Source organism: Clytia hemisphaerica, unplaced genomic scaffold, assembly GCF_902728285.1.
Source record: "Clytia hemisphaerica strain Z4C2 unplaced genomic scaffold, Clytia hemisphaerica genome assembly, whole genome shotgun sequence".
Taxonomy (NCBI): domain Eukaryota; kingdom Metazoa; phylum Cnidaria; class Hydrozoa; order Leptothecata; family Clytiidae; genus Clytia; species Clytia hemisphaerica.
Genome location: NW_027104606.1, coordinates 102,574 through 170,705, shown reverse-complemented (window position 1 = coordinate 170,705; position 68,132 = coordinate 102,574). Strand labels below are relative to the sequence as shown.

At 36.8% G+C, this 68,132-nt stretch overlaps 5 protein-coding genes across 5 annotated transcripts; 4 read left to right on the top strand and 1 right to left on the bottom strand.

Annotated features, from left to right (window-relative positions):
* The first annotated feature begins 9,245 nt into the window (after positions 1–9,245).
* LOC136824235 (uncharacterized) lies at positions 9,246–10,118 on the top strand. The gene has a single exon (XM_067080408.1). It carries the CDS (start codon positions 9,246–9,248, stop codon positions 10,116–10,118), a length of 873 nt encoding a protein of 290 aa, XP_066936509.1.
* Positions 10,119–10,315: 197 nt separating this feature from the next.
* Positions 10,316–13,048, top strand: LOC136824234 (uncharacterized). The gene has a single exon (XM_067080407.1). The coding sequence runs from the start codon at positions 10,316–10,318 to the stop codon at positions 13,046–13,048; it is 2,733 nt and encodes a 910-aa protein (XP_066936508.1).
* Positions 13,049–29,364: 16,316 nt separating this feature from the next.
* Positions 29,365–50,573, bottom strand: LOC136824232 (uncharacterized). Its single transcript, XM_067080406.1, has 7 exons — positions 49,990–50,573; positions 37,905–37,990; positions 34,215–37,139; positions 33,824–33,941; positions 33,005–33,436; positions 29,902–30,080; positions 29,365–29,405 (listed from the first exon to the last, which is right to left on the bottom strand). The coding sequence occupies exons 3-7, from the start codon at positions 35,356–35,358 to the stop codon at positions 29,365–29,367; spliced, it is 1,914 nt and encodes a 637-aa protein (XP_066936507.1). The 5' UTR covers positions 35,359–37,139; positions 37,905–37,990; positions 49,990–50,573.
* Positions 36,104–39,936, top strand: LOC136824231 (probable serine/threonine-protein kinase tsuA). The gene is made up of 4 exons (XM_067080405.1): positions 36,104–36,110; positions 36,673–36,737; positions 37,720–37,875; positions 38,422–39,936. The coding sequence occupies exons 1-4, from the start codon at positions 36,104–36,106 to the stop codon at positions 39,934–39,936; spliced, it is 1,743 nt and encodes a 580-aa protein (XP_066936506.1).
* LOC136824230 (uncharacterized) lies at positions 42,352–49,197 on the top strand. Its single transcript, XM_067080404.1, has 13 exons — positions 42,352–42,738; positions 42,944–43,081; positions 43,262–43,353; positions 43,599–43,789; positions 43,993–44,313; positions 44,470–45,161; positions 45,346–45,468; positions 45,614–45,959; positions 46,080–46,241; positions 46,429–46,669; positions 46,825–47,228; positions 47,458–48,255; positions 48,386–49,197. Exons 1-13 carry the CDS (start codon positions 42,403–42,405, stop codon positions 49,027–49,029), a joined length of 4,488 nt encoding a protein of 1,495 aa, XP_066936505.1. The 5' UTR covers positions 42,352–42,402; the 3' UTR covers positions 49,030–49,197.
* Positions 50,574–68,132: the final 17,559 nt, after the last annotated feature.

The following is a 68,132-nucleotide window of genomic DNA, read 5'->3' as shown; positions in this document are numbered from 1 at the left end:
CATTCTATCGTTTTTAATTGAACAATTAACTGATGTTGCACGAGCTCTTTTGTTTTGATGATTGGTTTAAAAAAGTGCAATACAGTTGACGCTCAGTAGCGGCCTGGCTTAATTTTCTTGGTGGTGCAAACTATGAAATTGGCGCCCCTGGTATTTTTGTCCTTATTAGCGCCCTCCACCATTAAGTGAAAATATTAAACTGTAAGAGCAGTGACTGGTTGAAAGTAACGCCCGGAATCTCTGAGTTAACCAACTTTTATTTATACGAAGCTGGTGGTAATGATAACTTGATATCTATTTCCTTGTTATTTCCTGGTGTTACTTTACTCTCCATTAAAGATCAATGGCTGAAAGAGGCCCTAAAATTCCGAAAGTTGGCAGGAATAAGGCATAAGTAATTGTGGCGCCGCAGGCAAAAAAATTTGGTGTAAGAAAGGTCAAACACCTTAAAAGATATTCAAAAAAGGAGAAACTTAGTCCGCATAAGACCACAAAAACCACAGCGAGCAGTTTCGATCAATCTCTCATTTTGGAGGGTGAGCATCCTCTTTAACCCCTGGTGGATACACAACACTTCTCTTGCTTTGACTTTTCGCAATTCAATGTTGATAGTAGTTTTGAAAAAATTCGTAAAATAAAACGAAGCGCCGCAGGCGAAAAAAAAATTACATTGCACTTATAGAAAGACGCTAAAAACGTGTTAAAGGGCGCCAAATCGCCCAACCAAACATCAAAAAAAATTTTGGCGCCCCCTTGAAAAGCTTTTTTGGCGCCCCTCTCAGGTCTTTCTGGGTGGTGCACTGCACACCCTGCACCCCCTGCCAGGCCGCCACTGTTGACGCTCTCTAATTCGATGTTATACTATTCAATACGCTCCATTATTTGATAAAATTGAAATTCACTATGAACAAGAAACTCTCATCAACGACGCTCTATTATTCGATAATCTCTCTTATTCGATGAAAATCCGATTCCCCTTGAAGATCGAATTAGAGAGTGTCATCTGTACTTTACAACATCAGCATTTTTTAAACAGCAATTCAGACTTTTATAACATAATGTTATAATGGCTTTAGTAAGATTTTTGCAAAGCAGCTGCAAAACAAGATTTGTAAGTCAACCCTAATTTAGTTTCCTTGTGAAGGTATTGAAATAATTTTTCAAACACTTTTACAGGATAAAGATTTTAACATCCATTGGGCACACTCTACGCAAGCCTTCATTGCAAGAAGACCAACTTCTTGATGGAACAAGGATAAGTCGTATTTTTGCTCAAAAAACCATATACCTGTCACCAAGAAGTGATATTATTCTTGATAAAATAAGTGTCTTGACATTACGTAGCAAGACATCAATTATATTTTTTTCATTCATAATTAATAATTTTTCATTTCATTGAATCATAATATTTCATCACTATGATGTGGTACATCGTCATCCAAAGTTTAACAAAATTTGACCAAGAGTTTTTCCCCAGGCAAAAGCCAAAGGGGTAAAAAATATCAAAATTTGAATAGGAACGGATAAAAAGGAAGATCTAATTTAGAATAATTTGGAACTAAGGAAGATTATTATAAGATAATTATAGATAAGATAAAGATAAACTTTCCGATATCTATATTTCTTTTCTTTTTATTTAGAATGCTCCCATGATGTACGATTCTGATGAAGATAAAGAAGAGAAAGTAGATCTAGAACAAGACATATTGAACATCTTTTTAAAAAGTCTTGAATTTTTTTCCAATGAAAATTACTCTTGGGTACCTAATAAACAGGGGACCTGGGATAAGCGGGGTGGGTGGAAAAATCTGAAAACTTAATAAGCGGGGGGGGGTGGTAATAAAAATGTCCTAGGTGGAAAGTTTTCCAAAAATTTATTAGTGGGGGGACGCTTATTAAGTACCAAAGAGTAATCCAGGGGGTCAAGCATTTGGTATCAGACATTATGATGACTAACTGCAAAAAACCCCTCAGTAGTTAGTACCCCAAAGTACTAAGTGTGTTTGACTATTGGCTTGACCTTCCTGAGTAATGGGCAATCTTGAAAAAGATTGAGTTTTAAATTTATTTTTTTTCAGAATTTTTTTCAATTTTTGATTAAGACCTTTTGGAGCTGTTTGGAGTATTTTAGTACCTGTCAATCAATTTTCATGTTTCTACCACTTCAGATGAATAAATTAAGACTCTAAGATCTCGTCTGTAAAATACTGGTCTGCATTTTAAACAAAGTTAGAATCTACATATCTTGAACTGCTGTTTGCAGATTCTTGTGAGCCTTTGGCTCTTTATATTTATAGTTTATTCCTTTCCTTTATTTAGAACCATTGGTGCCGAGGCGGTGGTTGTTGATGATTATGGTTTAGATGATGGTGTAAGCAATTTTTTCACAGTAAATATTTCATTATTTTATTTTTGAATCACGCAGTTCTTTAAAAATTGATAACCTCTTTATTATTTAGAATATCAGGGTTAAAATTTTGAAAAAAATGTGATAGCAGTGAATAAGGCAGGGTTCCCAGGCCATGCTCCTTGTATATCCTAAAAATTCCTCTTTTTAGGCCCTATAGATTATCATCTATTCGTCTGTTACCAACTTTTCTAGAGATTGGCATATTAGTTTTTTATGATTTTTGGCACAAAGATGCAAAACAGCATTGCCAAAAAATGTGACAAAGCCCGATTTTTTATTTAAAAAAATTTTCGGTCGAAACTTTTTCTTGAGATCTTATCATTAGTTTTTTCTGATTTTTTGCTCAAAGATGTGTATTAACAATGCCCAAAACATGGCCAAGTCTGATTTTTGAGAAAAATTAACCCTACCTTGTTCAAAATCCCCCTAGAAAATCTTTCTCTTTCTCTCTTTGAATTGAGTTTTCTCAAGCTATGAAATTTTTGAAATATCAAACAGTATGCATTTTAAAGGAGAAAGGCAAAGTTTTTTTCCAGTCGGTCATTCTCCAAAAATAATTGCAAATGCACTGTCTTTTATGAGTTCAGACTGATGCTTTATGGCAGGTATTTTAGAGAAATTAGAAATGTTTTTCAAATCATAAATTTCAGTTGAATCAAGCACAATCAGCAGCTGTTAACAATCCTCCTCGTATCTGCCCTACGTGTCAATGCTTTATACATCAGAACGATGGAACCTGTTTCAGATGTACTCTCAATTCAAACACCCCAATAGCTGTAAGTATTTTGAAATTTAAGCAAACAAATTTTAGTAAACATACCATTTTAATATCTTTCAAACCGAAAGTGGCCATTTGAAAACATTCTGAAAACAATCACCCTACATCATACCCAGCTAAAAATTGAGGAATTCTTAGAATCCTGAAGGTGCCAACTATGAAATATTCTTTTTAAACCTTCTGTTTTTGGTTTTTTAATTCTCAGTCTGCAATACAAACGCCGATGAACTCAACAAGAACAATCTACCCAAAATGCCATTGTTCAAGATCTCTAGATGAAGAGGAATGTTTGCGATGCATTCAAACTGTAGAGCTAAATGAGAGTCTCCAAGCTGATAGAGTAAGTAAAGATATTTCAAGGGTGTCAGCTTCCTTTATGAACAGAATAAGTGTGTGATATCATTGATAACATTATGCTTATAAATTAATCTTATCTCCTCCCCTGTTAGACATGGTGAGCCTTAATGATTGTCTAATAAATGTTTTGAATGTATCTCACCCCCCTAGGATAAAAAACCGACAAGTGCAAGGGGGTCAAGCAGTTATCACAAGACATCAATGTCTACTATGTGAAATTTTTGACGTATGGGACCACATCATCACCCTTTGGCGGTTAGTACATACCAAATATACTAAGTGACTCTAAAGTAAAAATACAATAAGGCCACCTCTTAAATCTATCAAACAAAATTGCAATGGTTACTTTTTGTCAAAACATGTTCTTCAAAGTGTTGTGAAATGATTATTGATTTTGTATTAGCAAGTTAACATCAATAAAAGTACCGTAACTTTGTATAATGTCTACATACCAATTCCAATGCTAATTCGATCATAACAGACTTATAAAAGAGCTTTATCCATTTACAGTAAAAAACCTTGGTGTACTTTCATTGTTAAATAAAAGTGAAACTGAGCAGAAATATTTCTTCACAATGTCACAAAGTTCCATAGTGTGGTGTCTTTGATATTTCCACCTGAAAATGGGGGTGATACCTCAAAATCTTTCCCGGAAAGCAGTTACCACCCCTGTTTGCATTTACTACACCAGGGTAGTAACTGCTTTCCGGGAAAGATATTGAGGTATCACCCCCATTTTCAGGTGGAAATATCAAAGACACCACACTATAACTTTTATAGGTAAACCACTATGGTACTAACCGGCATAATGTCTTGTTCTAACTGCCTTGCCTCCCTGTAACAGAGAACAATAATTCTTTTTCTCAGGGGAAAGAAAATAACAATAAAGAAACCGACCAAAATGAGACAGACGCAACAAATCCTACTACAGAGGAAATGAGACAGGCCAGACTGTTTCAAGCTGAAAATGTTAAAGATCATAATGATGTTGTTTTTGGACAAGAAGAGGTAGATAGCTTTTTGCAACGTGACTTGGCAATCTGGAGGAGATAGTGCATTCCAAACGAAATGATGCAGAAATTCAAAACCAGATCAAAGAGAAGATGAAACGGTATGAGGCAGATCTTGAAGACAAGAAAATTCGATATGTCATGGCTCAGAGGGAATTTCTTTCAAGCAAAAATTTGATTTATCGAAAAACTCTATCTCCATCAGGTTTCCAGCTGAACCAGCTATTGGTCTTGGCCCTTTTCGAGAGTATTTGACATTATGCATGAACTATTTTAGTTTTTGTCCATTAACATTCTCAAGTAGTGATGCTGTTTGTCTTAATGCATTTCCCTTCAATGTTCGTAATGATGATTATCACAGGCTCGGGCAACTATCAGCAGTATCAATCTTTTATATTGGTCGGGGTCCTTGTCTTCACCCAGGCCTCCTGAAGTATATTTTTGAGCAAGAATCTGGATCCTTCACCTCTGTAGATGATGGAATTTTACAAAATCATCTCCAAGAAATAGCAAAGGGGAACAATGAGCAACTGTACGAAAAGAAAATCATCCCTCAGTCTTCAATAGAAGAAAATACAGAGTTGTTTGCACTCAGCTATGTTATTTATGATAATGTGTAAACAATTCCTTAATCACCAGCATCATTTGGAGGATAGTTATCTTTATTATACGTCCCTCGAGGCTTTTGTAATTTTCTATGACGTCACATTTTATTGTCCTTCGGGAATCAAACTTTGATTTATAAACAGCATATTGAAACGTAGCTAATTTGATACTCCTCACTGTTATTTATGAAGACTTATGAGAGGAACATAGTGTTTTGATGTGGAAAATTTGACTTATGTTTAGAAGATAGTTTTTATAAGCCGAAGGCTTTTTTACCGACTCAAATTCATGTATGAACACAAATCCTTTACAATAAATAACAAGATTATCATATGGATTAAAGATTTGATTTATCGGGTTGATTTGAGTTGATTTATCTGGTTGACTTGTTTTTTTTTATTTTGTGGTTTTTTGAATTCATTTATGGTTATGAAATTATCTATGTTTGTGGTGTAAACTAAAGACAAAGACAAAGATAAAGGAAAGGCAAAGACAAAGACAAAGAATCACTACGACATTTGTTCTAAATTCTGTTGTTTTTGATTGTCTGTTACTCCGTCTGGGAAATCGAGTCTGGAATTCCGACCCCACGTGTTTGTATTCCAGAAAATTCACATTTGAGGACAACCCACGCTTGTTTCTCGAAATCATACCCAGCTCCGTAATTGTTCCGGGATCTCGTCCACGCTTCCTAGTTTGCACGCCTGTTTCCGTCCGTATCCTTACCTTACCGGGAGAATCCATATTGATTTCTAACCATATCGAATTTTTCTACTGAAAATTGAGTTATTTGAGGATAACCTACGTTTGATCCTCAAATTCTGCAATTTGGAAAAATTGTTCATTGCCATCGGAAAAACAGAAATTCAACAAAGCCTACGTTGTTTGTCGAATTGACGCCCCTTTTCCGTGTTTGTACCGGTAAAATTGTGAACCTTACCGTATTCTCGAGATTTCCGTATATCACAATTTTCCGTCTGAAAATTTGAGTTTTCACCGTTACCGCAAACTTACCTTACCGCATTTCGAAAATCCCGCTTGTTTTCAGTTTCAACTTCTAAAGTTTGAGTAACCACCTTTTTACCGTCAAGTTCTTACCGTATTTAGGAATACCGCATTCTGCCTGTTCCCATTCCAAACGTTTGAATTTTTCGTTATCTGTAACTCCCGTTTCGTATCGTTGTTCGTCATATACCGCATTTACTGCAAATAACTTTGAAATCGCAATCTATCACAGGCTGACTTATCAATAGCCTTACGCGTCTGCATATCAATAATTATCGTATCAAACTGCATCTAGCTATCATATCAACATGTCTCAAAACGATAGAACCAGAGAAATTCAATTGAATAAGGAAATCTCTCAGACAATCCGTAAACGAAACGGCGCTAAACACTGAAATCTTGGGACTTGTAGACGAAAGGGGGAGTAGAACTGAAATCCGTTTCCTGCGAACGACTCTTGATGAAACTCTCAAAGGCGCTATCAATCATCATGAAGCGTTAATGCTTATTTTACCTGAATGAGTTTCTCGATTCGGCGATTAATGGATCGATGAACTCGCTCTCAACGTAAATTCTTGTTTCGGAAGAATCGAACGTTACCTTGATAGCCGTAAGTATGATCCGCCATCATCGTTACTATCTTCCAAAAAGCGCGAAGATATTCAAAAATGGCGCGAAAAATCACGTGGCCAGGAGGGTTCTGGCTCTGGTTCTAATCCGTCAATGAGCGACATGTGCGGTGCGTTCTCTAAACTATACGTAAATGAATCACAATTACTCGGAGAATTGCGTTCCTTACCTGACCCCGCGTCTCTAAATGAGGGTATTGAATCACCACAATCGCCAATAATATCGGGTGCAAGCGAAATTCAATCAGTACAAACGGTTATCAATCACACAAATGCCGAAACTCGATCAATACAAAATCTAAGCGACAACTCAAGCAATATTCACGCAATTCAAAATCATACAGAATTTATCGAGACCACAATGCAGGATTATACTGAATCCATCGTTACCTCAACGCATGATACAAATATAAATACGCAACCTAACACCAACCCTTTTGCTATCGCCAGTACAAGCCAACACGGCGGTGCGCGCGCCCGCAACCCAATACCACCCAACACCGGATTACTAAATAGTGCCGTATCACCTATGAAAAACTTAGTCGAAACCTATTTGAATCCTAATACCGATGAATTTACTCCGAAATTACCAAGAAATCCGGGTTACCAATCAAACTTCAACGATCAATTACAAAGTACCTACACAATACCAAATGTGTCTACCGTATATCCAACCTTAATTCTTTCCGACGATGAATTAAATCTTCCTAATCCAAACCCAACCGTTCATTTGTCGACAACATTACCAGCTCCTCATGCAAATGTTGCTTCAAAAATGGCATTGTCTCCGCATGGCAATGTCAACCAAATGATCAAGCCTCCACAGGCTATGTACACTCAACCGACTCCGCATGTTACTGTCCAACAAACATTACCTCATCAGGCTAATATTATCTCAAAGACATTGAATCCCCTCGTGAATGTCAAACCTTCAAAGACATTGATACCTCAAATGAATGTCTACACTTCAACGGCATTAGATCCCTTCGTAAATGCCAACCCTTCTACGACATTGAATCCCCTCGTGAATGTCAACACTTCAACGGCATTAGATCCCTTCGTGAATGCCAACCCTTCTTCGACATTGAATCCCCTCGTGAATGTCAACCCTTCGACAACATTGCCTCCTCAGATGAAAAATGTTGTCACTTCATCTTTACCAACCGAAGCTTCAAAGAGATCTCTCAAATCAGTGCAGTTTGTTGATTCAAATCGCCCGATTCAAGGCACTCATCCCATCGCGGAACGCAGATCTCTAGACCAATGGATAGATGAATTAGATCCAAATAATTTGACCATCCCGGATACCAATCATTCAAGGAATATCCAAATGGAGTTACTCATTCAACAAAGGTTACCCAGACAGGAGTTGATAGTGTTTGCAGGAGAAGCTGACAAATGGATCGAATTCGTATCAAAGTTCTATGACATAGTCCATAAGCAACCGTATCTTGATTCCTTCCAAAAGCACACTTACTTGTCACAACACCTGAAAGGCGAAGCCCTGAAATCGATTGAAGGTTTCACCAATGATGACCAAGGTTATGTCAGTTCCTTAAAGAAACTGAAGTATCTGTTTGGAAACAAGGTGGTCGTTGCTCAATCTGTGATCCAAAGGATAACTAAACGCAAACAAGTCCACGATTCTGATCCGAAGGCTCTTGCAAACCTGTATTTCGAAATCTCGACTTGTCTAAACACACTGCTAAAGATGAACTATGTTGCTGATATCTACAGCACTGATCTACTACGTCAGACCTTGTCGAAGCTTCCTGTATACCTTCAAAGGAAATGGTCTGAATACTCATTTGTATTGCGAAGGAACCAAGAACCCAATCTGTATCATCTTGAAAAGTGGCTGCAAGATAGAGTCATGGCAGCTAGGGATCCATACCTTAACAACGACGGTTACAAAAAATTGTCAAACATGCACAACCGAACTTCTCCTGATGATGATTATCAAGAGCAGAAACGCCGTTGTTCCTTATGCAACAAAGATCACTGGTTGTATCGCTGTCCCATCTACAAATCCAAAGGTGACACAGAAAAGGTTTCTTTCGTTAGAAAGAAAAGGTTATGCTTCAACTGTCTCAGCCCAAAACACAACGTAAAGGCATGCAAGTCCAAAAGGCATTGCTTCATTGATGGGTGCAAGATTAGACATCATACAACCCTGCATCAAGGTCTAAAGAAAGGCCCAGATAAGCCAGACAAGTCTCCTCAACCAAAGCTTAAATCTTCCGCACCAAAGGTGCAGCAGAACTCTCCAAAGATTGACGAGGCAAAATCTGAAGATCCTTCAATCCCACCAGCCAACTTACCTGATAGGAAGAAGATCGAAACCACCATAAATCATAAATAGACTTGTAAAGGGAAGAAGTCATGTCTATCTGCAGGTTGTCCCTGTTCGGGTGAAGAATGTTCGGGGTATGTGGGTTGATACATACGCCATGCTAGATACTGGCAGTCAATGTACTCTTATTACCAAATCACTTTGCAAGGAACTAAATCTTCAAGGAAGAAAGACTAAAATCAACTTTGGTACAATCAGAGATAGTACTATTTTACCGACAAAGCTGGTTGATCTCACCATCGCAGCTGTTGACGGCAGTTACCAGACTAAAGTGAAAAATGTGTACTCCCTCAATGATTCGGATTTCAATGTACCAGGACAAGAAGTTCCAGTAACAACTGATTCTAGCTGGGATTACATCAGAGATCTCGGTCTTAAAGATATCGACATCAGCCAAGTACAACTACTGATTGGTGCTGATGTTCCAGATGTTCTCATCAGCAATGATTTCAGGAAGTCAAAGAAAGGCTACCCATATGCTTCAAAGACTCGACTCGGTTGGACTCTGCTTGGAGTGTATGATGGTACTTCAGACCCAATTGAAAGTCGACTTGTTGCACTGACCAGAATTTTGGGGATCAGAAGTGAACTCTCTGAGGTTGAATACAGCAGTTTCTGGGAGACTGAATCATTTGGTACTGAGGTCAAAGAAAGCAAATCACGTTCTATCGACGATCAACGTAACCAAGAAATTCTTGACAAAGAAACTGAATTCAAAGATGGTCACTACATGGTACCAATGCTTCGGAAGAAGGACGTCAACCTGCCTGAAAGCAAAATCTTGGCTGAGAGACGCCTCAACCAAATTTGCAGGAAGTTCCAATCCAATCCTGACTTCTTTGAAATGTATGCTAAGAATATATCATCCTACCTTGAGAAAGGATACATCAGAAAACTCTCAGACGAAGAAGCATTATGCCGCACAGCCACTACATGGTACATCCCATCATGGAGTCACCAGTGTGAATAAGCCAGGCAAAGTACGTATGGTGTTCGACGCTGCTGCTCAGTCACATGGAGAAAGCTTGAATTCCAACCTGTACAGTGGTCCTGATCTAATGAACAGCCTTCTTGGCATTTTGCTTCGATTTAGACGCCATAGAGGTGCTGTGGTTGCTGATATCGAAGCTATGTTTTGTCAAGTGAGATTAAAAAAGGCTGACATGGATGCAAACAGATTCCTGTGGAGAGACGATCCAAAGTCTCACAAACCTCCTGATCACTCACTATAAATTACTCGTACACATTTTTGGGCTGACGGATTCTCCCTGTGCTGCGACCTATGCCCTACAACGAGCTGCAAGAGATCAAGCTAACAACTATCCACCCGAAGTCATCAAAGCTGTCTTGATAAATTTCTATGTCGATGACTTACTCATGTCATATTCAAATGCTACATCTACCAAGGAGACCAGTCATGGTGTTATCAGTCTTCTCAACAACAAAGGCTTCAACCTGACAAAGTTCCAAAGTAACGACGAATCCGTTTTGAAGGACTTACCAACAGAAAAGCTTGCTACTCAACCTACTGGGATTAAACTGGACGACAAGGTCATTTCTAGAGCACTAGGCGTTCACTGGGACCTTGAAACAGATTGTTTTGTTTACAAGGTCAATGTTGAAGTTGATCGATCAAAGCCATGTACCAAGAGATCCATCCTCAAGAAGACAGCGACTATCTACGATCCACTTGGCCTCTTGACACCAATCACACTTGTCGCCAAACTTTTCATGCAAGAACTATGGAGAGATAAAATTGAATGGGACGAGGAAGTTTCCAAATCTCTCAAAAATCGTTATGAAGATTGGCTTTGTCGAATGTCTGACATTGCATCCACTGTTGCTATCCCACGAAGTCGCAACCTTGAAGGTGACCAAGACGTGCAACTACATATCTTTTGTGACGCTTCCGAGAAGGCATTTGCTGCGTTAGCTTATGTCAGGATCGAGAGTGAAGGAACTGTATCATGCCATATCCTACTGTCTAAGTCAAGAGTTGCTCCACTGAAAAGATTGACGTTGCCAAGACTTGAATTGCAAGGAGCTGTCATTGCAGTGAGAATGAAAGAAACCATCGTAGATGAGATTGATGTTCATTTCTCGTCTATTCGATTTTGGACAGACTCGTCACTCAATCTCCAGTACATCAACAACGAAAGTAAACGTTTCAAGGTTTTTGTCGCAAACCGAGTTGCTGAGATACGAAACCATTCTAAAGTCGATCAATGGAACTTCATACCAGGAAAAATCAACCCAGTCGACATTGCAACAAGAGGAGATATCGATGACAATGAAGCCATCAGATGCTGGTTCGACGGACCAGACTTCCTGTTCAAAAACAAGACAGACTGGCCAACAACATCTGTGACACCCCTGTCTCCCGACAATACAGAAATCAAAAAGCAGACGCTAGTGTGTAAACTATCATCCATTACACCGATTGTGAAGTTCGACAGATTTTCAAATTGGAAAAGACTGATCCGAGCAGTTGCTTGGGTGATTGTTCTTCTGCAAACCAAGATGAGCCGCAAAGAGAAAGGAAGCGACCTCTCAATCAACGAAGAAAGGGTTGGATTTACAAAGACATTAAAAATCATCCAGAAAGAAACATTCAATGATGACTCATCCAAAGAACTCCTTGGAAAACTCTCCAAACTAGACCCTTACATCGACACAAATGACGGGCTGATGAGAGTTGGCGGCAGACTGAAACGAGGAATGCTTCCATACGCTACCAAGCATCAAATCATTTTGCCGAAAGATCATCATGCTGTACGCTTGCTTGTAAGATATTACCACGAGCAAAATCATCATGTTGGCACAGAACACCTCATATCACTCCTGAGACAACAGTACTGGATCATCGCTGTCCGAAGCATCGTCAAAAGAGTTATTCGAAGCTGTGTCAAGTGCCAGAAGAGGAGACCTAAAACAGGCCAAGTCAAGATGGCACACCTACCTGTCGACAGAATAGCTGTGGGAGCCCCAACGTTTTTCCACACCGGAGTAGATTTCTTTGGACCAATTCAAGTGAGGGTCCTGAGAAGCAAAGTCAAACGATGGGGATGTCTGTTTACATGCCTTGTCATTAGAGCTGTGCTTATTGAAGTTTCACCATCATTAGAAGCTGACGATTTCATTAATGTTCTGGACCGATTTATCAACAGAAGAGGAAATCCAGAGATAATCCGTTCTGATTGTGGTACTAATTTTAAGGGCGCTTCAAACGAGTTAAAGAAAGAAATCGAACGAATAGATCAACTCAAGATTGCCAAGTCGTTGCAGAGAAAGGAGATCAAGTGGCATTTCAATCCACCAGAAGCACCTCATATGGGAGGTGTTTGGGAACGTCTGATTCAAAGTGTCAAGATAACGCTGAGTGTCATCCTGAACGATTCAGCAATATTAAACGATTTCACTCTTCAAACTGTAATGACAGAAGTTGAAGCTGTACTCAACAGTCGACCACTAACTTATGTTAGCAATGACCCAAACGATCTTGAACCATTGACTCCCAATCACTTCCTTTTGGGAAGACCTTCTTCAAAACCCATCACAAGCGTGGATTACGAAATTCGATCAGCTCCTCGAAAGAAGTGGAAGCAGGTACAATCAATAACGAACCAATTTTGGGATAGATGGTCGAAAGAGTATCTTGCGACATTGACCACTAGAACAAAATGGCGAAAGACAAGTACTCCTGCACTGAAGGAAGGTGACTTGGTGATGATGCTTGAGAAGAATCTTGTCCGAAGTCAATGGATCCTCGGACGAATCAAAGAAGTATTCAAAAGTTCAGATGGAGAAGTACGAAAGGTTGAGGTCACCACAAAGGACGGTACATACACTCGACCAACTACAAAGATTTCGAGATTGGAGCTGGAATCAACCAGCTGCTGAAGTCAACCAACCAATGTTTGCGTTCATACTGTTTAATTTGTGTGCTTCCTGGGCATGAAGAAAGAAGATCAACTGCATCGGAATTCTTCTGCCCACCATCAAAATGTCTAATTTGTGTGCTTCCTCTGGGCACGAAGAAAAGAAGATAATCTACATCAACTCAATCAATTGTTCATCAACGTGTATCAATCTGCCAATCCTGTTTCAACTTGTGTGCTTCCTGGGCACGAAGAAAACGTCTTGTGTGCTTCCTGGGCACGAAGAAACGAAACTGTGTTCCTGGGCACCAGAAGAAAACGTCCTTGTGTGCTTCCTGGGCACGAAGAAAACGCCTTGTGTGCTTCCTGGGCACGAAGAAAACGCCTTGTGTGCCACTGGGGCATGAAGAAAACACTTTGCGTACCTCTGGGGTGCTAAGAAAACACCTTGTGTGCTTCCTGGGCACGAAGAAAACACTTTGCGTACCTCTGGGGTGCGAAGAAAACACCTTGTGTGCTTCCTGGGCACGAAGAAAGAAGATCCATCAACTCTACAATCTCCAACTGTCAACTCTACGACAAAATAAAAGAATGACATAACCAACGTATTGGTACATATATTGAAGATTCATACATATTGACAACTAAACTGTGCGTTGCTCTGTGAAGCAAAATTGCATTCTGTTGAGATGCTTTATCTCAAGGAGGGGAGTGTAAACAATTCCTTAATCACCAGCATCATTTGGAGGATAGTTATCTTTATTATACGTCCCTCGAGGCTTTTCTAATTTTCTATGACGTCACATTTTATTGTCCTTCGGGAATCAAACTTTGATTTATAAACAGCATATTGAAACGTAGCTAATTTGATACTCGTCACTGTTATTTATGAAGACTTATGAGAGGAACATAGTGTTTTGATGTGGAAAATTTGACTTATGTTTAGAAGATTTTTATAAGCCGAAGGCGTTTTTACCGACTCAAATTCATGTATGAACACAAATCCTTTACATAATGATTGTGCGATACAGCAATTTAAAAAAGGAATGAAGCGGTATTTTTTGCCATCATCAAAACCTCTATCTTTCACTGACTTTATGGCTTTATGTACATTTCTCACTACAGAAGAGCCTGGTTCAAATCAGGAAAGAATTGTACAAAGCCTTATTTGTGACATTGAACTCTTCTTTTGTGATGTCAGCAATGGAGAGAAACCTGATGTCACACTGGAAAAGTTGCTTTTCTTGTTTACTGGGACAGAAAGTATTCCCATATTTGGCTTTGACAAGCCAATTGAATTCTTTTTCGAAAAGAATAAATGAAGCATCTCAACTTGTGGTTGTCATTTTCCCATTAGAAGACACAATTAAAAATTTAGAAATTGCTGTCAAATTTGGTACTGGCTTTGCCAGTGTGTAATGCTTCTTTTGACATGACACAGGAAAGTATGTTTTATCGATTATTAGATTTTTTTTAACTTTGTAGCAGTTTTGATTTTATTTATATTTAGAAAACTTAGCAAATTTAGCAAACAATCCATGACTTATGTTTTATCGTCAAGTTTTAGTCAAATTCAGTTTGTTGAATTGGTCACTAGTGGAAATGATATTTAATTTTGTTAAGTTTTTATTTATACATAATGTAGAATCTTTTAACCACATGGCTTTTTCTTTGGCCTTCTTTCTTCTGACCCCATTTAGGGTAATTCCAGTAAAAGATTTAAACTGTAAATAGCTTTAAAACTTGCGTACATGCGTTATCTACTTTTTTGATTTTTTTTTTACCTTAGGGTTGGCACTTTTAAAACAGATTTTTACCTGTACATAGTTTGAACATTTTCGTTATCTCATTTTTTTGATTGTTTTCTTGGCCTTAGGTTTAGTTCTAAAACAGATTTTTACCTGTACATAGTTTGAACACTTGCGTTGTCTCCTTTTTTGGGGATTTTTTCTTGACCTTAGGTTTAGCTCTATTGTTTTACCTGTACATGGTTTAAAAAGATGATATTTGATTGATAATTCTTGTTTTCTTGTTTTCTTTTTTTTGAAAATTGCAGATCCCCCTATTAGGTCTTCAAGAATGTGTTACCACGCCCTCTATCTCAAGAAATTGAGAAGAATCCGAACCCCTGGATTGTGAGAAGAAATCAATTTTGCTTTAAACTTCATTAAAAAAAGAATTTTTCACTCTTCCTTTTTAATTTTCATAACAAGAAGCCGAAGCGGCGTGAAGGCCCAGCTGACGTGGCAATAACCAAATGTCGTTTGTAACGGGTACCTTGAGAGAATCAATGTTTGCGGAATTGTATTTTTGCAATTTTAGGGTTTAAAGGAAACATCGAGTCTTAGAATCCTAATGCACATTTTCGGCAGAGATTGAAGTACGAAACATTGAACATTCAAAAAGTTAAAAAAGTGAAAAATGAAAAGAAAGAAACCAGCTGCGCTGGAAGGTCAGGGGAAGGTCAGCAATGATAAATGATACGCAATATATGTATATAATAGATTTGCTTTATGTTTTTGTTACTAGTATGAAAGAAAAAATCGGTTTAAATAAATTCACAAACTTCAAATGTCAAATGTTGACCGTCAAAGTTCAGAAATATCGATTTAACCCGTAGCATCATGAAAAACATTCCAAACTTATTCAAATTTACACATGAGCTGTATTTTAGTATCCTTTAATGAGTTACAGCATAAGTTTACTTGAAAAAATTCTCTGTCAGGTTTGAAAAATCCAACCACCGACCGTTTAGAGCGATAGATCCAAAATTGTCTGTTTTCACGGGTTGCATCATGAAAAACATTCCAAACTTATTCAAATTCACACATGAGCTGCATTTTATCATCATTTAATGAATTACAACATAAGTTTCCTTGAAAAAATTCTCATTCAGGTTTGAAAAATCCAGCCACCGACCGTTTAGAGCGATGATCCAAAATTGTCCATTTTCACAGGTTGCACCATGAAAAACATTCCAAACTTATTCAAATTTACACATGAGCTGTATTTTAGTATCATTTAATGAGTTACAGCATAAGTTTACTTGAAAAAATTCTCTGTCAGGTTTGAAAAATCCAACCACCGACCGTTTAGAGCGATAAAATCCAAACTGACCATCTTCACGGGTAGCATCATGAAAAACATTCCAAACTTATTCAAATTTACACATGAGCTGCATTTTATTATCATTTAATGAATTACAACATAATTTTACTTGAAAAAAGTCTCTGTCAAGCTTGAAATATAAAACTCCAACATCCAAATGCTCCCACTTGCTCCCTGACCTAAAAAATACTTTGCCATAAAGAGAATGAAATTTGACTTTACTACCAATTCAATCCAATATAAGAGTAGGTCAAACATCGTGCGGGTAGGCGAGGCAAAAATTCTAAATCGGCCGCTGGTTTAGCCTGGACTACTGGACTTGTTAATCTATTGCACGCACAGGCTCCAACAAAGCCAAAATATTTTCGTTCAGTTGCTTTTTAAAGGCCCACTTGCGCTGCGCGGCTGGGCCAAAAAAATATTGATTTTCAGATAAAAATATAATAATGGCCTTATCCGATGAGATAATTGTAACCATATTCCAACAACTACCAAAAGGCGAAAATGAAACACACAAACGTCATCTGAAGAAAACCAGATCCAGAATTGCCAAATCAGTTAAGGTAAAGTTGGAACTGCAATAAGGTTTGACCACCATCCATTCTGTGACTAACAAGTTTATTTTGTTACGAAAATAAGCGTCTTACTCATTTCAGAATACTAGTATTTGTACAAAATCTTAACTTTTAAATTTTTTTCTCTTAATTCAGGAACAGGTACCAAAATTGAAGAATAAATGCTCTCATTAAGAAATCAAAGCGCAACTGGTTCTAGAGCTGACAACCCGCTTTTGTTGCAAAGTGAGTGATATTCTTTTACTTTTCTTTAAGTTTGACGAGAGCAGTCCTAAGCCAATGGATGTTTGTTGATCAATTCATTAATTTCAGGAAAAAGCATTTGCATGCCTACAGAAAATCAAAATCTAAAGGACGATTTCGAATCAGAAAGACGAAAGAGCAAGAAATTCAAACGTTCGTCCGTGATGTGGGACACGAACAATCAATTCCTTTCCTACCGAAGTAGAGAACTCTCGAAAGTAAAGTTGGATTCAGTTTTTAAGTCAAGAACTATTTCATTGGTGGATGCTGCAAACTTCTCTGATTTTCTTGGGTACGTTGACAGAGTTCTTCTAGATCAACCGATTAACACAATTGAGTTTCCTGAAAAGTCAATTAAAGGGGCGTTGGTGCTCAAAAGTACCTTGCTGCATACGATTTACAAAGTGACTCTTGAAAATGGGGAGTATTGTATCCTTAAACAACACAGGCGATCCCTGAAATATTCCGAAAAAATGTGTATGACTTTGCTTGCAAGAGAGTTCAAGACTTTGCAAATTCTCGGAAGTCATAGAAACGTCGCATATGCGCATGGTATTACTTGGTCTCACGACGACCCTGCTTTGGTTTTGGGCTTTGAGTCGACTACAACGTTGAAAGATCTTCTGCGAAGAGTAAATGTAGTAGACAGATTGGTCGTTCAGCACATTTCGGAGGGTCTTACAGAAGCATTGGCCTTCTTACAAATAAATGAGATTATTCATAATCAAATTACTAACGAAAACGTGTGCTTGAAGTACAATGGGAAGTTCTATACGCGTATCCTAGTCGGATTTTCAAATGCAATCAGGAAATGCAGTGCAAGAACTTTGACAATCCCTCAACAGGAACGATTTAAAGACGCCCATCACCTCCGAGTGGCCGTCCGAACCGGGAAAGTTGCTCCTTGCTCTAAATCAGATTTGTATAGTTTTACTCTCATCATCAGAAGGCTAACTCGCTTTTTGAGTGAAGAAAGTAAAATTGAACTGACGGGAAGTTTGATGGCGACTGACTTCCGAGTGGAACTTGTCCATCAGCTTGTAATGACTTACTTATCAAATTTGTAATTTTTAGACCTGACTTGTTTATACAGTGTAAAATAAAGAAAATTCACTGTTTCATTAATTTACTACCGTAAAATTATCCCCTAATTTTGGAAAGTCCTTCCTCACTTGGAACGGCCTTGCCTTCTCTTCTCTCGTTAACAACAATTTTCTTTCAGTCTGTAATTTATTTCACCAAAGTTCGGACAATTGATAGTAACTTTGTATGCTTAGTTTACAGTATTGAAGGAAAAAATCCTTAACATATATCTACAGACAAGTCTTCAGCAAAACGAGCCTTACATTATTTACGTCGACTCACCCAAAATGTTGTTTTGGATTTTCGCAATGGTACATGACATGAGTTACTCAAGGTGTTATTTAAGCGATCAGTTAATTTTTGATCCAGAATATCACCTAGTGGTACAGTGCAGTATCTTGGCAAAAAAAAACAAAGACATTGATTTTCCGATTTTTCATATCAAAGATTTTAAACATTTTGATTGTCAGTTACCCAAGGTGTTATTTAAGCGATGAGTTGATTCTTTATCCAAAATAGCACTTAAGTGGTACTTCGCGCTCAGAAATTAGCATTTCCTTGATTTTATTAAGCTGTTATAAAATTTTCAAGCGTCTTGTTAATGGAATATTATAATAATAGTCTTACAAGCCTTTTCTGAAGCGTTTAGATTTCCGTATATATCTTTTCCATCAGGGGACATAATTTTAAAATCGCATCAATATTTTTAGTCTGAAACTTGATGTTTTTGGTAATCCTTACCCCCTGATTAGTACCCATGACTAATATAACATCCAACAATAGAGCGCGGAAAGCTTACGCATTACTCCATATTGAATTTGAGTAATCCGATATATTTCTAAATTTGCAAAAACTTTCAAAAGCGCCTCTCCAGTCTTCAGATTAAGGAAGATTATTTTCGAAAGTAAACTCAGACCTCATTTTCACTTTTCACATTAAATATTTTGAAAGATTTTTCAAAGTCACACTCAAATGTTTGCACATGGCTAAATAACTATTTTTTTTCCCTAAAAAAGTCAGAGTTATACACGCCGATTTTGTCGACCGACACAAAATCTTAAAATTTCCAAGCAAGAATCTTGCCAAAATCTGTGTTAACAGATTACACAATTTTGAAAATAGGGTAAGTCGTTGCAATCTAAAAAAAAAATGCCTCTGAGATGTATGTCATTCTAATTGTGCCTGGTATTTTTCGATATTTTCAACCCCCTTGGACCTTATTAGGCCCCTCCGTTTATTTATTTTTGAAATATTTTCAACTGTCAAAGGGAAGATCCCTTATTTTGCTCAAAACAGCATGATTTTTGCTTATATTTACCTAGCCTGGAGGCCACTTAGAGCTTTTTGATAGACTGGATGGCGCTGATAAGTGGCCTGGAAGTATAAGGCGCCATTCTAATGTTTTTTTCTGCTCCGCCAGTCTCTAAAATTGTCTGGAAGATTTCAGATGTTTTGGAAGCTAATCAATGAATAGGGTGATAATTTTTTTTCAATGTAAGGGGGGGGTTTCAAGGGGTCCCGAATTCCGTCACTCCGTCCAATTTTTTCTCAAATTCCGTCATACCGTACAAAAGAAAACAATTTTTCCGTCTCCGTCATGTGTTTCTTTGGAAAAGCATTGCACGCAATGTCCCCTCTCAATGACCATTATACACATGACACATTACGGGGAAGTAGTAGAGACATCTTATAAAATCGCTGACAAAAATATAAGCGGATGATGATTGGTTGGAAATTGAATCAATAACTGTACATGTATATATGGGGCCTATGAATCTGTATAAGTATTATGAAAAAAATCTATTGTTTATCTTGATTTCTCGCCCAAATCTAGATTTTCTCCCGACCAAGAAGAAAGCCTGTTCAGCTAGATCTGTCCTATCAGGTGTTTCAATTGTTTCATTTTCATTGGTGTCTTCATCGCACGAAAATTCATCACTAGGATCTTCAGATAGTTGATCGTGTTGAACACGAGTGACCGTTTCATTATTGGGATCTGAGTGTTCAAGCTGCCGCGCTGGTGTTTCCTCGGGTATTTCTCCGAATTTTTCGTTTAGTTCCGCTTGTTTCGCGATGTCCACGCTGTATAAGTAATGTGGAAGTGTGCCACATTTGTCCATCGTTGTCTCTTGCCTGATTGATCGCTGACGTACACCTCGTGTGTACGTTAATGCCCATTGCCGAATTTCTTCTTCTTGCACTTTATTTCGTGCTCCAGCTCTTGAATATTTCTTTGATGGTAGCAATTTCTTCACTTTCATGAAATCAAGCGAATTTTCTGATGGTGGGTACCAGCTCCCCTTGGTACTTGTAAAATAATAAGTACCCCAAGGAAAGTTTCGCTTGAGAGATTCTTTGACGGAGGTCATAAAACTCATAGCATACTGAAGAGGACTGAGCATGACTTGTTTTACGTGAGTGGTTGAGTGAAAGTGTTCAACGTTTAATGTCATCATACTTAAAAGGTTAGTCGATGTGTAGTTGTGTTCGTGTAAAAGTTCTTTTAGTCTTTATAATGACCAAACAGTTAACTCTAACGATTGATGGGATTTGGAAGAAACAAAGCCGTGCGTGCCATTCAAAGCTTTAGGGACAGCAAAATCATCTCTGATGGACCTTTCGAAGCCATTCATGATTTCTACAGATTCCTTCACCATGTCAATAGCCTCAGTGATCGACTTTTTCTCATATGATGCTACAATAAGAAAATGTTGAGAAATCTAAAGTACAGTTGACGCTCTCTAATTCCACATTCTAAGTAAATAAAACTACGCTCTGTTATTCGATACGCTACCTTAGTTGATGAAAATTCCCCCAATTCCCCGTTTACTGAAAAAGAAACCGTAGAGAAAAAGACGAAACATTTTGACGAAGTGAAAGAAATGGAATGAAAGCTAAGTTTAATAATATAAAAACTATATGGCTGCCTCGGAAGAATTTCTGTAGCAGCTATAAACAAAGAAGAAAATTTACATACCTCCTCTTTCATGAATGGAAAACGCTTTCATGAGATTCCCAAAAGATTTCAAAAGTGTTGACGTGTTCTTCATTGTCGAGGCAATCTTTATTGTAGCCGACTGGTAATCCGCAAAGTAAACTACATTGTTAAATTCAACACAAAGACCAGTAGGCTGAAACAGCTCAGCTTCGGTCGCTTTGCCATCAAGATTGCCTTCCTTGCCGTTGCCAATAAGATTTGTGAGGCTATTTACAGAATCCAAGGTACATATTTGATGTTCATCTGGGAGTGACAAAATCAAGCCATCCTTGAAGGGTAGAATACAATGTGCTCCTGAATTAACAATCTTGGTTGATATGGATGAGCCATTTGATGTATCTGAGCATAGGAAATAAAAATTGGATTAGATTATTGGAATTCTGACACAATTCTACATAACTCGATCTCCTGTGAGAAAAATTCGTCGAACTTTCCAAAATTAAATTAAATCGTTATATTTACAGCTAACACAAATAGAAATGAATCCATGAACGTAATACAAACCATGCTCACCAATGATAAACACTAAAGAGGAATCAGAGATATAGATTTTTCCATTCAGGACGCAAATACATGTGATCTTCAGAATTTCATTTGGATAGGTTGCGATCTCAGAAAGTGTCCCAGTGATTCCGAATCTAAAGGAAAAAATGGGATAGCCCGGTTGTAGTTAAGTTCGTGCAATAAAGTTGACATGAATAAAGGATACAACAACTTATATAAATTGTCTCTTTGGATGGGTTTCTACCAACGAACATGAGCAATGCTACGAATAAAGTCAACCTTTAAGATTTCGGAAATCTTTAAGCATATGGAAAATGCAGGAATTTTTGTACCAGCATATATAATTGCCCAAATCTACCCCTAGCATATTTTTCCAACTTCAGAAGAAATTTTACACAAAAATCTTTAAAAGAAGAAAATCATGGATCATGCTAAAATAGTGATGAACCTCTGCTTGTATGTTATCTGAAAGAAAGATAATAATGTAACTTTTGGGATTTAATAAAAGAAATACCTCGAATAATCGGACATAGCCATCTTCTTTAAAGTTGATTTCCAGAATCAAACGTGAATTCTTATCAGCTGCGTAGAATGCATCATGATTGGACAGGTAAATGGACTCAAAGTACGGTTTGACATCACTGCAGTTTGTAAGATTAACTTTCAAATTGGAGAAACCTTTTGATGAATACTCTTGTTTTTTTTCTTTCAAGATGGTTCATCACACTCTCTTTGATCTGCGACAATTTGGCATTTCTGTCAACTTGAAAACCGATTGAATCGGCATACTCTACCATTTTAGCTTTGGTTTTGATCTTGTCAGGTTTAACTTTTGCAAAGTCAATAAATGATATATCTGTCCCTTTTCCGCAATAATAAAGTTTATTCTTGTTGTACCAAATTGACAATGCATCGACATCCGTTTTAACCAATTCAATGGTATCGATAGGGTTGTGAAGTTCTGCTTTGTAAATTGATGTTTTTGATTTCTTATATGTCAAGAAAAAGATATATTACAATGAGGTGAATACAGTCGCTCTCATATTGTTTTCTGACCAGCCACCAGAACCGTTGGAAAACCAACGGATCCGGCGAGACTCGAACTCACAACCATGCCATTCGCGGGCATTTGCTCTACCATTGAGCTACGGGTCCATGTGGAACCCGATGACTCAATTGCCACTGGGTAGAGCTGGAAGTGAATTCTTGTCTACTGACTGGTCAGAGACGATGAATTGGGAGAAATCCATCTCCACATTGCTAGTGTGTTGGAATCCACCAACTATTACACTAACGGAAGGTTTGGGCATGCGACCATAGATATTAATCATGAATATTGCCCTTATGTATTACAATGAGGTGAATACAGTCTTTGACCAGTCAGTAGACAAGAATTCACTTCCAGCTCTACCCAGTGGCAATTGAGTCATCGGGTTCCACATGGACCCGTAGCTCAATGGTAGAGCAAATGCCCGCGAATGGCATGGTTGTGAGTTCGAGTCTCGCCGACTCCGTTGGTTTTCCAACGGTTCTGGTGGCTGGTCAGAAAACAATATGAGAGCGACTGTATTCACCTCATTGTAATACATAAGGGCAATATTCATGATTAATATCTATGGTCGCATGCCCAAACCTTCCGTTAGTGTAGTAGTTGGTGGATTCCAACGCACTAGCAATGTGGAGATGGATTTCTCCCAATTCATCGTCTCTGACCAGTCAGTAGACAAGAATTCACTTCCAGCTCTACCCAGTGGCAATTGAGTCATCGGGTTCCACATGGACCCGTAGCTCAATGGTAGAGCAAATGCCCGCGAATGGCATGGTTGTGAGTTCGAGTCTCGCCGGATCCGTTGGTTTTCCAACGGTTCTGGTGGCTGGTCAGAAACAATATGAGAGCGACTGTATTCACCTCATTGTAATACATAAGGGCAATATTCATGATTAATATCTATGGTCGCATGCCCAAACCTTCCGTTAGTGTAGTAGTTGGTGGATTCCAACACACTAGCAATGTGGAGATGGATTTCTCCCAATTCATCGTCTCTGACCAGTCAGTAGACAAGAATTCACTTCCAGCTCTACCCAGTGGCAATTGAGTCATCGGGTTCCACATGGACCCGTAGCTCAATGGTAGAGCAAATGCCCGCGAATGGCATGGTTGTGAGTTCGAGTCTCGCCGGATCCGTTGGTTTTCCAACGGTTCTGGTGGCTGGTCAGAAAACAATATGAGAGCGACTGTATTCACCTCATTGTAATACATAAGGGCAATATTCATGATTAATATCTATGGTCGCATGCCCAAACCTTCCGTTAGTGTAGTAGTTGGTGGATTCCAACACACTAGCAATGTGGAGATGGATTTCTCCCAATTCATCGTCTCTGACCAGTCAGTAGACAAGAATTCACTTCCAGCTCTACCCAGTGGCAATTGAGTCATCGGGTTCCACATGGACCCGTAGCTCAATGGGTAGAGCAAATGCCCGCGAATGGCATGGTTGTGAGTTCGAGTCTCGCCGGATCCGTTGGTTTTCCAACGGTTCTGGTGGCTGGTCAGAAAACAATATGAGAGCGACTGTATTCACCTCATTGTAATACATAAGGGCAATATTCATGATTAATATCTATGGTCGCATGCCCAAACCTTCCGTTAGTGTAGTAGTTGGTGGATTCCAACACACTAGCAATGTGGAGATGGATTTCTTCCAATTCATCGTCTCTGACCAGTCAGTAGACAAGAATTCACTTCCAGCTCTACCCAGTGGCAATTGAGTCATCGGGTTCCACATGGACCCGTAGCTCAATGGTAGAGCAAATGCCCGCGAATGGCATGGTTGTGAGTTCGAGTCTCGCCGGATCCGTTGGTTTTCCAACGGTTCTGGTGGCTGGTCAGAAAACAATATGAGAGCGACTGTATTCACCTCATTGTGTAATACATAAGGGCAATATTCATGATTAATATCTATGGTCGCATGCCCAAACCTTCCGTTAGTGTAGTAGTTGGTGGATTCCAACACACTAGCAATGTGGAGATGGATTTCTCCCAATTCATCGTCTCTGACCAGTCAGTAGACAAGAATTCACTTCCAGCTCTACCCAGTGGCAATTGAGTCATCGGGTTCCACATGGACCCGTAGCTCAATGGTAGAGCAAATGCCCGCGAATGGCATGGTTGTGAGTTCGAGTCTCGCCGGATCCGTTGGTTTTCCAACGGTTCTGGTGGCTGGTCAGAAAACAATATGAGAGCGACTGTATTCACCTCATTGTAATACATAAGGGCAATATTCATGATTAATATCTATGGTCGCATGCCCAAACCTTCCGTTAGTGTAGTAGTTGGTGGATTCCAACACACTAGCAATGTGGAGATGGATTTCTCCCAATTCATCGTCTCTGACCAGTCAGTAGACAAGAATTCACTTCCAGCTCTACCCAGTGGCAATTGAGTCATCGGGTTCCACATGGACCCGTAGCTCAATGGTAGAGCAAATGCCCGCGAATGGCATGGTTGTGAGTTCGAGTCTCGCCGGATCCGTTGGTTTTCCAACGGTTCTGGTGGCTGGTCAGAAAACAATATGAGAGCGACTGTATTCACCTCATTGTAATACATAAGGGCAATATTCATGAAAAAGATATATCCATACGGGCCAACACATAAACTCAATGGATTTGGATACATTCCCACCTTGTTATTGTTGGTGAATTTTGTCGTTTCAGGAACAAGGGTGTGTACAACATATCCAACTTCCTCTAGGTGGGAGCAAAGCTTTTCGTCAGACAATTTCAGCAATAGGATCCTGCCTGTCTTTATTTCTCACGTAATCATTTTTGGGTAAAAGAGATCTCATTTTCTTCATTTCTTCTTCACTTGATTTGTTCCGTAGCGTAAAAAGAAATGACAAACATCCTCTTTCATCAAACAGCTTTAGATACCAATTGCTATAGGATGCTTTTAGGCTTTTTCCAAGGTGTGGCGAATCCGGCAAAGGAACAAGAAGTGCTAGACTTGGATCAATTTGCTTGTTCTGAATTTTGTCCTTAATTGCTAAGAACATCTGCTTGTTCCCTTCCTCGCAGTCAGTCGTGAGGACAAGCACTGCACGTTTTATGCATTTGAGGTTGTCCTTGACACATTTTTGGCAGGCACGAAGAGCTGGATATATGCTTGTTTGACCCTCATTTATGCAATTAGAACAGAGACTTCCCGCGTCATAGCAGTCTTTGCAGAAGGAATTGCATCCTGAAGAGTCATCTAAAATCAAGTCGTTCGCTTTCGTCTTTCCAGTGCAAGCCTCACACATCTGCAACACTTTGACATGCTTTGTAATTTGTTGAGTGAGATTAACTCCAGTTTTTCCAGCTTTTGGAACGTACTCTACAAGAACAGGTAGAGAGTTTTCATTATCTAGCGTGGTTACTGAGCCGACAACTGCCTCAGTTATAATCATGTCTTTCAAAAGTCCTGGATCTGGAGGAGTATTTGCTTTCACAAAATCATAATCTGCTGGGCTGGTTAAACCAACATTAGTCTTAGATATAGAATCGTATTCTACAGCTGGCTTGAGTGCTGTCCCGTCGTTACTGTAGCAACAAGGAAAAACGGCCACTCTTTAGTTGTCAATAATTGGCTTGACTTTTCCACCTTCAGTAGCTTCTTGATTCATCAATCCCAGCTGAATTGAGCTCAGGCTTTTCAAAATGCCAGATTTTGTTGTATATGCTGTTCGTTGTCACTTGGTCCTCCTAAATTCATTTTCAAAGTCTGAGCACCAGTATTTTTCGAAGATTTAGTTCCGTACAACATTGGTCCACGGATGAAGTTAATGGTGCTTCTACCGCCAAGATATAAAACAGTATTGTAGAACTCTACAACGTCAGGATCATGTGTATAGTTTTTATCAAAAAAGAAGTTGACAATATCAGCTAAATATTTGTAAAAGATGTGGTTCTTGTCAATTATTCTATCTCTAATAAGTTGGTTTAATTTTTTCGCCACTTCATCGGCATTTTCGAGTTGAAGACAAAACAGTCGCCACTTGTTTTCTTCCTCGTTGGATAGAGAATTGGTTTCAATACAATCCGCAGCAGTATCACAAAATTCATCACTCCCATCAGAGAATGTGGATATATCGGAATCTGCGAAGGTACAATCTTCTACTGGTAAACAATCTTCCACGGTCAAATCATTTTGTACAGTCCAGTCATCGGGCAATCTAAAGGTTTTAGAAAGCTATTGGATAAAAAATTTGACAGGAATTTTGACCTCGCGAAAGTTAGGCCGATGCAAAATATGATAGTTATATGTAACTGAGTGGTTCAGGACTCAACACTCAAAACAACCCCAAAAATAAGCAACTTGGCCTTGGAGCCCTGGACCTAAATATAGGTGCAATCAAAAATGCAACCAAATACTTCTAAAAAGGTAGCATTTTTGGCACTAACTGGAATGACAAAGGGCCAAGCATATCAGAGGTGTTTTGATGGCTAGTTTGAGGTATTTTAGGGCTCAAATCCAAAATTTTGTGTTTTTCCTTCAAAGTCCGCAAGCAGCTTTTGGGCTAAAATTATCAAAATTCTTAGATATTAAAGGCTTGAAACTCGGAGTTGCCAATAAAAATATGTATCAAAAAGCTTCCACTTATTTTTCTATAAGAAAGCTAAAGGCCTGTAGTTTCGTGGCAACATTGTTTTGCAAAATTCGTAAAATTGAAAATGGTATCATTTCACAGCCAACCTCTCAATTCCCGAAAAAAGTCAAAAACTAAACTGAGTCATGCCAAAGTCTCTAATGAAATACAGTTGACTCTCTGATTCGATTTTCAAGGAGGGTCGGATTTTCATCGAGAGCGTTTCCAATAATGGGAAATCTCCCTCATCCAATAAAAACTATGTGAATATTGAGTTATAGAACTGGGAAAGAAAAACATAAGCGACACTGGATTGATTTAAACGTAAATTGGGTATCAAAAGTCTTGCTAAAAACTTAAGTTCTTCAGAAAAACACTTTCAATAATTGCCTAATTTCAACAGCTTAGAAAATCGAAAGATTGAATCTCGACCTCCTTCCTACAGGCCTTTTACACGCTGGAAATCGAATTAGAGAGCAAAAAATCTTCAATTGTCTTCAAATTTTCATCGAAAACGCGAGCTCATATAGAATGTCGAGTAGTAGAGTGTCGTTTATAAGAGTGAAATTTGATGGTGATTTCAATTTGATTGAAATCGACAGTTTATCGAATAGTCAGAGAGCTTCAACTTTATAGAACACCATCATTGGGTGATTAAAAGCCTCTAAAAATCCCTTATACAACATTATTGTCACGGAGCTCCAGGCTTAAATTATTTACATTATTTATTCCGCTGTGTTATGATGCAAAATTCTTGCATTATGGTACAAAATCAGATTAAGGACGAGGAAATTAAAAAATAGTTAACAGAAGTCATATATAACATGTGTAGTCCTTTCTTTTTACTAGTCGGTAAAATAAAAAACTGTCTTGAAAATTAAAAAAAAATTATTAATCTAAGTAGTCGTCGTTCTGTTGTTGGAATTCATCATCATCAGGAAACTCGGTTAAGTCGACTTCATCTCTAATGTCGGATTGCTTTGGTTTTGGCATCGATTGGTTTTGCTTTGTCTTTATTATTTTTGGTTTTTCAAACAGTTCTTTGATAGTCTTTCTTTTACTTCCGGTTGGAATTTGGTTTTTTCAGAACACGCGATGTAATGGTCTGAAAATGTAAAAGAATTTACGATTTAGAATTTCGAATCCTCCAAATTCTTGATATTCATCACGTAATGAAACAATAATGTGGAGAATTGAAATTGTACCTCTGAAAATCCAAAAATGGGGTTTACAGTACAGGCTATAATCAGGTTATTTATAGCAAAATATGGATGACAGTTGAAAATATTTTCAAAAATAAATAAATGATGGGTCCTAGAGTCCTAAATGTGATTCTGTTGAATTGTATCGCAAATTCAACATTTTAATAATAGTGTTTTCCATCATTTTTAATTATTTCATCTCTTGTTGATATTCTAAACACTAATTTTAGCAATGAAATGAAGGTATTGAAACAAAGTCAGAGTAGTAAAAAAGCATGAGAACTTACGTCGATCAAAATGATTAACCCTGCCCTTGACAAGTCCGTCAGCTCTCATCTTTATTTCTTTCTTGCAAAGCCCACACTTAATCTTCCAATGTCAAGTGCACAACTCTTTCCTTTTGCCCCGATTGATCGAGCCTGAGTCGGCTTTAAAAGCTTCGGAGCCACTTCGCGAGGATAGCTCTGTGAAGAGGAAAAATAATTTTACAATTCCTTAGCATTTTTCATTTAGGCATAACGCTTCTAAGGGTAAGTATATCCATTATTATATTTTGTAGAAACTTAAGCATTGCCTTAACATATATTGAAAGTCGCACAATTTACAAAATTTGGATCAACTGTCGTTAAAATGGTCCTGACTCAACAGTGGGGTAAATCAGTAAGATAGAGACTAAACTTATCGTTCTTTGATAGAGACTACATTTACACCGCTGATGAGCCAGGACGATCTTAACGACACCTGATCCCAAAATATCAACGCATTTGTTCTCCTATGCAAACAAATAAACAAAAAAAAACTTGTATAAATATACCCGATTCGAGGCTCAATTCTATTGAGTGTAAGGTAGACGTCCAAATTTGATATGCGAATTGAAATTAAAGTTACCTTTATTCAACTCTTCCAATTCTTTTTCAGAGATATCGAGAATTTTGTTGGAGGATTCCGTTTCAGCTGATTTTTTCTCAGGAGATGACGTTGTTGTTAAATTTATCCTTACCTTAGTTCTTAGCAAAGGAAACGATCACTTCGTGTACCATGACTAAAAGAATAAGAGGTTATGTTAATCGTTATTTAGAGTCATAAAATTTACCCAAAACAAGATCCTTCACTTCTATACTTTCAGTTTTGTAATTAACAAATTTTCATCTCTTCAAAACAATGATAATTAGAAATTTACAAATAATTTCTTTTATCATCGTCTTAGGTCAGAACTGAACTTGCTATGGATTTTTAGAGAAACACGCCTGTAAAGGCTCTTTAAAGATTTCTAAGCTTAAAGTGGAACATTTTAAAAACTTTTCAGAACATTCTGGAAGATTTTCAAAAGCACATTTTACTATTTTTCGACAATGTTCATGGGAGAATATTTTTCAAAAATTTGCATGGCTCCGTTTTTGATTTTGCTGAGGAAAAAGTTGCTAATTCGGATTTGAGGCCTTGGGCTTGCTAACCAAGTTGTTTTTAAGGGTTATTTTGAGGCTTGAGCCCCTAGCAACTTGGTCTTATAAAAAATGTTTATTTAAGACAAATTGTACCTTGTATATAGTCTTTATTGCTAATTGCTAATGGCAGCTCTAATTCAAGTGTCTTGTTAGTGTTGATGGCATACATGGTAGGAGGAGAATTTTCCTGTGCGTGTCTTCTAGCCAACGTTATATCGATGTTATTTCCAAGACCATACTTCTTGCTTACCTCTGAGATTCCACCTTCTACCCTGATATAACAAAAAACAAAAAAACTAATTTGAATACAATTTTAAATTTGTTTTCCATTTGTTTTTGTTTTCCATACACATACTACCTTTCCACTCTAGTAGGTCTAGTAGGTGCACAGTGTACAATATAAGTTTGGTCAATTCTATTCCAGCCCCCTTGATACCAATTCCCCCTTCTCAGAAGAGTTGAAATATACGTTATAAGAAGCTATTACAAAGGTTTATGTACACTATGTATACTACTTAAATTGTATCTTTCCTCCCAACCCAACGTTAAACCAGTGGTTAGTGTTTTGGTGAATCTGGGAATCTGAAGGGCCCTGAAGTAGAAGCTGGTCAAACTGATGATTCTGCAGCAGGATCATTGTGGTTCTTTTGGATCTATAGAAGGGTCTGCTTAGTCTGCAGAATCTTCAATACCATTGTTCTGGGGAAAATGCAGCAATACCCCTGGTGATTATAGTTAAATCAATGAGCAACTGGGGTAGGTAAAAACGTCATTAGGACCATCAAAAAGATGGTCATGACTATGACAAGGCTAGATCTTATAAAATCAAGACACCAACTCGACCACCATTTTCACGGCCACTATGAATTAGGCTCAACTCCAGGGGGCCCTCCAGCACTAGACTCATCAAAACTATTATATCCACCCATACTGGGGTCACATGTTAGAACAAACTGGTCATCACCCAGAAGTACTAGGTTTTCGAAATTACAGGAATCTGTATTTGGTGGCTCGGCTTTTAAAGGACTAAAGTGGACTCAGCGAGGAAATGAAATTGAGGTAAGGGCAAACCCGACTTTCATAAATTTTGTGGCAAGTCTCAATGCCTTGCTTAAAATTTAGGCTCTCGAGGGGGCCTCAAGGGTAAAAAAATTCGATTTACAACCCTGGGGATTTTGCAAATACCTGTGTACCCCCACCTTTTGCCTACATGGGTACTACCCCCTGAGCATTTCTTGGGGCAAATTTTCAGATCACACCTTATGTTGAGGCAACAGGCCAGGCAGGGTTCTAAAGCACTCCCATCAATGTCAGTTCAATGTGTCCTTCTATTCCTAGTAAGTTTAAGTCACATACTGGAAGAAAATATTTTTTTTTAACCACAGTCAAGACAAAATGAAATCAAAGAAAGCTTACCTTGTGACCCTCCAAGCGATATCAAAGACACAAAATTGTTACCGGCAACGAGGCGGTAACATTTTTGCCGGCAAATTGGCGTATAATTTACCGATGTTGCCGATCTGGTTTAAATCGTCACCGGCAAATTACCGGCAAATTACCGCTCAATGGTAGACCGGCAATCTGCCGATCTTCAGCGCGACTTCAGATTTTAGACAGCGGCAAAATATCGGCACGAGCTGATTGCGTCACTTATTTCGGCTGCCGTGAGAATAGTTTGCCTCGTTCTCACGAAAAGTAGCCATTTTAGACTTTTCACAAAAACAACAACGCGACGATGGGGAGATGGTTTTTCATGGCTTGAATGAAACATGTCTATGTTTTTACAGTTTATTTTAGCATTCTTAATGTCTCTTACAGTATTCTAAGTAATTTTGGAAGATTCCCTCACAAGCTATCATAAGGCCTATGAGATGTATTGTGATTTGAGTTCTTCATACTGGTGGATGCAAACAAGCAAAATGAAATGAAAGCTCTAAAATATTATATACTTTTTTTGCTGCTTGTTTTTTAATTTTTGCTGGTTTTAACTTTTAACATTCATTGCTCCAAAACCCTTATACCCACTTAGAATAAGGTTCACCGAGAAAGAAAAAGAAAAAATGTTTCCACAGCAAGCTGCAAGCAAACTAATACGTGCCATTCAAACTCAAACTTTCCGTAGATTTTTTGCAAAAATTTTATAGTGTCAAAAAGTCGCCAAAAATTAACTTGCACAGTTTTTCCAGGTTTGTCTCCCAAAATCTCAAAAACCCTTAAGAAATTGAAAGAAAATATGTATATAGTCAAAGGTAAAGAAGGCATTATCTCGCAAAATTAAGTTTAAAACAAATTCTTAAATTCTGAAATAACACATTCTTGGAAATTCCTGGAAGTTCATGACAATTATAAATCTCAGATTTTTCTATCTCGGTTGAAACTGGTTGAACCAAAAATTTTATATATCGTATATATAAGGGTCCCCTTATTTTTACAGCTGGGACATAGCTGAACCAATGTTTCATATTTAAACTATTACTAGAAAATATAGTGGACCCATTATTTTGACCGCTGGGCCCAAGCGGAACCAAAAATTTTTATATATCGTATATATAAGGGTCCCCTTATTTTTACAGCTGGAACATAGCTGAACCAATGTTTTATATATAAACTTTTACTAGACAAAATAGAAACTTTATAAAACCTGTAACTTAAAATAAAATGTATATAAGAAGGTTTACAGTACTCTTTTGCCTCATAAGCTTCAACCCAAGCCAAGAAGTATTTGTTCCTCTAAGTAACTTTTTGTGTGTGAAAATAAATGACTTTTTCAGATGCATGCGCATTATTTTGGTCTTCGGAGGTAAACAAACCAATTTTGCCTGTCTTTCCCTAGGGGAAGTTGTTTTTTAAGCTTTTCTTTTTAAGTTCTGTTGGTAAAAACCCCCTCAAATTTTAGTATGTTCTGCTTCAACGCCTAAAGTGGTCCAAACACTAAAAAATATATTTTTCATGATGTTTTCCTTTTTCAGATACCAATATTTATCTACTATCAAAATTCAAAATCTAACACAACATCCCATTATGAAGTTCCATTGACTGAAAAGAAAAACGACTTGGAAAAATCAGAATGCTACGTCAATGAAATCAATAACAAAAACAACATTAAGGAACTTCTGAAGCAAAATAGATAAATGTAGTAAAAGATGCTTGAAAATTAAAGTAACATAAAATTCGTCACAATGACCAATACGATTACGGTGCTACCAAATCCTCTGTTCCAGGCGTGCAAAATTGACGAATTTCCTTACGGAGATAACTTGCTCTTTGTTTTGTGAAACCCTTGGGCGTTACAATTGTTGGTAGCTCAGATGTCACTTTCGGAGGATTACGTTTATGGAAAATTGATACTTTAACTGGTTCATCATCAAGCGATTTCAAGCAGGTTACAATACCAGGTTCCTCCTTAGTCATTCGAAAATGGTGATATTGTAAAATGTCCTTGATAGCTTGAAAGTTCAAGTCTTTCTCAAAGTATGTTGTCCAATCGTATGTGACAACATTGATTTCCTTGTTGTGGTTGCCAACAAGAACGGGAAAATTGCTCTTTGACTTGCTGCACACGTCAGCGATTTCATATAGCGATGAAACACGTGTTTTTCGCAGTTGCTTTTTGAAGCTGCCAAAGCATCTATAATAAAATTTGACAGTAATTAAATATTGTTGTAACAAAAAACTGGAAATGTTTTTTTAATATATTATTTATGGAAGCCCACTTGTATTAATTTGTTAAGCTAAGATTTGCAGAAAAAGTTATATGTGTAATTTTTATTGTTAACCTAAGGAAACTTTAGCATTATTAGGATGATTCGATAATGACAATTTTTAAAGTGATTTTGATCGGCTCCTCTGTTAGTTTTTAGTACTTTAAAGGTTTTGTTTTTAAACAAGAGTGATATTGTTTGCTTACTCATCAATCTTAGTTCACATTGGATTGACACAAATGTGGAGCAAGATTAGTCAGAAAGAGGACAAGAACACTTATGTAAAAATAAAACCTTTAAATAAACTACTGTACCTGTCACAACTAAACTTGGTATGTCCGGCAACCATAAACGAGTATTCAATAGATTCGTGATATCCATTGATAATCCTCCACATGAGGTACCATACAAAAGCATTGTTTTTGTTTTGTCCTGAAAAAAGGAAAAGAAAACTGAAATCAGAATTGGTCTTGTCATTGTAAAAATCTTAAAAGAACAAACCTTACATTGAGTGCTCATAGTGCAGAAAAAAGTTTTATTAGTTGACTCTCTCGATCTTCAAGGGCTGAGAATTTTCTTCGAATTAGAGGAAGACTCGAATTACAGAGAATACTTAATACCGACTTTATACTAATTTCTTTCTGAGATTACCCCTCCCTCCAACTAGGCACAGAAGTGTATAATTTGAAAACAAATTAATCATACCAGAACAATTATCAGCGTGTAGATAAGCATCCTTTTCTCCCATGCCAAAAGTTTTGAAGAAGTGGTGGAGATAACTGATAGTTGTATTAGCCCCTTTCCCAGTGGTGCAAATTTCGTCTATAAGGTAGTCGAATTGGAGATTTATGCCGTCATTGCAAATACCGAAAATTGCACATTTCCGTGGCGTTTTAAAATAAATTGGTCCTGGTTGAAGAGGATTCGCCGGATAGTGTGTTTGCTGGGCATAATCCCAAGAGTAATGTGCAATGCTATCCGATGAGCATGGCGCTTTTTGAGAAAACGCGTCCGTTAAACCTACAGCCTGTTCTTTAGCGCGTTCAACTTGGGCTTTGTAATACCGTGCCTCTCGAACGGACTCCTCAATATGCCGCCTGTGCGCTTCATCAATTTCGTCAGCTTCGTCGTCGTCACTGTCAAATTGTGACCTCAATAGTCGTTCATTCCCTTGCTGGCATACCCAACAAAGGTCTCCCATGGGCTTGGTAATGATTATGTTTGGTAGTTGGGATTTCCATAACTCGCAAAAAGAAGTGAACCCCATAAATTCGAAGCCATTGCCCTCACACAAGGCCTTGTATTGGTTGTGCACGCTCTCTTTCGTTTCAAACGAGGGTATCAGCAAAAGTTTAGCATCGTCATCGCGGTGGTTTGCTACGCGACCCGGAAGAGGTACAGCATTTGCGAGCGCAAAGTTTTCGATAAAATTGACGGCCATTTCTCTCGTCTCGAAACTAAAAGCATTGTGTGGACGTCGTTTGGTGTTGCCATGTACACGCGAAACTGGGCCATTCTCGTGAAAATGTTTAGACATTGACGTCAGAAGAGTTTTAGAAATATCATAGCAAAACATGAAAAATTTCCGGCAAATACGAATTCCGTATAGCGAATATTGAATACTATCACCCGTTTTCGATTTTTGGGATAGAAGGAAACCCATTAACATCATATCTCTTTCACTTTCATCCAATTCCAACATACTGTTCCTTAATTTACGAATGTCTTCTTTAGAGAAGCTTTCAACACATTGCTTTCGATCAACACCTAATTTACAACTACAACCATCACGAAAAAAATTGTCTACTAATTCTTCCTCCTCGAAATCTAACATGCGTTTTTCGGCCATGATTACACGCAGAGATTATAACAAATCAAATTTGAAATGGCGAACTCAGGTTATTTATGGGGTGTAAATTTTCGGACGTGAAAGAAAGCATACAAGGTAGTCTACATTGAAAAATATATTTTCGGACGTAATAGTACGTAGTTAAAAAATTATTACAAGAAAATATAAATTTTTTCGAACGTACAATGTAAAATTCGAACGTTCTGTATGTTGCGGACTTGTACGTGACCATGAATTATGAAATGTAGCACATTCGATAATACATCAATCAAATTCGAACGTGACGTCAAACATAAGAGATGCCTTGGAGTTTTTACAAGATATTTCACTAATTGGTCATTTTAAGTGATAGGGATGACGCGTTACTTAGAAAAGTAAAAAGATTCTTTTATTTCTTCTTATCGACCAACCAAATGAAATAAGAGCTTGTAAATACTCCAGATTGTCCCAAACGTAAATCTGAACCCTATAAAAGAGCCAAAGTGTAACCAATCGTTCTCCCGGTTTTTCACAAAACTTTACGGATCAGAAGCTTAGAAATAAGAAATCTTACCTTATTTACTAATCTAAATCTTATTCTTTCGTTATGTCAAGAAAGCCTTTAGTGCCAAAATTTGCTTTGATGCATTTTGAATGCGATAATTCAATTAGTGTGGTGTTGACAAAAAGTGTGGATTGGCTAGAATTCGGCAAACTTGGCCATTGTAAAGATGGAGCTAAAAGGCCGGTTGGACGTGTTTTAAAAATGGCAGGTAAGACCTCAATCCTACATCCTATCTTGATCACGAGAAGTAATTCGAGTTCCCCATCTCGGACCGTGCGTAAATGATCAAGTTATTCTTCTGTTCTACGCTGTTTTAACTTAGGATGAGAAGTAATTCGATGAGCCGTTCCTGGATCATTTCGAACGGTGCGTAAAGAATTTGTTAGAACAGTGTAATAAAGAACAGAAGGATGGAATATTATAAAATTGAACTACTAAAATTAAAGATCGCTACTAGTTTTCTTCACCAATCGTGCGAAAATGATTAAATTATTCTTCTATTCTATGCAACTTCTCCTAGCTTATAATGAGAAGTAATTCGATGAGCCGTTCCTGGATCATTTCGAACCTTGCGTAAAGAATTTGTTAAGGGAATTGGATAGAACAGAGGAATAAAACAGAACTTTCAAGGTCTATTTTTTCATTTCATTTCTGAGCCTGGAAAAAGGTCTTCTAAATTTCAAACCTCAGAGCTTATATTTTTCATTCAAAAAAAAAAAAACCGTCTAATGACTAAGCCAAGAACATATCGTTCTCTGTTCTATTTCTAGATACTGAAGTTGAACTCGACGAATATGATATTCACGGGGATGAAGAAAAATCTGACGATACACAGGTATATATTGAGTTTAAAGCCTAGAAGACCAGAATTATTTAACTTTCCGGATCTTGGAGCTTCAAACTCAACAGTTAAATTTATTTCAAATAAAAATTCTAGTTCTTTTTAACAATCCTTTGAGAGTGATTTGTTGTAACCAGTGGAACCAAGGCGCGATAACTTTGAATTTGCATTTTCGATCGTTTACCAACTTGTTTATGTGCGTCAAAAATCCAAAACAGGTGATAGTATTCCATGTACACTATACGGAACTCCTTGTCAAGAGAAATGGCCGTCAATTTTATCGAGAACTTTGAGCTCGCAAATGCTGTACCTCTTCCGGGTCGCGTACCAAACCACCGCGATGACGATGCTAAACTTTTGCTGATACCCTCTTTTGATACAATGCCTCATGTGAATCTAAAACATAATTTTTTTAAATCATTAACTGCGTTAGTAGGCCATGACAAGGGCCCTAAAACTTCTTATGTCATGTTCAAAATTCAAAACAATCTTATATCCTTTAAATTATTATCCTTGGGAAATCTTTCCATCTTTTTAACATAGCATTAGTGGGTGCAGAGAAAATGGCAAAAAAGTTTGTATGTGTGATGAAAATCAAAGGAAAAAAGCTTCTGACTCCATCATTGATAGTTTGCTTGAATTATCTGTCAATTTTCAGTCTGAAAAACTAACAATCTAATCGGTAAAATTTAAGATTTTAAGAGTGGTGTCCATATTTTAACAGCAAAAATGAAGTAGTACCTGGTACTAAATATGGGTGGGTGGTGCTAATCAAAATTTTAGTAAAAAATCAAGTTAGTACCTATGGGTTAGTACCCTGCCTCTGTACCCCTCCCCTGTTTTATCCAATACAATTTTTGGTCAGTTTGAAGAGCTTACCACGTGGTGTAGTCTTTTTTCATTGTGAAGACTTCCTAAAAATACTTCCTTGTCTCAGCGTGTACTTTATATTAGTTACAATGTTTTTACTATACAGGAAGCCAAGACGACAAAATGCAAAAAGCAAGAAAGAAAGCCGAAAAAGCAAGAAACAAAGCCAAAAGCAAAAAAGCTATCAAAGCAAACGCCTGCTCAAAAACAACGCTCAGCCAAAGCAAAGGATTGGATTAATGACAAAAGTGGACCAGAGGAAGTAATAATAATAATAATAAAAATTCTAACCGCAGTATTTTGATGCATTTGATGTGGCTTCTGTCAATGATTGAGTGAACTTCTCAGCATGAATATTTGTGGAACTCTGTCCAAACCTGAAAAAATAATTTCAAGAAATTTGTTTCTATGTTCATAATAGTCACCTTAATGCTCCCTTCTCATTCCTATCAAACACTAGGCTTTTAACAGACTGAACTTTATTTTCTAGTACCTTAAAGGAAGAAATTTTGGACGGGAATTTGATTTGGCGCATAGCTGAATATTTTACGCCAAAAGTGTTATTAAATAAGCAAAAAAAACCTGTTTTTGGGCTTGAAAAAGCAAGAATTTAGGGAACGCGCAAAATAAATTAAATTTGGCAGAATATAATTTGACGGACGAAGGAAAAAATTAATTTTGTTGGGAACTTTATTGGGTGGATTTTGGCTAACTCCGCAATTTTTTTTCGGCCAAATTTTCTTCTTTTAAGTAATTAATTTATAATTATCAGATGAAATTCCAAACAAAATAAAACCTTTTCTTTTAGCCTCGAGAAATCAGCCCTGAGGAGCAAGCTGTCATCCAGAAATTTAATGACAAACAGAACGAGAGGATGAAAAACTACAATTCGTTTTTGGTGGAGAAATTTTCAATCGAAAAAGGAAAAGCCAAAGAAGAGCAAGAGGCGAAGAACATTTTAAAAAGGCCAAGGACCAAACCATCATACCCTCCACTTCAGTCATCACAATCCAGAAAGAATTCACCTACGTCATCTCCAGAATCCAAAAGATCACAATCGACATCATCTCCAGAATCCAAGAAACCATCGCCATCGCCATCGCCATCACCATCACCATCTTCAAAACATATTAACATATCACCATTACCATCACCATCCCTCAAACATAAAAAACCATCTCCAAAGTCATCTCCCGAACCAAAAAAACCATCTCCAATGTCATCTCCCGAACCAAAAAAACCATCTCCAAAGCCATCTCCTGAACCCAAAAAACCATCTCCAATGTCATCTGTCATAAAAAAATCATCTCCAATGCCATCTATCATAAAAAAACAATCTCCATCTCTCATAAAGAAGCCATCTCCATCTCTCAAAGAGCCATCTGACAATGCTTCAGCTTCAAATATTATTAACTCTTTGAAAACACCAGAGCAGAAATTGCCACAACACATTGCTTCAAGTGCAGGTTCTATTGATTTTAATTTAATTTCGACACCAATTAGTCAAAAAAATTTGAGCGTTCTTTTTAATAAAATTGACAATCTGGACAAATTTGTGCGGACAGAAATGCGAGAAATGAATGATCGTCTAAGTAGGCTGGAAAATTTAGTAGCTACTAACAATGACATGGATGCGTTTGTGGCAGCAGGTAACAATCGTACCTATCTCGATATTGTGGAAGACCCTGAGGCATTCTTTGACATTCCAGAACTGGAGACACAGGACGACCAACCACCTCAGCGCCAACAATCCGTCAACCACAACATCGAACTGCCTCAATCCAACAACCACAACCTCCAACCGTCTCAATCCAACAATCACAACCTTCAACTGTCTCAATCCAACAATCACAACCTCCAACTGTCTCAATCCAAAAACCACAACCTCCAACCGCCTCAATCCAACAACCACAACTTCCAACTGCCTCAATCCAACAACCACAACCTCCAACTGCCTCAATCCAACAACCACAACATCCAACCGCCTCAATCAAACTACCACAACATCCAACCGCCTTACCACCAACCATCTCAAATGATCACCCAAAACCAAATGTGTAGTATTAGTGACTATAAGTTCAAAGCAGCCATTGAAATGGGTAAAAAGTCAATAATCAAAGACTTTGAACATGGTGTGGTTATGACATCAAACATTGACGGGGTCCAGGGGTATAAAAAGTTTAACGAACAGAAGATTAAAATCATTTTTGATATTGTTTTGCATCAGTTTGGGCTTCACAAAGACATGAGATCGTTGTTGAAAAAAGAAGTTGGTGCCAAGTTGAAGGCTTATAGAAAACAGATGAAAAAACATCAGTCTTAATTTCACTTTATTTTTTTCAATTTTAACTAAAACAGAAATTAAGATTTGGCATTAATTTAAGTTAGTCTTCATACTTCATCTTGTTTCCTTGACTAAGTTTTGACAAAATACGGTTTTTGAATTTTACAACGCTTTTTTATAAGAATAGTGTAATTTGGATAATTGGCAAAATTTAGTGCGAAAATCTTAGCGTTTTCTTATTTTTTAAGATGACTTTTATACAAACATGAGAAATAATTTGAGTTTGGGACTGTCGAGTACACATTAGGAGCTAACATTATATTCTGCTCTAAAGTTTAAATTCAAAACCTTGTTATTCAAATCTGTTAAATTGGGTCATGTTTAATTTGATATTCTCACTAAAGGTATTCTTATAAAAAAGCGTGTAAATGTTTAAGACTGAAATCTTACCTTCTTCTTGTCATTAAAACCTAATAGTGTCTTTTAGATTTTGTCAGTGGTTTTTTATCTTTTGATCGGATTTCTACGGTTCCGCTTGGGCCCAGCGGTCAAAATAATGGGTCCACTATATTTTCTAGTAATAGTTTATATATAAAACATTGGTTCAGCTATGTCCCAGCTGTAAAAAAAAGGGGACCTTTATATATACGATATATAAAAATTTTTTGGTTCCGCTTGGGCCCAGCGGTCAAAATAATGGGTCCACTATATTTTCTAGTGATAGTTTATATATAAAACATTGGTTCAGCTATGTCCCAGCTGTAAAAAAAAGGGGACCTTTATATATACGATATATAAAAATTTTTTGGTTCCGCTTGGGCCCAGCGGTCAAAATAATGGGTCCACTATATTTTCTTGTAATAGTTTAGTTCATTTTTGATTTGTTGCTAAGCTTTTGAGAAAACAGTTGAAATATTATTTCACACTTTACGATTGGATATGATTAAGCAAATTATCATACTAAGCTACACGTTTTTTTATGTGGAACCTTAACTTTGCTCTAAGCCTGGAGTTCCTTATTTTTACAGAGAATTTCAGCCTCAAAATTCCTTATCGAGTTGTTCCTTATTTACAAAGCTGCTAAATTTTGATTCGCAAAAATTGGATTCCTTGTCATTCTCAACCTGAGAATTCTTAACAATTCCTTATTCAGCCTCGAGTTCCTTATGAGCGTGTTCCTTATATAAAAAGTGTTTAATTATTATTTTTTTCTCATTTTGTTAAAAGACTTGTTTTGCAATGTTTTTTCAAAAATATTCCTTCCATAGATTTTACGACTTATCATTTTTGAAATCAAAGATATTTTAGGTTTATAATTTTTAAAGTTTCTGCTTGAAAACTAATAGAATTTCAACCAAGATACAGAAATCTGAGATTTATAATTGTCATTAATTTCCCAAGAATGTGTAACAGTATTTCAGAATGTAAGAATATTTGTTAACTTACTTTCACGAGATAATGTCTTCTTTACTTGGACTACATATTTTCTTTCAATTTCTAAAGGGTTTTCAAGATTTCAGGAAAAAAAAGCTGGAAAAACTGTGGCAAGGCTAATTCAATTTTGTGAATTTCATAAGTTTGAAAGTGATTTGAATTTAATTCATGAAGGGAAACTTAAAGATTATTATAGAAAAGTAAAACATTGAATTTGAGAGCTTCAACTGTATTGTCAGTGTATATTTGAATGGAAATGAACAATCAAAATATCTTGCTCGTCTAAAAGAATATAAAACAAAAATTTTCTTGAATGGCCCAAAACGTAAGTTTGATTTCAAAAAAGATGTACGTCATCCAATAGGGGTGACAAAAATTTTCTGGAATGGCCCATTGTACCATTATGATATCCTCAAAATAAAACTATTTCAGGCCTGAAAAAACATTTGCACTGATATTGGGCCATTTCAGTCGGACGACATGTATTTTTGAATTTTTTCTTAGCCTCAGAAATAATTTCTCTTTTTAGACCATGGCCAGGTACCTCAAAACGTTTCACTTTTTTTCAAAATGTCGGTGAATAAACTTTTGATATCTTTCTTGGTCAATTTGAGGGTGCTGATTCCGATTTTCAATGTTACCAAGCTCGAAAACCCGCAGTTTTTGAGTAATTTTTAAAAGAAAAACCACTCGTCTCTCACAGCTCACTCCGCCATGTTGATAAGCATTTCGGACGCGATTGTAAACAATTTCAACATGATATATTTTGCAGAACAAAAGATAGCGTCCGACGTTTGAACTGATATAGCGTTCGGTAAAATAGAGTCCTTTGTTTGGTCTAGAAAACGAAAGTGGTCATGTAATCTTTTGAGAAAATGGCGGGGAAGTTTTAGAGAGGAAAGCTTTGTAAATATGGCTCGAAACATGTTTTGAAATTGAGTTCTGCTTGGTGTGTTATTGCTAATTCATGATAAGTTTAATTTAGTAGAAACCATAATTATATTTATTTCATTTAGATTGAAAATATGAGCTTTTTAATGGTACAAATTTGTAGATTGAGTAGGTTATAGAATGCCACGTCCTGAAAGGAATTGTGTCATCCATTTCCATAACATTAAAACAACACCATTGATAAAATTCTCTGATGTAGCCTTCAAACGTGTTGTTGAATTTCAAAAGAGCTGGCTCAATCTCCAGTCACAGTGTCCTCAAAAGGATGTCGCACAAAATGAAGAGCTCATGGCATTACTTGTTGACTTTGATGAACAACATGACAACATTGAGGACATGTTTTACCATCGGGAATGCTATCAAAGATTTACAGACAAGGGGAAATTGAACCGGGCTCTGGATAAAGATGTTGAAATTCAAGAAGATGAAGAAGCCGAATCTAGATTTCAACAATGGGTATGGCTATGATGATGGACACTTTCTAAATTTTTATGTAATTTTTGCCTTTTTATGATATATAGCAGGCCTTTTAATTCAGACTTGTTGCAAAATTCTATCATCAGTAACTTGCAATTCCTCAAAAAGACAAATTTTTCTTCTCAAATCAAATGTTAGAATTTACTTCGTTGATAAGTAACAATTTACTTGTTTTCTTCCAAAGGAAATCCTCCAGAACGATGGCCCTTCTAAACGTTTACGCTCATCAATGTCATCTCCGCCACCTGTAGCTTCCAAATCTAAAGATATTCTTCCACCTGTTTGTGTCATTTGTAACAAAGTTGTTATCTATAAAACAAATGTAAGTTCAAGGCTTTTGTTGTTCCACTGGCAATTCGTGTCGGCATTTGCGGCTGCGTCTGACTGTTAATAAAATATTAATCTAATAATAGACTGCTCTATTTTGTAAATTAGTACCAGCAAGAATTTGTTTTCTGTTACCATTTTTATTTGTTTTTATTTTAATTCCTTTTATTTTTAGCATATTGATGGGAAAAGGACAGCTGTTAATATATCCAGTGTTGAGACATTGACAGACTCAATAAGAGAAGCTGCTAAGAAGAAAGATGATAGGTATAACAATAACATCCCTAGTGTCTAGGTATATTAGGGCACTAAGAGTTGAAGTCTTGGAATGCATTTGAAGATATTATACAATCATGTCCCCAGGCACTAGTTTGCAGGATGATGATGTCTGCTGCCTAACTTTTGGCGGCTGGGTCCAAGTTAAAAGTTTGTCTTAATCTTAAGGATAAGAATTATCTTATCTCATTGATCATATTGTATTGATCAATTCATCAAAATGTTTTCCCCCCTAGTGAGATGCTTAACAAAATTGGAACCAAGGAGATGGCTTGCTCTGAGGCAAAATATCATATACCATGCTATAAACTTTACACAAGATGTTTGTTTCAACCTACTAATGCGATGGATGTGGAAAATGAAACAGAATCAGAATTGACAGAAACTGAATTGACAGAGACTGAGCTCACTGAAGATGAATTTGAAGGTACCATTTCTTCTAATTTCGAATTTTGTGACTTACTGTTTTTTTTTGAATAGGAGATTGATATTAATATTCTTTTCTAAAATTACTTCTCATGGTTTCACTTTGTTTTGAATGAATTTTCTTTGGTGCCTTGCTTTTTAAATTTAAATAATTGTATAGAAACTGCAATGTGTAGAATTTTTGTTTTGTTTTCATTTATGTAGGATATGACCAGCCCGACTATCTCAAAGACCGAGAACTTTACATGGCAGCATTGTATCTGAGAGACATTGTCAAAAGTCACAAAACCAAATATACATGGCCACCAACACAACAACATTTTGTTCGAGGAAAAATTAAAGACACCTTACCGCATAGACTCTTTAATTTCTTTACATGGGTGATCGGTGAGAGTAAAGAAGCTATGTTTGATGAATTTGTTGACGTCAGCGATGAAAGTGAATCAGTGGTAATGTCAATGGCACAAGATTTGATTTATAATGCCAGCAAAGGTCAAGTTCAAACTGAAAAACATCTGGCTCTAGGTATGTTTTTCTCTAAATGAATAATTCTATGATTGATGTTCCTTTTACAAACAAAATATTCTCTCAAAACACAAAAGGAATCAAGCATTTTTCCATAACCAACTAACTAGCATTATTGAGTAGTAGCCTATTTGCTATTTTTTTTTCTTCTTTAAGGCATGGCTGTTCGTCAGATAGATGGTGGAAACCAATTGATTGATATCTTACATGGTCTTGGTCACTGTACGTCCCATTCATCAGTTCTTCGACACGACACTGCTTTGGCTGAGAAAACGCTGAAGAAAGATGAGGAACTCCCAGCAGATGTAGTTGAGGGAGAAATCCCAATTCTTGTTATCGACAATGCAGATTTTGGAGAGGAGACCAAAGATCAAACTCACATAATGAACATGATTTTGCTTCAAAATCCAAGATTGGAAGCTCCTGAAATGACTGACGCACCTATGAAAAGAACCTACAAAAAATCCATAGCAGCTCCAGACGTTCACATTGATGAGTACAATATGACAAAGAAAAAGTCTCCAAGTTTTGCTTCCATGTTGCAGGGCACCTCCACGACCTGCACAGCCAATTTTGACGATGCAAAAAGTAAAGATTTTCTTTACTTGGTTACCAAATCATTGTCCCCTTCGGGTAGTAATGAAGAACCACCGTTTGATTGGACAGGGCACAACACCAAGTTCTCCACACCCCGTAAGCAAACAAAAATTCATTATCTTCCCATCATTGATGCCCTTCCTACAGAGTATTCAACTATTTTCACAACAATGAACAAAGCACTGAAAATGAAGGATGAAGTCAAATACCCATACATTGTCATTGTCGCTGATGAATCGATCTATGCAAAGGTACTACAAGTAAATTTTTATCTTGTGATTTCTGTGTAACATTTTACTGGGATCCTTTCATAACTTATATTTTTTTGTCAACTGAAAATCTTTTTCGATATAATATTTTGTATCATCTTTTCGTCCCTAACACTGCCTAATACCTTACACGAGGATAACATTTTATTGCATTTTAAAATTTCAGGTGCAACAAATCAAATGGAAAGAACCACAGTTCAATAGTATAATCGTGAGATTGGGATCATTCCATACAATAATGACTTTTTGTGGGACAATTGGAAAACGATTCGAGGATTCTGGTTTAAAGGTATTATTTCTTGATAATATTATTCTTTTCCAATAAATTAAAATGCATTATATGAAAAATTCTGATTATGATGCTGTGCGATGTGGGAAAATTGTTACAATCAAAATTACAATTTTAAATTATTTCTGTGTTGTATCTTCTTCAGGAAGTTATCATTGCAGCAGATATTGGAGTGGGCCCATCTTCTATAAAGAAAGTCCTGAATGGAAGATTTTACAATGGAGCAATTTATATCAACAAGATCGTTTATGAGGCATTACAACGAATTCGATTCAAATCCTTTTTGGACTCGTTAAAAGAAGAAGAAAGGGAATCAATCATTTTTTTTTGTGAAAATTATCAATCTTCATGCAACAACTCTGAAGCACGTGAACACATCATTAAAAGTTTCGCTTTCATCAATATAATGAAGAAATATGAAGAATTCGTGAGAGAACATCGAAAACAGAATGCAACGTTTGATTTTTGGAGCTCATACATTGATATGGTTGGTAAGAAACTTTATATGGTTTAAAACAGTCTGGTCTATGATAATTAACAACATTGTTTTTAGATATCATTAGCCTACCTTTCTCAAAAGTATATCATATATATTTCTTAATTTTATTCAGGACTGCTCTTGAACTTCATCAGAGGAACTCGTGAATCTGATTGGGACTTACACATGGAATCTGCTGGCCAGATGATTAGCTTTGCATACGACAGACCAAACTATTCTCGTTACATGACAACCTATTGTATGGAGATGAAAGAATTACCCAAGACTCATCCTGGTGTGTACTTAAATTTTTCTGGTCTTAATATCTTTACTTTAGAGAGACTTTCACCCTGATTAATCTTTCTTTAGTATAAACTGGAAACAATTTTTTATCCATATTTGCTGGTTATCACATGAACTACCTAGGGTTATCACACCACAAACTTAGAAATCAATAATGATGAATTTGGTACATTCTTTAGGTGCGCTAGAAGATCTCAGAGATAATTTCACTGTTCAACGTCAGAAAAGGCATGGTTTTTCAGCAGTACCATGTGATATGACGATCGAGCAAACTGCCAACCGAGATTCAAAGACAAAAGGGGGATTGATAGGAAATACGTTGAACAGGGGTTACATGCACCGCTGGCTTCTATCACAACACCATCGAACAGCAATCACTAGAAGATGCCAAGAGATGGCTGGAGTTTCTAGATATGATAGGTACTAGTATATTTCATTCTGTTCATTTTTAAAGATAGTTCTTTTTGAAGCAGAAAATCTATGAGAGCCACTTATTAGAATTATAGATCTTATCTCCTTCTATTGAACCACCATATTTTTACTTAGAGTTTGATTTATCGCGTTTCTATTTTTAGATCCAAAAGGAATTTAGACAAGACTTTCCGAGTGAAGCACGAAAAGCATGTCAACTCAATTGTGGAAACAGTCGAAGGTCTCGTTAACCCTTTTGAATATCAAGCTGATGAAAAGTCGATTGTAAACATCTATAGTGGCCGCGTAGCCTGTCCAGAAACTTCAAAGGACCTGCAAAGAGCTCATTCAGTTGGAGAAAATTCGTATCACCTGTTCCTTCAAAACCTGATGTCAAAAACCCCAGATTTATTCGAACCGATACAGAAGAACAACCTGAAAACGTTTCTCGTCAAGGAGAAAAGAACGAGAGACTTGCTTGGTCGTCTCTTATTATTATCCAACACAAGAGAAGTAGATCTGACAAGTCTTCTTAACAATAGTTTATCATCACTGCCTTTATCACTTGGTAAGCTTTCACCCGTTTTTATTTCGCTTTTTTTGTGAAATGGTTTTGGATACGTCTTGCAGTACTTTGCCTTTATTTTCAAAAACCAAAAAGATTCTTTTTGTCTAAATTGGACAATCTCTCCACCAATTTCGTTGATTTTCCTTTACGGGCTTCTTGCTTTGTACACTCCCTAACAAATTAGGCACAAAATGGCCTACTAACCTTTCCTAATTATCTTTTATACTAGCAAACTCTACTGGAAAAATGAGAAAGACAGTCAAGTCCAAGGTTATGGACATGCTTGAAGATTCATCTGACAAATCTAACCCTGAATCCATCACAAGCGAAGTCCTGCTCATTGACGCTATGGCAATAATCCAAGCATTGAAAAATCCATCCAAAACGTTTGGAAAATTGGCAACACAAATTTTCAACACTATCATGACCATTGCAACCAAATTCAAATCAACGAGAGTTGACTTCATTGGAGATCGCTATCCGGATATTAGTATCAAGGGGGCTGAGAGAGAAAAGAGAGCTGTTGGTGATGGCCAAGTCTTTGCAATCGTTACAGAAAACCAGAAAGTTCCTTGCGACTGGAAGAAATTTCTTTCAGTTGGCAAAAACAAGGAAAACCTGTTGTCATTTCTGTCAAAACAATGGAGAAGTATGAAGCCTGATGACTTCCCTGATGACATTAAGTTTTTCATCTCGGAATCGTCCACCTGTTTCTCAGTCATGAAAGTCGATGCCGAAATCTCAATCGAAAACATCGAAGCTCTTAGCTGTGACCATGAAGAAGCCGATACACGTCTTTTGTTACATGCGAAACATGCCGCCGATGAGGGGCACACAAATGCCCTTATCAGAACACCGGATACTGACGTTGTCGTCATGTTGGTTGGCCTGGAGAACCAAATTGCAAATCACTTGTTCGTCGAGACAGGAAATGGGAATCGGCGGCGGATTGTTGATATCAACGAAGTGGCATCATCGTTACCACCCGGTGCCTCCCAAGCTCTTATTGGTTTCCACGCTTTGACAGGTAAGAAATTATTTTATTACTTAATTGGAATACTTGGAAGTGCTAGGTGAACAATCCAATTCATTCTTTTTTCATTATGTTCTAAGATTATCGTAAAAATAATTTTGATAATGTATTATTGCCTCTACAGGATGCGACACCACAAGCTCATTCTTTGGGAAGGGTAAATCGAAGTGTTGGAATCTAATGGTGAATAACGTTCAGTTCGTCGACGCGATATCAAAGATCGGAGATTCGTGGGATATCCCAGATAATGTCGCGCATGTAATTGAGCATTACGTGTGCAAGCTGTTCGGTTCAAGTGCAACAAACGTCGTCGATGCACGCGTGGAATTGTTCAAGCTCGGAAAATTCTCAGAAGAATTTCTGCCGCCTACACCAGGTGCACTTCGTCATCATCTCCTTCGAGCAAACTACCAATCGATGATTTGGAAGAGTGCTCTAAAATCAACCATCAATGCCCCCTCCCCTGATGGCCATGGTTGGAGATTGGACGGTGGTAAATTGAGCATCGACTGGAATGTCACATCGATTTCTGATGTGACGTCTATCACTTCTTGCGGTTGTAAAAGTGGCTGCATAACAAATATCTGCAAATGTAAGAAAAACGGTTTGCAGTGCACCAACGCCTGCAAGTGCATAAGTTGTGAGAATGCACCAGAAGAGGCAGTCGATAAGGCAGAAGAAGAATCAGATGACGAAAGTTATGATGACGCGTTGAACGACGTAGACTGGGATGATGAAAGTGACATCGACTTTACGTTGAATTTATAATAATGCTTTTACTTTGTACGAGTAATATGTTAGTTTATATTTTTCATTTCCTGCACGTTTTTTTTGGATAAATGACTGCATTATATTTTAAGAGACCTATTATACTACAGATTTCAAAATTAGCGTACTCATCGATTGTTTTAACTTTTTATCCGTTTTTTTACTTTTGTCGAGTAACCTCTGAACTTTGCATTCCCAAAATCAATGAAACATAAGCTTTAAAAGGGCTCTCTCTTCAATTTAGTTTTGGTTGTATATATTTTACATTGTTCTGATTGTTCTGTAGTTCATTTTATGAAAAATTACATTCTCAATAATGAAAAACCGATTCAATCGATTTTTGATCGATTTTTTATCGAATTTCTGATATTTTTAAGCCATATTTGTTAGAAATTATATTATTACATAGAAAAATAAAATGTATAATGCATCTAGACGGTGTTCATGAAAAAAAATTCGAGTTTTATTACTTCTTTACGTCAGAAATGAAAAAAATCGATAGTACTCGATTGACCCGATTACGTTATTTTAAAACTCGATTTACTCGAAAACTGCGGGTTTACACTTTTGGTAACATTCGGATTCGGATTCAGCACATAAAAAAGTACTAAAATCAACTCTGAAAGTTTATTCACGGCCATTTTGAAAAAAAAATTTATTTTTGAATCGATATCAGAAGGCTGGCCACGGTCTATTTCCAGTGGTGGTCGGTACGGTAAAAATCCATGTACTTTTGCTGGATATTCCACTCTTTTCTAAGGGAGCAAAAAGCTCCAGTTGTATAATCAAGACCTGAAAAATTGCTTAATGTTTTGTATTTACAGTATATATTCAAGCACCAAAAAATCTATACTTTCATAAAATTATCTCATTGTTAAGCTGTCTAAGCCCACCCAATCACATAAAAAAATGCAGTAAGGGGAAATTTTCCTGTGTGGAGGTCCAAGTCAAGCTACATACCTCCTTTGATTCTGCTTCCCTCAAGTTCAGAAAATTGATAGATTCGCTGTCAAGAAAGCTCTGAGCAAAGTTGTGGAAGGTGTGTGTCTATCTGTTCAAGAAGTTTGAGTTTTTCCTTTCTGTTCACAATTTTGTTGATTTAACATGTTTCTTCTCTCCAGTTGAAGTGGTAAAGAAAGGTTCTGATCCGAGAGAAGCCTCGTGTATAACAAAAATACTTCACAGAACAGCCGGAATTATAAGAATTCCCAAGCAACTTTCGTTCCGTGATCTACCATATATTGATTACGTAATGTTAGAATGTTTTTATTCTTCGTCTACCGGCATCCATAAGGCCGGCAAATTGTCGGCAAATTGTCGGCAAATTACCGGTATCAAACACCCTTCTAAAAATAGACGTCACGGCTGGTAACCGGAAAGTTCCCGCCTATAGGTTTAAGGAAAGAAAAAATTGCTTGATTTCGTGAACCGATAAATTGCCGGCTTAATTCTATGAGTGAGCGGACGATTATCGACTATTGCCGGCAAATTGGCGGATCATTTTCCGATGTTTGCCGGAAAGATTTTTATGTACTTAAAATCGCTTGGAGGATCACACCTTATGATATCAATAATTTTCCCCAAATCTTTTCCAACTTCTTCAGCATTGATTTTTACTCGAAATTGTGTATATAATCTTTTCCACTTTTGCCACTTTTATAAAGTAAGGCCCGACAGTGTAAAATTGACATTTTAGTAAATAATCTTCATGCCATCTCACACAGTCAAAAAAAAACACAAAAACACACTGTTATCTCGTTTGATGGCCTTTTCTTTTTCATTTGAAATTTTTATTCAGGTGTTTGTTCAATTTTGTGAGCGGCAGGAGAGCAGAGAGAAAAAAAGTCTCTCCATCATATTGCCTTTTCCATTTTATATCTATTTTGAAAGGTCGAGGAAGATTTCGATAGCGAAGGAGAACAAGTATCTTCCGCCACAACAGCATCTATAAATCTAATTCATTGTTTTACTCTCTCCTCCATCGTAAATTTGATTGCATTTCTGAGAAACCCGAGAAAAAGAGAGAAAAAAAAACTACAAGGGGCAACTGTTTTTCCGTCACCGACAGAAAAATAAAGTCTTTCCGTCACCGGCAGGAAAAGAAATTCCGAAATATCGTCAGTTTTTTGACGCGATTCCGTAACTCCGACTAAATATTCATTGATTTTCCGTCACCGACAGTAAATCAAATTCCGTCACTCCGTCGAATTTTTTGCAAAATTCTTTCACTCCGCATGAAAAAAGCCTCGATTCTGCTCCTCCGTCAACCGTGAAACCCCCCCTGTAAGGTATTGTAAATCTCTAGTTTATATTGGTTCTTCTTTCTAAATCCCATTTTTCAACTCCAAGTAGTTTTTTTGTCAAATTTTTGGTCAAAATGACGTTTTCGTCAATAGCTCCTCGTCTACTCCACTGAACTAAGCGTCATCAAAAATCATCAGAAAGCAAAGTTCAGCCAGGAGTAGATTCTATTTTAATATTTACCCTGTTTTGGGGAGTTTTCAGAAGTATAATTTCCACCCCCCGGCAATTAGGTCTCCCCGTTTATTAAAATTTGAAAACTTTTCCAACCCCCCCCTGTTTATTTGGCACCTAAGAGTATAAGTGCATGACATGAACTCTCTGATTCATGTCAGTCAGAGGTATGATCTTGAGAAATTAAAAAAAAATCGATTAACCAAATGCTTGAAAATTCATAACTTTATAATAACTTAATAAAATCAAGGAAAAGCTTCTCGAAAAAGTATTTATTTTCATTATACTCAATACAAAATGTCAAAATGGGTTGGACTACATTTGCCCAGCCATCAACCATTGTTTCGCCTTTTTTATGCAGACATAGGTCATATCTTCTTAACGTGGAACACACTCTGATTTTCCTGTCCGAGCCGAAAATCAAAAATCGACCCCTTTGAGAGACTAAATTTTGGTCGATTTTTTCCAAATTTTGGTATAATTTTCACCAAATTTTGGTCATAATTTCTGGAAATCGAGACCCTTTGAGAGAAAATTTTTTTTCGTGATTTGAGACTCTTTCAGAGACTAACTTATGAATTTTTACCCCTTTTTTACCCCTTTTTACCCCAAAACACTACCATCATCTTCCGCCACCAACATCACCAACAATGGATGAGGATCCATCCAGTGATATATCATCCATTGACATAACATCAACAGAGACTCCACCAAAGTGTACAACTGCAAATTGCTTCGTTCCAGACGAAGCAAACACCCTTAAATGCTCCATGGTAAAATGTTCTCGTTTAGTTCATTTCAAATGCTCTAAACTACCAGCATACCAAGTCCAAATACACTTAAACAATCAAACCCTGAAACGCAACAAAGCAACCTTCATCTGCTCAAACTGTGTAGACATCTCAAAAAATATAGAATCGTTATGTATGGAGAGCGACCAAGAAAATTTGAAAAATATCATACACGAGCGTGATCAATCGATCAAAGAATACCAAAAGAAAGTGAAAACTCTTAAAACAAAGAATAAGAGCCTAGAAAACGATTCGTACACTGTAGATGACTTCGAAAAAAAAATTAAAGAACAAATCGACACCCTAGGAGAAAGTATCAAAACTTCGATCCTTCAAGAAATCCAGTCATCACTAACGAAAGTAGAGGATAAGGTGTGACTGAAGTCAAAAACCTATGCTAGTGCTACCAAAGCCTCCACTCCGAATGGCTTAAAAACAATCGTTAAAGAAGCTAGGTATGAGGAAATGAAAGAGAAGCGTGATCATGATAATCGATCGAAAAACATCATCATTCATGGAGTAACTGAAAATACGCCTGAACAAACAGAAATCACTGACAGAGCCTTTGTTGATACCCTAATTGAAACGATCAAAAATACCAAAACCAAACATGAGAGCCATCTCAAGAATCGGTAGTCAAGCCAACGATAAAAAACGACCAATTAAAGTTGTGCTTGGTACAGAAAAAGAAAAGATGACAGTTCTGCGCAACCTATCCGCACTGAAAGATAACGAGGAATATAAAGGAATCAGCATAACGGAAAACCTAACACCAACAGAAAGGTCTGTCCTTAAAGAATGGACGGAAAAGGAAAAAAAGCAAAACATCTCAACTCCGAATCATCTGCAGTAGTACGTAGAGTCCGAGGTGATTCAAAAAACGGATACTACATCAAGAAGTTTCCAAAAAGCCAACGTCAGTAATATCTGTTACTGCAAACAAACAATTAGATAAAAATAAAGAAACAACAAAAATAGACGATATATTACCCGAACACAAAACATCACCAACAACTGATAACATACCACAAACCAATGACAAAGCAAGCACAAACTTTGACATCACATCGATTCACCAACAAGACGGACATGAACAACAAGACGGACATGAACAACAAGAAGGACATGAACAACGAGACGGACAGGAACAGCGAGTCGGACAGGAGCAGCAAGAAGACAACATGCACAGGTATGATGTAGATTCTCCAATGCTTAATAGAGAGCTTGAACTTGAAAAACTTAAAGATCTTCGTAAGCAAAACTGTAAGAAAATACTTATTGGTCAACTAAATCTCAACTCAATAAGGAATAAAATTGAAAATTTATCAGCTATAGTATCAGGAAATCTAGATATACTTTTGGTTTCTGAAAACCAAATTGAACGATAATTTCACAACTAATCAGTTTGAAATAGAAGGTTTTGAGGAACCGCATCGTTTAGATAGACCTAAAAACGATGGAGGTGGTGTGGACTTTTGCTTTATGTAAGAATTGGATTACCATCTAAGTTAATAAGATCTGAAAATACGTATGAAGGCATGTTTGTTAAGGTAACAATTAATAAACAAAAATGGCTGATATGTTGTTCCTATAACCCACATTTAAATAACATCAACGAGCACCTAGAAAAGCTGCAAATTAGCATAGATGCGATAGATATCGATTATAACAACATTCTGGTTGTAGGAGACTTGAATTGCGAAATTGAGAATCAGCCTTTGGTTGATTTTTGTGAGGGCTTGAATCTCAAAGCTATGATTAACTCACCAACCTGTTTTAAAAATCCTGATAGGCCAACTTGCATTGACCATATGCTTACAAATAAGCCAAATCATTTTCAGAAAACTGCTTACACTATTACCACTGGAATATCGGACTTTCACAAGATGACTCTGATAATCCTAAATGAAAACTTTAAGAAATTGCCACCGAAAACAATCAGATACCGATCTTACAGGACATTCAACAGTGATACTTTTCGCATGAAACTAGATCTGATCATCAATAGTGATAACAGTGAATTTGAATCAAAAATAAAATGTATCATAGAAGAACTAGACAAACAAGCTCCTTTTAAATATAAAACGGTTAGAGGTAATAATATGCCTTTTATAAATAGAGATAAGCCATCATGATAAGAACCTGTACTATAAGAATAAAACACACGAAAACAAAACAAAATACAACAGACAAAAAAATGTTTGCTTATCGCTATTGAGGAGGACTAAGAAAGACTACTTTGCCAACCTCAAAGATTCCAACATAACTGATAACAAAAAGTTTTGGAAAACTGTACAACCATTGTTTTCAAATAAAGGTTCAAACAATAAGAGTTATACCTTAGTGGATAAAGAAAAGATCATAAATGACGAGAAACAGATAGCTCAAATATTCAATGACTATTATGGCCAAATAATATCAAAACTAGACTTGCCTGAGCCTCCCTATGTTGCATTTGACGAAACAAAATAATCATACTGAAATTTGTATTCAGAAATATAGACAACACCCAAGTGTCACTGAAATCAAGAAAACTGAGTATCTAAATAAATTTTCTTTTTATACCAACAACGAAAGAGGAAGTAGGGAAAATTATCAAGGACTTAGTTCAAGGAAAATCACAGCCAAGCTCAGATATTCCAGTGAAAATCATAAAGGATAATTGTGATATGTTTTCCGAGTTTTTGTGCTCAGAAATAAATGCGTCATTCGAGTCAAACTCTTTTCCAAAATAATTGAAACTTGCTGATATAACACCTGTGTATAAGAGAAAAGGTTCAAAGAATGACAAGGGCAACTTCAGACCGGTGAGTATTCTCCCAGTTCTGTCAAAAATTTATGAAAAAAGTCATACATACCCAAGTCTCAAACCTACTTTAACAACATTTTGAGCAATAGACAATTTGGATATAGAAAAGGAATGAGTACACAAACTCCACTTTTAGTCATGACTGAAATTTGGAAGAAAGCTACAGATGAAAAGAAAAAGTTTGCAGCGCTACTCATTGACTTATCAAAAGCTTTCGACTGCATCTCGCACGAACTATGATTGCTAAACTTGAAGCATACGGATTTTTCAAGGAGTGCCTTAGGTCTCATAGCAGCCTATCTATCAGATAGAAAGCAAAGAACGAAAATTGGCGACCATTACAGTACCTGGCATAATGTTAAAGTAGGTGTTCCCCAAGGATCCATTCTAGGGCCGCTACTATTTAACATCTACATGAGAGATTTGTTCTACTTTCTTGAAAATAGAAATGTACTGAATTATGCAGACGATACAACACCTTTTGTGATAGCTGATTCTTGGGAACAGGTTGGTGAGGAGCTCTCGAATGGAGCTGCTATCATCTTTGAATGGATAACCCAAAATCAAACTGAAAGGAAATGCAGACAAGTCTGAGTTGATAGCTAACAATACCAGCAAAGAAATCTTCATTACTATACAGAATGAACGCATCTTTAACAGCAAACTCAGGCAAGATCCTAGGATTAACTTTTTGACAACTGTCTGACTTTTGAGCCACACATTAACATGATTTATAAGAAAGCTAGCCAGAAAATCAGTGCACTTGCGAGGGTAGCACCGTACATAAATCAAAAGAAAAAACAAAGGCTCATGAATGCCTTCTTTCGAAGTCAATTCAATTATTGTTCGCTTGTCTGGATGTTTCATGTTCGCAGGCTAGATCAAAAAATAAATCACCTCCACGAAAGATGTTTGAGGATAGTGTATTCTGATCATACATCTACTTTTGAGCAGCTTTTAGAGAAAGACGGTGCCATCAAATTCCACCATAAAAATCTTCAGTTGTTAGCAATAGAACTTTTCAAATGTAAAAATAACATATCAGATCTAACTAAAGAAATTTTCAAACATGATCACAGTGATCTTTCATTGGAACTTTTGTAAAATCGGGATTATTTTGGCTAATATCCCTTGTATCTCCTTAAGAAGTGCTCAGAAGGAGATGAAATTTGGTATATAAAGTCTCCTTATAGCAATGTAAAAGTAGGGAAAAAAGTTTTTTGATACATCAAACTGTTCACCAGTTATTGGGCACTTTCGTTTTCGAGAGATCCCTCTATCTCGTCCTCATCCCGGTTGAGATCCCTCTAAATCGGAATCAAGATAGTTTTGGATAGGAAAGTGCTAGAGACTTGAAATTCTCACATAATGTACTTATATTTGTCCTCTAAAGGATAAAAGAAAAAAAAATAATTTCTTCTCAGTTTATTTCCTTAATCTTGCCTAAAACAAGGAAATTTGAATCCGATTAATCCAATCAAAGATCGCCGTGGATGAAAATATCAAAGTAAATCGCAAAACGCCTTACTTCAGATCAAGAGAAATAAACTCTGTTTTTCACGGTTCAGAGTCACTTTCATTTTTAGGGCCAAAAGTTTGGGAATTAATTCCGGATGAGTATAGAGATATAGTTGATCTTAGTATTTTTAAGGAAAAAATTAAGCAATGGAGGCCTACATCATGCCCGTGTAGAAACTGCCGAACCTATATTGACGGTGTCGGCTTTTTGTAATCACCTCACAAATTGTAAAGTAGCGTTGACTTTTATTAGCCTTTGTTGCTACCTGTTCGTCAACTTGAAATAAACTATTACATACATACATTTTGAGAGATGAAAAAACGTACGCTTATGGCTCGCACATACCCGGCACCCATTTTGCCTAAGTACCTCACGGGCTTTGGTATCTCCTTGTTTGTTATATTTTATCTCCTAGGTTTGTCTTACAACAAAAATAAATGCCATGATTATTCACTAAAAACACCTTTCCAGACTTTTCCAATAATGTCACAGCAATCTTGAATTGTAGGCAAAATAGAAGTCGCTATTAGCAAGGTAGCCAGCCAATCAGAAGCCCAATTATCAAATTTTTCTAATTTAATTGAAAGGTAATCTATTGATTAAAATTTGATTAATCAAATGAAAGCCTAGATTGACAATATGCTTTTTCCAGGTCTGAATCGCTGCTTCAAAAACGCTGAGCTTGTAGTTATTATTATATTGTAGTTATTCAACAAATCATCAAAACAAAAGAAAGCGTGTGATGTAACTTAATTTTTTATTCAACACTGCAATATCTTCATTCAATATAACATTTAATGACCAGTGAGTTTTGACTTCAAAATGTTGAATAAGAATTGGAATGAATTGTCTGCGTTTTTAACGGAGCTCTGTGTAATGATCTTGCAAAATAAGCAAACAGACTCATAAATAGATAGCCAGAGCGTCAGGCGTGATGTATAACCTCCTTTCAACAAGTTTTCACTACAATTATACAAACGCCTGATTGCAAACAAATCTACTTGCGGCTTCTTTTACCGCATGCAATCAGATTTTAGTATTTTTCCTGTCAATCACAACGACAATTTGTCGTTTCTGATTGTTTTGATGAAATAACGCGTTTCAAACAAAGAGAGAAAATTTGTTGAGTGCCTCGGAGTGACTTACGAACTTGGGCCTGGGCTCGAGGTATAATTCTTTTCATAAAAGAGTTTAAAATTTATCAAACTTAAGTGATTCATGAAACTTAAAATTTTAAAAATTTAAAATCTACATTTTTTGGTTAGGGATAATCAGATGTTTTTGATACGTTTCCCTCATTGTCCTGAGGCATTGCAATGTTAGCCCAATGACAGGACTCTTTAGGCAATTATGGCAAACAGTTCCTCCGCTGTTTCTGCCATCTTAAGCAAGCTCTTATTTTTTGTATCACTATATAGTCTTGTATTTCACTTTACAACGAGCTGACTCAATGCTGTACAAAGGTTTCCATCAAGCACGGTACTTGTTGACCATCAATTTTAATCAGCTGTCAGTAAAATTTCAAATGGTTATAACTTTTGATAACTTCTGAATTAGATTCCGATTTTGTGCGCGTGTGCACGTAGAAAAATCACGATTGGAATATTATCAAATCAATCTCGTTTCAATGCCTAATCTACTTTTTTGTTTTGATTGATGGTGTGATTAGCCCTGATGGTATGTGCTAGAGTTTTTTCCCTTCTGAGAGGAAATTTTCTAAATGTCTAATATTTTGACGACGAACAGCAAACCTTACATCGGGTTAAATCTCTCTTAGAAAAAAAGACAATTTTCTCATGATTTTCTTGAAAGTGCGTAAAATGAGTTCACCACCCTAGGCCAGGGTTGAACATTATCAAATAACACACATAACGGTGTCTTTTCATGTTCTGCCTGGGATCGAGGGCGTTATCAAATACACGCTTTTTTTAATAAGGGGCTGAGGGTCAAGTATTCATAAAATTGCCAAAATTGAGGGTGAAGTATCTTTAATGTATTCAGACTTACCTTTTATACAAACATAAGAAATGACCGATTTGAGAGTTTCATGTTAGTTAGCGCACATTATATTTCTACCTTAAAGTTTCAATTTGAGTCGAATATAAAACCCAGTTATTATTTTTGTTACCAAATAGAAAAATGACTATATTCTTATCAAAATCTGTGAAACTCGCCCTGGAGGTATTCTCAGGGTATTCTTACGATTTGGCCAATTTTCACCCTGAAATTCTTATAGAGAAGGTATTCTTATATAAAAAAGCGTGTAAAAAATGTTTGAAAAAAAATTGAAAAAAGAAAATGAAAAATGATCAAGAAGAAAATTAACTCGCAGTAGAATTGTACAGCTACAATTTTCACATGTGTGATTCTTCAGCCTCGTAGAGTGGTTAGGCCGCCATCTGGCTGACGGATCAGTATGTGGTCAAATTTCTCAATTACTTAGATAAAGCAACGATGTAAAAATAATAGATAACCAACTACCTCTAGAAGGCACTTCTCCCAAGAGAACAACCATTGTTTTCCTATTGAAATGAGCACTCCTTTAAAAAGCTCTGTGTGCAGTGCGTGTTATGCTTTTAGCTAGATTTTGACACACTTTTTGACATCCACTGAATTGATAGAAAATTTGAATTGTTATTTACTGCAAATTTTGGAATTGTTTTCAAAAGATAAAGGTACCAATCTTTAGACAAATCGACTACGGATCGGCCTGATACCACTTAATCTTCATCTGGATAAATAAATGCTCATAAAATGCTGTTATCTGAAAAATATATGTGTGATTTGAAGTGCGATATCTCACGAATGAAAAGTGCATGAAGTTTGCCTGATACAAAATAAACAGATGAATGTTTATAGAACAATAATATCTAATTAAAAAATTCCTTCTGTGAGGCTGCCTATAGGAAAATACACTTTTTCTAACCCAAATTTTGGAAAAATATACATCACGTGATCGATTCTGTCCAATAGAAGGTTGCAAATGAAGCAAGTTTTTATTTAATTGCACTTTTTACGATGCAAAATGTCTTTAATATTTTTACAACCGTAACACGGATGTCTTTTGAGAATCAAGGCAAGTTGGTTATCTATTATTTTTACATTGCGTACTTTTGATGTTTACCCTTTTTAGTTGAAGCGATTTTATAAGGAAGGTTCCTACCGGAATGGTTGCATTGCTAAGACGGCACCTTTTCTCGGCTAGTTGACGGACAATTTTTAGAGAGGAAAAGACCGTAATCAACTTGGTTAAAGATTTTTTCGATTCAATACACCCATAATACACCTTTTCCCCTTTAATTCTCAACCAAAGACCTACAAAGGTTTTTTGGGAGTACTCTACCAAAGGGACTAGCCTTTAAACTAGGACCTTAATCTGCTAAAAAAACACGCACAAACTTTTCTACTCAATAGCATGTTCAAACTCGATACTTTAATTAGGGACACCCTGTATAACCGCATCAAGACCGCATCGATAGATAAAAAGTCTAAATGCAAGAAAGTAAAATGGACTTTTCCCGAAGTTTTTCCCCAGATTTTGTCGAAACAATTTATTATCATTCTGTATCATTGTGACGAAACTTTTTCAGACAATAAAATGGAATTTGTTACTTCGAAAATTATAGTAAAATTGTATTTCATCAACGAAGGAGGGTGAACAATTATGTCATTACTGTGGACTTTAGAACTAGAAAATTTACCCTGTTTATCATCGTAAATCCATCACTTCCTACTTGGAATTTTGACGTCGATTGACGTAAAGTCGCGTCTTTGACATCAAATTACTCGAGTTATGTTAGGAAATCGGCCATATCCGCCTAAAAGTCTTCTACATCGATTTTTGAGAGCTTTCGAATGGTATAAGTGGTTTTGGGTTTATGAGACTTTGAACTTTCACGTTTTTCTGGGGATCGGAGATTTAGCTTGCAAACCGCAAAAATCGTTGCTATGACGTCACTAGGGCCGCTAAATTTTTGGTACCACTTCTAAATCGAATATACTAATGGTGGGTGACATTTGTGCAAAGTTTGGTAGACTGTTCACAATTTGAACAATTCCACCCTTATCGACTCTACTATCAGGGCCATCTTAAATGTAAAAAAATGTCCCTCTTATTTTTTTTTTTACTCTTCTTTACTATTCCTTGTTCACTAGTAAAAGTAACTCAAGAACAAAAAAAGCCAACAAAAATAATTAAATTAATTAATTATTATCAAAATAAAGTTTTCAGCAAAAAATATTCTTTATCAAAAATTAAAAAATAAACTATTTTACAAAAGTACATAAAAAGTATTGATAATTGAAATTTTACCAAACATGAAAATGAGCTTATTTTTTTCGTAAGCTATCCAAATTTCTGATAATTTTCACAAACCCTACACCAAATGAAGGAAAGAATTCATTACAATCAATTTACTAAAGACTGTGTTTGCTTCTAGGCAAGTGTGACAAAGGTGCAGGCACTTGCATGTTAAAGCTACCATGAAAAAATATTTTTGGACAAATAATCTGGATACTGTATGAAGTAGATAAAAAGTAGAAGTCAAAATAAACTTTAGTTAATTGGCATAACCTGACAACAGTTATCATTTAAATGCTGATTTGTCACTTGTAATAAATGATTGAATAGGTGATACCTTCATTTCCATCATCCATTACTGGGTCTATATTTTCAGTGAAGTACTGCTCAAAGTTTGGACAAAAATTAACTCGAGTTTCTGGAACAGAAACATTATTATTTGTGTTTACTTCAGGTGGAACAGGAGCTTCTTCATCAAGCCCATACTCTTCCCATGCACCTATTTGAGCGCCATCCAATGAATCGGGGTCATTTTCCATTGTGTTTCGAATTCCGATAAACCAAAGCTGTCTTGGAGATTTATTTCCTGCAGATGATAATGGATGAAATTCCCAAAAGCGCTCAAATTCTTTAAGAGCTTTATTGATTCTTGGTAGGTAAATGCGATGCAATACAGATAGATGGACTTCATCATTGGGATCCTCAGGCATTTTAAGGCCTGTCCAAATTTTCCGTAATTCTTAAACACCAATAGCACTCGTCAAGAGGTGTTCATTCATACCTTTTTGGAAGCGTATTAGGGTGTAGAATATGAAAAGTGCTGTTCGATAATTGTTTTGTTTGCCTAAATAAAGATATATGGATAAATAATGCAAAAAATGTAAAAATACTGACGTCAGCAAAACTTATTTCTTAAATAACATTTGATGCCTGAGTCCAAAATATTGTTGTTTTCCATGAAATAAAATACATTTTGATAATGCAAAAAACAACACGTTTCACCTCACCCCAGAAGCGTTCAATCCTCTGATTATGCACAGAAGATCCAGTTATCATACTACCTCGATTCATTCCTCGCTCAGGACAGGTCAACATAAACCAAGCTATATCCACGTTTTCAACCCCATAATCACCTCTCACTCTAGAAGGAAGGCCATGTAAACGAACTGCCTCATGAAACAATCTCAGGACCGTTGCCGTTTTATTGTTAGTGCTGCAACGTAAATATGTGATAATGCGACTATATTCAACGATGCAACCATGGATCACAAATCGCCACCTGATCAATTTATGGTGACCATCCATATGCCTGAACGAAGAAAAATAAAACAAATTACCGTATTTACTCTAATAAGCACCGCAAAGCTTATTAAAATTTTGTGATTTTAGGTGCAGTGTTTATGAATAAGAGCAAGGCTTATTTTGGAATTTGAAAATTTTGTTTTCAAATTGCTTCTAGAATTCAACAAATTCGGTTGGATTGTGGATTTTAGAATATGAGATGGAATTAGCGATTAATTTCTAAATTTAATTAATTTTAGGGTTGGCTATTGAAGACTATAACGTGCTAAAGCACTAGGCTCAACTTAAGTATAAGCCCAATTGTAAACACTTTTTAAAATAGGGTAATGGGCACTACGGATACGAGAAGGCCAATTGTAAACCCATGGGGATAGGCGCTCGGAATAAAAAAAGGCCCGATTGTAAACCGATGGGTACTCAGGAAGAGAAGGATTTAAAATTGTGAGCCTAGAGTGATGGATACCGTCAACTGCTCTAACTCTGGACTACCTGACATAATATGGGACGCCAAAACACTAGTAACTTCCAAGGTCATCTTTTTATACTGTACATAAGAAACATAGAAATATATTTGTTGTTAAGGAGAGATTGACAATAGAGAGAAAAAGCTGACCAGAAAGTCCCATGTTATATCAAGTTGTCCCATGTTAGAGCAGTTGACGGTACTCAGGATGAGGCAAGGCTGAATGTAACACAAATTGACAGTCCATTCCTTCAGGAGTTAGAATGTCAAATAAATTGGAAAGGGCAAGATTATCAGTCTGATACTTTAGTTAGTGTATAAGCTTTGCATCCTTTCCAGATTGGATGCCTGGCCAGAATCAACTTGTGACTTACTTACCATAATGAATTTTGTGATTTGACGTTATACTTTCGTCTAACAATTGCAACAGTTCTTCTCAAGGCCCTACTGACAGGGCCTACAACATTGATTGCACGAGATTTACAGGCACTAATAACATATGATTCACCGGCATCAGGGAGTATTGTTAGTACTTCTCTTACAACATCTTCAAGTTGTTCCTGTGTAATGTCAGAGTAGTGGTTTCTAGGTCCGATCTTTCCACTAGTGCCCATCCCTAGTTATATTCTTCTAGGGGAAAGTGTTTCGGTGGAAACTCCTAATTCTTTAGCAACAGTTTCCCAACACTTGAAGATTTCAAACAGCTGACCAATTTCTTCCTGTGATATATCTTTTCTTGGGCGACCTGGTAAACCAGTAGCTGGTTCATTTACACACAGTCTTTCATGGATAGCTATCGACTGAGCAGCTTCAACATTTTCATTGAAAGTGGCAAGAGTGCTTTGAATATCTTCAATAATCAAAGATAAATAATGCACTATGTTTTTTCCTTCACCGTCACATACCTCCTGAAGCTGAGGATGATCTAAAAATCTTTGCAAATCTACATTTAGTACATTCAAGTAGTCTTCAAGTCTCCTTGCCCAGTACTCCATGAGATTTTCATTGTAGGTGAATAGGTTACGTTTAGCTTGTCTGATGTTTCCAGGTAGTGAATCCAAAAGTCTTCAAAATTTAACTCGGTAGCCATTTTCTTATTCCTGTTCACTTCACTTCACGTTGTTTTTGTTATGTTATTCCGATTTTTTCTCCGAAACGGAGCAGTGTAGCGCATAGAAAATATTACGGCTTTGGATTATATATTATAGCAAGCATGTTATTGAAGATATATAATGAGTATTTCGACTTTATATATCATGCTTATATACTGTATATTAGCTATAGCATGTTATAATTTGATTTTACACTATATATAACCGACTCTCAAGAATATATTTTATCATTCTAATTTTGTCCAGTTTGGCGGGGCATACAAAACACTTTACAACTTGTTTTCGCAAGATAGATCTTTCAGCTCCCTGATTGAGCATGCGCTTGAAAAGTTCTGAAATTCTGGGCAGAACATCTTCAAAAAGAAGAGTGCATCTAGCAATGCGTAGGACCTCAGAATATATAGAACTGTAAAAGATGATTGATGATAAATTACTATCTTTATGTGGCATTCTCACAATGAAAAAGGGAAAGGCGTCTCTCTTGTCAAACAATTTGTAGCGAAAGATGTTATTTTCAATACTTATATCTACAATCGACGGGTCCAAAATGCATAAACATAATGCATAATGCATAATGCATAATATCTGAAAAATATCAATTTTAGAGGCTATAATAAGGAGAATTTGAAAGATAATACTTTCAACAAAACAAATATACCCCTTTCTGCCAGAAAATAAAGGGTAGAAAGCTGTAAATTTGAATTTTGGATGATGAAGAAAATCCATGATCCACTGAAAATGATTTTGATTTTCATAGTTGTATTTTACAGAACGTAATATAGTGTAGAAAAGACACGAAAATATCTCCTCCGTATATCACTTTTCTAACTTGAAAACGTAAATTTTATAGCAAGATCTTTTATTCTTGGTTTTCTCAGAGATCTTTTCGAACAATGAATTGCTAATAAATTTCAACGGATTTTCCCTCTTACAAAGCACAATCTTCTTATTATTTATGCTGACGAAAAACCCTTTGTTGTTATGATTGGAATGTTTTCTCTTCGAAAAGTAAATATCATGTTGTTAAGAAACTCTTCTAAAGAGGTTTTCGCGGTTTTAGCCTCTACAAAGGAGAGTTCTAGAAAATATAAAATCGTTCTGTAAATTACACATTACTATTATGCATTATGCAATATGCATTATGTTTTATGCATTATGTACCTGTCGTATCTGCAATCGGTGACTAAATATGTGGCAATTTCTTGAAAAATCCCTTTCCACCCATCAACATTGATACTAGGGGGAAAGGGAGTTCTTGCCACAATATTTAGTCACAGATTGTCTGAGAAGATTCTGGACTTAGAATATTTCATGGTGGTGAATTTCTGTATTTTTTTTCAAAGGACATTTCATGTTTGACTAATTGTTTGCTTACAAAAGAAATTGTACAATCTTATGTAGCCTTTAGTCCTACGTATAAACTATAACAATAATACAAATGTGTGTGCATGAAAGGTAAACAATGAAAATCAATCGCTGTCATTACTATTTTTACTAATATCAATTTGTTTATTTCTTTTCAGACTCAACCAATAAGAAAAATAAAAAAAAACAATAAAAATGAAAATCGATATCATAACAAGTGCAATACTGAGAGCTTTACATCAACAAATTGGTTTGTCCTGTGCTGAACTGGTAAGATGATACCCGCAATACGCCAAAAGATCCATTTACCGACACGCTACAAGTGAATGATACATTCCGAGAGATGCAAGAAGAGCCAACCCTGGGAGACTAAGGGTCTCGAGTCTCAGAGATGAACGTTTAATTATTAGAACTCTGCATCGCCTTAGTTCAGAGAGAGCTTCTTTTACTGCCAGGAAAATACGAGAAGAAACTGGGATGACCAATTTTGTCTGAAAACTATTTACCAAGTTTTACGCCATCATGGTTACCATTACAGTCAGAGTCGTAAGAAAGGGTTGCTATCAAAAGAGGACTTGAAAAAGCGCTTGAAATTTGCTCGGACAATGAAGAACGTCCCGAATGATTTTTGGACCAAGAACATAACGTTTTATTTTGACGGAGTTGGTTTTGCTCATCGCACCAACCCATATGCTGAAGCATGCGCAGTCTCTTCCATGGCCTGGCGGCAACCAAGAGAAGGATTATCGATCACAACCAAAGGTAGAAAGGAAGTCAGTAATGGCAAAATGGCTAACTTCTTTTTTGCTATATCTCATGGAAATGGCGTGGTACTTTGTAAACAGCATGATTGGCGGATCACGGGTGAACGCTTTGCAAAATTCACCGAGGACAATTTTCCGGGTGACAAAATTTAGATTGATTTTCTTTGTTTCTTTCATGCTTTTTTCTAAAATCAGAATACTATCATATTTGTATGAATTAGGTACTAAATGAACACTAAGACTTTGTTTATAAAAAAGCTTGCGTAAAGGATAGTAAAATGAAGTGAAAGAAAGTTTTAACAGTTGAAGTAATAAAAATTTTTTTTTTAAACTTCCCTTGCGTTCCTGCGTAGAAAGTATAAAACTGAGAGTAAAAAAAGATAGCGTGAACAAAAAACCATAATGACAGTAGGAGGATATCATTGGCTACTTTTAACAGTGAAAAAGTAGTTACGTTAAATTCATGACTGGTCACTAAAATTACAAACCATGTGAAATGAATAACGTCAAACGATAAAAAGAAAATTAATTTCAGTTAAAAAGATAGATCTGATAAAAATGTCTGTAGATATAAATTATCAACATCAAAATTATTGAGTAACTATTTATTTTTCAGAAACGTTTGCACGGTGTGAAAAGGAAATTGAAAACGCGATGTGGTTGCAAGACCGAGACCCCCGACAAAACTCAAAAGCAGCCAAGGTAGCCTGGACTAGGCTCAAATGTATCATTCAGAACATCTCAGCTCGCTCGCCTGATCTCAACCTCATCGAGAATCTTTTCATATGGTGCGAAAAAAGCTAAAAGAAGACGCCATTACCAGGGAAATAAAATCTGAAAAGTATGAGGCATTTTGTGACCGTGTAACCGCCACCATCGAATCAGAAGTCCTTACCAAACAGAATTGCTGAATTCATCAAGAGAAGAGGAGGTAGAACGAAATATTAACTAGGAAAATATTTTTTTGTATCTTATTCTACCTTAAGAAAAGTTATTTTCTTTGCAAATATTTATAGACCCGCCTTTCTTTGAAATTCAAACCATGGCAGCTATAGCGGAAACGCCTATAAATGGACAAGTCACAGGGATGACACAAAGTTTTTGTTTACAATTTTAATGAAATGATGGAAGAAAACACATGACACAACATGTCAAAGCATATTAAAAAGGTTGTGACATGTTGTGTCACGTGTTATATTCCCATTGTTTTATTGAAATGTGATAAAGAAACCTTGTGTCATCCCTGTGACGATAAAGTTAAAACATTTTAAAATGAACATGAAGAAGGTACTAAAACAGTCCCCCGCTCAGGGCACGTATTCACCAGAACCAGACATAACAATTTTCGCAAAACATTTCACGCAGGGGGAGAAATGGACTGGGTTTTGAGCCGGTCTGTAAAACCTCACCACCCACCTGGAATCCATCATCCCTTGCTCATACTCATCGTTGTTGTCCGGGTATTTAATGGGCTTTTTGCTAGTAGCAAAAAAGGAATTGTGTTAGATCGATCAATTTTCATGTCGTCTGGGTGTGGATTCTTTGAGCGTGACAAGCAAGTGTACGGTAGCTCCCTCTAACTGTAGTAAGAAAACATTCCATTCAATCGTCTCGCTGGTCCATCTAATATCATTCAGAAATGCAACTTCGGCTTCGTCAAGCCCAATCCATGCGTATTTACCTACAGCAGGGTTAACAAAAGCTTTGAAAAGATCTTCCAGGGGGCTCGAAAGAAAAGTCTTTCCACAATTAGTTCCTCCCACCAGCATCAAATTGATAGACTTTTGCCTACCCCTCTCTAAGAGTCGTCAAACAAGATAAGCAAAACGAAAAACATTTATATCGTTGTTAGTCAAAATGTCCACGGCCATCTCGTACCATTTCCCGTTGCAACCTTCCCTGCAAGCTCCCTCCACAGCATGTTGCACAATGTCCATGCGCGAGAGACTGGCACGCTCTATGTCCTCTAGGGCGTTCTCAATATTCCATGTTTGGGCCACAAAATTACTAACAGCGCAAGGCGTTTTCTTTGTTATGAAATCAGGTCTGTCTCACCAGAGTCCTTTTGCTTTTTAGCGACCGCATGAAGATTTTCTTTCTTTTTTTCTTTTAACAATGAAGCTTGAAACTGCCGGGTTTTGAAGTCTTTTCACGAAAGATTTTTTTTGAGGTGTGGGGATTCTTGTGTAGGGATTTTAGTGGA

Excerpts from the sequence above, each read along its gene's own strand:
- LOC136824235 (XM_067080408.1), top strand. The coding sequence starts at position 9,246 with ATGCTAGATACTGGCAGTCAATGTACTCTTATTACCAAATCACTTTGC.
- LOC136824234 (XM_067080407.1), top strand. The coding sequence starts at position 10,316 with ATGCAAACAGATTCCTGTGGAGAGACGATCCAAAGTCTCACAAACCTC.
- LOC136824232 (XM_067080406.1), bottom strand. The coding sequence starts at position 35,358 with ATGGCCGAAAAACGCATGTTAGATTTCGAGGAGGAAGAATTAGTAGAC. Across the intron at positions 33,942-34,214 it reads ACACGCTGATAATTGTTCTG|GACAAAACAAAAACAATGCT; the intron begins GTATGATTAATT and ends TCCTTTTTTCAG. Across the intron at positions 30,081-33,004 it reads ACAGAGGATTTGGTAGCACC|GGTAGAAGGTGGAATCTCAG; the intron begins GTAATCGTATTG and ends TTGTTATATCAG.
- LOC136824231 (XM_067080405.1), top strand. Across the intron at positions 36,738-37,719 it reads AAAAATCTGACGATACACAG|GAAGCCAAGACGACAAAATG; the intron begins GTATATATTGAG and ends TTTACTATACAG. Across the intron at positions 37,876-38,421 it reads ACAAAAGTGGACCAGAGGAA|CCTCGAGAAATCAGCCCTGA; the intron begins GTAATAATAATA and ends CTTTTCTTTTAG.
- LOC136824230 (XM_067080404.1), top strand. The coding sequence starts at position 42,403 with ATGCCACGTCCTGAAAGGAATTGTGTCATCCATTTCCATAACATTAAA. Across the intron at positions 43,790-43,992 it reads CACTGAAGATGAATTTGAAG|GATATGACCAGCCCGACTAT; the intron begins GTACCATTTCTT and ends TCATTTATGTAG. Across the intron at positions 45,960-46,079 it reads CTCATACATTGATATGGTTG|GACTGCTCTTGAACTTCATC; the intron begins GTAAGAAACTTT and ends AATTTTATTCAG.